The sequence below is a fragment of the Tetrao urogallus genome (assembly GCF_951394365.1).
Source record: "Tetrao urogallus genome assembly, chromosome: 3".
NCBI lineage: Eukaryota > Metazoa > Chordata > Aves > Galliformes > Phasianidae > Tetrao > Tetrao urogallus.
This window is the reverse complement of record NC_136815.1, coordinates 25,906,993-25,979,081: the sequence shown is the minus strand read 5'-3', so window position 1 is coordinate 25,979,081 and position 72,089 is coordinate 25,906,993. Positions and strand designations below refer to the sequence as shown.

The 72,089-nt window shown below is 38.9% G+C and overlaps 2 protein-coding genes across 2 annotated transcripts in view; both read left to right on the top strand.

Moving 5' to 3' along the window:
- Positions 1-33,359: 33,359 nt before the first annotated feature.
- LOC306944762 (carbonic anhydrase 3-like) lies at positions 33,360-44,587 on the top strand (the record flags this gene model as incomplete). The annotated part of the gene is made up of 7 exons (XM_079533358.1): positions 33,360-33,396; positions 33,568-33,765; positions 38,046-38,164; positions 39,973-40,065; positions 40,853-40,918; positions 43,240-43,395; positions 44,468-44,587. The coding sequence occupies 7 exons, from the start codon at positions 33,360-33,362 to the stop codon at positions 44,585-44,587; spliced, it is 789 nt and encodes a 262-aa protein (XP_079389484.1).
- Positions 44,588-63,617: 19,030 nt separating this feature from the next.
- LOC306944761 (carbonic anhydrase 3-like) overlaps positions 63,618-72,089 on the top strand; it is a gene marked incomplete at both ends in the record, with an annotated part of 14,757 nt that continues 6,285 nt past the window's right edge. The window contains 4 exons of the mRNA XM_079533357.1: positions 63,618-63,663; positions 64,116-64,313; positions 71,072-71,190; positions 72,022-72,089. The exon at positions 72,022-72,089 is cut by the window's right edge and continues 25 nt beyond it. Coding sequence (XP_079389483.1) covers positions 63,618-63,663; positions 64,116-64,313; positions 71,072-71,190; positions 72,022-72,089 — 431 coding nt within the window. The remainder of the gene's footprint in view (positions 63,664-64,115; positions 64,314-71,071; positions 71,191-72,021) is intronic.

Sequence of the window (72,089 nt, the reverse complement as noted above, 5' to 3'; positions counted from 1 at the left end):
ATGTCCCTGCCTATGGCAGGGGTTGGAACTAGGTGATCTTAAAGGTCCCTTCCAACCCAAACCATTCTATGATTCTATGACTCTGGTGTGTGCTAGGAATGCCCTGTGCAGCTGTACAACCTAAGACTTCAACAGAGCCTTTGCCCTTTCAGAGCCGTGATGGAACACCTGTGTGACATCTTGTCCCCACCCAGTCTGGACTCTTACATCTCCATCAGCTGACTGTGCATGGGCATCACTTCATATGGTATTCCTGCACACCAGCAGTATTTAGGTGTTTTGTAAATAAAGTAGGCATATGATTTTTTTGAGTTCTTATTGGATTTAGACACTGGCAGTCAGCCCGGGTTTCATTTTAGATGCCAAAATACATCTTCAGAACACAACTATAAGTCTTTCCCGTGCTTCTCCTTATCTGTGAAACAGAAATGCTAATGCTTGTTCTGCTCATAATTCTGTTGTCTTTTAGCAAAAAGTTAAGATTTTTGTGGCTTTCATGTCACAGAAGCCAGCATATGAGTGGAATGCTGATTTAACTACGGAAATAGACAGTTTTTCTAAGGTATATGGTCAGACAACTTCAGGAGCACATAGGTGAGATTAAGAATTAAGATTGGCCCCTCAATGCAAGAAAGATATTGAGGCCCTGGAACGTGTTCAAAGAAGGGCAACGAAGCTGGTGAGGGGTCTGGAACACAGGCCATATGAGGAGAGGCTGAAGGAGCTGGGAATGTTCAGCCTGGAGAAGAGGAGGCTCAGGGGAGACCTTATTGCTCTCTATAACTTCCTGAAGGGAGGTTGTAGTGAGCTGGGGGTCGGCCTCTTCTCTCGTGTCATTAGTGATAGGACCAGAGGGAATGGCTTCAAGCTACGGCAGGGGAAATTCAGGCTGGACATGAGGAAGTATTACTTTTCAGAAAGGGTGGTCAGGCACTGGAATGGACTGCCCAGGGAGGTGGTGGAATCACCGACCCTGGGGGTGTTCAAGGAAAGACTGGATGTTGCGTTGAGGGACATGGTTTAGTAGGAGCTATTGGGAATAGGTGAACGGTTGGACTGGGTGATCTTTTAGGTCTTTTCCAACCTTAGTGATTCTATGATTCTATGATTCTATGATTCTAAGAAGGAGCAACTGGAAATTGGGCACCCTCTTCTTTCTGAGGAAAGAGGTATTTTCTGGTTCACAGAAGGCCTGGGAAACTGGATTTGTAGGAGGAGGTGACTTCAGGCCAGGGGCACATCACATATCTGCCTCATGGAGAGTGGTGGAAAGTGTTTTTGGAAAGGTGCATTTTAAAGCCACGTCTGTCCTATGGCTGATCCACATCAGGCATAGAATCATAGAACCATAGAATCACAAGATTGGAAAGGACTTAGAAGATCATCTAGTCCAACTGTCCTCCCACTACCATTGCTACCACAAGCACTAAACCATATCTCACAGCTCCTCATCCAGCCACCTCTTGAACACTGCCAGGGATGACGACTCCACCACCTCCCTGGGCAGCCATTCCAGTGCCTGACCACTTTCTGAGAGAAAAAGTTTTCCTTATGTTTAATCTAAACCTCCTCTGGTACAGCTTGTGGCCATTTCCTCGGGTCCTGTTTGTTGCCTGAGAGAATAGGCCAAACCCCTCCTCATGCTTACTCATCAGGAATGGGAGCTCTGGGCGTAATCTCTGTTCCATTCCTAACTTCACACCGTTTTTCTTCGTGGCCTTGCACTAGTCACATCAAGTCAGTATTTTCAGACCGGTGCTTAACTCTTTGTTAAGCCACTGAAAAGAAGATCTTAATTTCCTTGAAATACTGACTACCTAAGAAATCCAGTTAATGACAGCTCCAGCCCCGTGGCAATCACTTCTTCTGGGATGCTTACAGATTTCAAAGCATAACCTTTGGGAACAAGGTTGCTTAATCTTATCACTAGTCTAACCATACTAATAGAATGATTAGATCCCTTTATGCTTGGAAATCTACAGATCATGAACATGAATACCATGTTTGCCACAGCTTTGAGAACAACTAAGCTATAATGTAATTATGCTCACTCGCAGTGCTGTTTTGTAGAATCATGTATTTGAATTCAGTCTTTTCGCAATTATTCCAACCTGGTGTAGTGTTACAGAAATGAGATTTCAGTCTGGCCTACAGCTTGTTCTTCTGTGTATTAATGACTGGTCCTGCAACTCCTTGAGCTAAACATCTGTTTTCCACCTCCCTCTCATCAATCAGATATGCTTGAATGGGTTAAAATGTCACTTGAAGAAATACACGTACAAAAAATACTTGGAAGAAAAACTAAGAGATCAGAGATAGGTCAGCAGTGCTCATAGCAGGGAAACCTAGAAGGCCAGAAGCAGGGTACAATGAGTGAAATAGGAAAAAATCCTGTAGTCCTTGGCTGAGCTTTCCTTTGCAATAACGATCTAAAGCTGTCTGGAGGCTTTTCCTGGAGCCCTTCTCTCCCTTGATGAAATTACAGAAGAATCCAAGTTACAAACCTTGCTGCAAGACATGTAATGGATGTGCAAAATGTAACACTTTATGCTGGCAGTCTTGTAAAGTCCTGTCTGATGTTAACCCTACAAGGCTCTTTTAAGGGCTGAAAACACTCTCAATTGTTGAAGAAAAGTGACAATTTTAGGCATTTCTCATTCATTTTTGTGTTTTCACACAACGACTCCTTTGCACCATACCTCAAAAGAATGCTGCCATGGAAGAAATGCCCAATATTGAGTGATGAAAACAATAAGAAGCAAGATTCTTTAAAATTCACACATCACAGCAGTGCAAATCCAGGGAAAACCACATTTTTTGGTGAGGAAAGTAAGAGAAGTTCGGGGTCTGGCCATCTCCAGAGAACTGGAAGGAAGCCTGATTCCTTGCACAGAAGCAGCTGTGGGTGTCTCTTCCTGGCCCTTCCTTACCTCTCTGTAAGACAATGGTGTTCCTATTGCATCAGTTACTCATTACTCTTGGTGCTACTGCTATCAATTCTGTCCTTACTCACCTTCCAAAGGTAAACCTAAATGTTTACACACAGCACATTGTTGGAGAGCCAAGGTATAAAAAATGTAAGAAGGCAGATCTTCATGCCACCAGAACTGCTGTGCAGAGCTGGTGGTTTTGTTACCAAAAAGTCAAAAATGCTCTTTAGAAAACTGCTGGCAACATCTACATTTGACTATGCGGGGGTTGGCCCAGCAGCCAGCAGCCTCAGCCTGGACTAAATTCAGTCCAGATGAGATGCCAGCCTGACCCTCAGTCCATGCTCAGTGGCCCCATTTTGCATGAACCTTGCTGCCCCTGCTGTATCCCATTACAGACGTGCCACTCCAGCAGTCATCACCCTGCTGGGAGATGCATCGAGAGCCGCCGGGCCTTGTGACACTCTCAGTTGCCTCTCTGCCATCCTCAGGTTTCTCCTGTTTGAGCAGCATTGGCCTCAGCTCACGGGTCTCCCAGAGAGGGGTAAACATTGTTTGGAGATTCCAGCCCTTCGATTTCCTGGATTTATCCAAATGCCAGCCGTGGTTCTCCACAGACAAAATAGGAAGTGAATGCAACAGGCATAAAGCGGGGATCAGGTGGAGATAGTTTCACAGTGAGGGAAGCACCTGTTTCAGGCTGCAGGCACTGAACGTGCTGTGGCTGTTGCTGGTCTTGCAGCAGCACAGGCGTCCCTGGGCCCCACAGGACGTGGGAGCCCCACAGCAGTACCATCACCCAGAATGCCTGCTGGGGACACCTTGGGAATGGAGGGCTCCCTTGGGACAGCAGGCACACCGCTGTTCTTTAGCAACCTCCCTGGGGAACCTCATGCCTGAGGTTGGCTTGGTGCTGTAACCAATAGTGCTTGCATTAGTCACAGTACGCTGTGCTGGCATGAACATCACCCAGTGGTGTATTTTTCCTGCGGTTACACTGTTCTAGTTGACTTAATTCTTGCTATGGTGTGGTGAGCTTTGTGGTCCGATGCAGTTTGTTGATTTTAAAGTGCTTATGGGGCTAATTTAAATGTTTATGGGACTAATTGGCTAAGGATTAAGCAGTCAAAAAAGTCTTATTTGATCACTATGCCAATGCAGAAAAACCTGAGAGAAGCATGCAGTGAAGCTACACTGCATTAGATTTCTGTAGATAGCAATATATCATCAATCTTGGTTGGATTTTTTCACCAAATCTTTTCTTTTATTTGGTAAATAATGCAATCAAAACAGTCAGAACAGCCAGTGAATACGCTGATTTTAACAAGTGGCTTGATCTGAAAGCTACTTTTAGAGCTTCAAGATGTAGTATTTTATCTGACTGTTTTCTAAATGATCTACTGTGAGTGACTTCAACTCTCAGGGTTCTATTTTACTGCCCAGCATTGCTGTTAGCTGCCTTCACACTCTGTTTCCTGTTCTGAACTGCCAGGTTTGGTCAACTCTGCATTCCCTGTATTGCTGTACTTGATACAAGGGTGATCAGAGCTATGAAGTAAGACAAGGTCTTCTCTTTTCCAAGGCAACTATAGAACACATGGTAAAATCCCTAATCTGTATCATCAACCACTGCCTATATTGCCTTGAGCTATCTCATCTACAACGTTTTTTTTCTGAGTGTTCTCAAAGCACACACATTGGTTGACATCTGTGTAGTTATAACAATACTGTTTTCCTCAACATGAATGAGAAGTTGAATTAGGAAGAAATGGATAAAGAAGAAATGAATGTAATCTATCTGGTTTTGTCCTGTAAGCACCACAAATGACTCTTTAATGTGCCTGACAATGCTGAAGATGGAAGGTGCTGCTGGAACCCGATGTGATGTCTGATTTGCTGATCAGATGCTATATGTTAAGGGGAACTACTCTTTGACAAATGTAGAGCTATGAGGGAACTATATTTCAGCACAGTTACTTTATTTTGTGACTCTTGACAGAATGAGAAATTTTGCAGTGGTTCTCCAGAATATCTTTCTAAGTGGTAGCATGCATTTGTCTACATTTGGAACTGTGAGTTATTTACTATGGGGTTTGGCTACTGATGCACAGCACACAGGTATCCATATTTTTATGTATGGATTGAACATCAAACACCAACTGAGAAAATGATTAACTTTAATGTAAAAGACAGAAAATTGTATTCTTAAAATAAGACTTAAAATACTTAGATTTTCTGTGTAATTTTCTCAAGTCTTTGCCACTCAATCATCCATTCAAACAACTGCACTAATTTTTTTCTCACTCTTTTTTATGTAGCCAGTAGATGTCAATATAGCGATAGTTTTATGTCTTAAAATAAAATGCAGTTTTCATTTTGCTCTTTTCTTTGTTATAAAAATACGCCACCTCTACATCACTGCTAGCCAAAGTTTAGAGATACTATGAAAGGAATTTGTCTTTCCTTGATCAAGTCAAGGACATTTCCTTTCCCTTACATCTTCCTAGACTATGAATTGCTTTTTCATTTTCTTAGTTGCCGTAAGTACATCCATTTGATTTTCAAAGCAATTGAAGTTCCCTGGAGGCATTCAAGGCCAGGCTGGATGTGGCTCTGGGCAGCCTGGTCTAGTGGTTGGCGACCCTGCACACAGCAGGAGGGTTGAAACTAGATAATCATTATGGTCCTTTTCAACACAGGCTATTCTATGATTCATTCTATGATTCTGATGCAATTGCTGTACTAAGGAAGAAACAAGCATTCTGGTTTCTTCACTGCTTATTAAGAAGGTATCAATTACCAGAGGGAATTATTGGCCTCTTTGTAATTCTTTTCATACAGCTGTGGACAGAAAGACATATTTCACTAGTTCTCTTGAATTGGTAATTGAATAGGTATCGCTGATCAGCAAGGCATGGTTATTCAGTTGAGAACTGATTTTTCTTTTTTTTAATTAGCACAGGAATGGAGACTGCCTATGAACCCTGAGCTCTTCATTCCCATATTTATGAATAAACTCCCATTTTATACCTGACTCAGCATTCAGAAAATAAGCTTTTCTGAGAAAAGGGAGATTCTGATTCTTAAAGCTGAAGGTCTTAAGACTGAGCTCAAAGATTACATTTTAACTGCTAAGTGTTTTCTGTTCTCTATGTTCACTTTTCTGCATTACAATTTAATAAGTCTTCATTTAGTTCAGAACTAGGAGAATAAGACTAAAGGACCTCTCCTTTTTTTTAGGTATAAATTGGCTAGTGTTATGTCAAAAGCTGTTTTGTAAGCAAAGTTAACCATAGCGGTGCTACCTGCTTAGGAACTGAATAAAGAAAGATCATGGTATATCTGTTTTTTTCACAAATGCATTGTATGGAATTAAATTTGAGTTCTGAATTCTGCCACTGTCCTTAGCAGGATAATTTGGCACAAGTCAGTGAAGATGTAGAAGCCAGGTCCAGAGCACACTGACTAGGGCAAGTGATTAGATAATGATTTCACTTGTTCTAGTGTGATAATTGCTGCAACTACACTAGGGTGACCAGTCACAGGCCAAGGCTTTGTTGCTTCAGTTGCTGGCTACACACGCTGGTTAGCTGGGAAGAGAAATGGACCAAGGAATAGGTCCAGCTGAACACAGCTGACTGCTTTAGAAGTCATAATTTGCATTTAAGCAATTCAGCTTTTGGATATGTTGGGAAAACAGATTTGAAAGTTTTCTGTGCTTAATGGAGGAAGTGTGAGGAACTGCAAATATTTACAGCACTGCTGTATATCCAAAGGCATACAAATGTCAAGACTATGTGTAGTAACGTGCTGCAATACCTCAACAGATAATAGTCAAATCACATAATGAAGGTACTCCATTGTTTCAGATAGGCAATGTTCAAATCACATAATGGAGTCACCTGGAAGCCTAATTTCTCTTCTAGTGATTTGTGCTGTATCTTGTGGAGTCTAACTTATCTTGTCTAGACCTTTGCCACTGCTGGCTATCAAATAATTCAGTTGTCAGTGCTGGAGCCATTTGTAAAGCTGAGCCTTGCTTTGCTCGAGAAACCAGACCTACATACTTTATTTTTGCATGGCCACATGTCAGTGCACATATTCTTCATTAGATGCTGCAGGTGAAATAAAACAGTAATTATAGCACAATTTCTCTGAAAACACTGTTACAATACTGTTTCATTTAAAGGTTCTTTCTTTATTAGTTTATTTTCAATTCAACATACATCAGGTGAACTGAGAAGTTCAGAAAAATAAACCATTTTTATTTGACAAAACAGTAGCCATCAGTAATTTCCAGTAACATAAGTAATTTAATTGCAAAAAGCAACAGACATCTCATCTAGATGCATACACTCTCCTTGAAAGAACCTATGTACCTATTAATTTCACTCACAATACAAGACAGTTTCATAAGAGTTTAGAACAGAGTGAGTACTTTTCTTGATAAGTAGTGAGAGATTGGATTTTTAGCCTGTCCTGCAGACAGTGTTATAAAATGGGAAGCAGCCAGTGCAGCTCCATATGATAGCACTTAATGGAGTAAGTAATGCACTGCGCCATTTTGCTGTTTTGGCATACCACAAAATCCCCTGTTCAGACACATTTGGGCTGACGTTTAATGAAAGTATGTATTTTTGGGGGGGAAGTCTCATACGAATGGAATGGGGAAGAACTGCTGTTCTGGGAAACACATCACTACAAGGAAATACACATATGCACAGAAGCAAACCATCTTTACCTGAGCAATGGAACTATCTCCAGAAATATGAAGTTATCTCAGCTCCCACAAGACTTTGCAAGATGTGAGTAGTCTTAACTAACCGGGCTGAGGCAGAATTGTAAATGTTTATCAAGAACAATAATGCTGTAAAAAGGCAATACTGATTTTATATTACAAGTGAGACAAACTGAACTAAAATGCAGCAATGCAATTCAACATGACAGTGTCCCAGAAGCTCTTGTTTTTTTGTAATACTGTATGTACTCTGAGCTGACAGAAAGAGGTTATTTGAAAATCTAGATAACACTCTTATGGAGGGGAGGATGAGTCAGGGAGCCATTGAAGATCCAAAGATGCAGTAGACTTGAAGGATCAAAATCAGAAAATGGAGCTTGTTTACCTTGAAGATGATATGTTGGCTTAATGAAACATGTGATTAAGATTTCATTTATTTAAAATTTCAGACTACAGTGTGATGTGTTCCTAAATCATATGAAGTTATTTCAAAACACTAATGTTTTCTCATAGCAGCAGAGGTGAATCACCCTGGTGACACAAACAGGCAACAACAATAATGAGCAATATTACTTTAAAATAAACAAACAAAAACAAATGAACAAAAAACCACTTTCCTCTACATCCCCAATCCTATTAGGTATCAAAGAGTTGGTTCAATCGTCACTGACCAAAGGGTTTATTTTTCAAGGTGCTGTGCTCCTGAGGAAGTGAAACACTTCAGTATACAGCTAATCTTCATCTGTGCATCGAGGTTAATGGAAGGTTTAATGTTTGCATGTTCAGAGGCAAAGTCTACAATCTTTTTTAAAATTGTATGGGAAAAGCTATACTGTGTTTTTAATGTGCCTCACTAAAATTCAGATATTCAGATCCCATCTCAGCCTATTTTGTACTGCTGCACAAGGTTTAGCAGAAGCTGCCCTGGATTTTCAAGACAGTTTAGGAAACACACAGTTCTGATGTTATTTCTTCTCCCTTTTCTCCTCTTCTCAACTTCAGTTCCAAGGCTGTGCTGGTGATGGGTACCAAAGGTAATTTTAAGTGGATGGACGTATAGAACTGAGGAATCAGGATCCCATAAACTCATGCTGAGGAATATACTTGCAGCCCCATCTCACAACAGCTCCTTCAGCTGAATTCTTGCCTTAATCTGAGGTCTTCAAAAAGGAAGAAGAGAAACAGCATGGATTTTAATTTAACTATTCAGTATATTATGATCAGGCTGTGATGATGTTTACTTCAGTCTTTTCTGAATCTAAGGCCTTCAAGACAACCTTCAGGTTTTCATTGCACAGATCAAGCTGTAAATAATAATTAAAAAAAAAATAGTTTTAAAAACCTGAATTCTTGACAGAAGGTTTATTCTAACACCACAGAGAATAAGCTTTTAAAATTTTGATATGATCAGCTTTGCAAACCCACTGATTCAGATAAATTTAGAACTTTTGTGAAAATAACAAGAAGTTTTGCTTCTGTTTTTTAGCATGATGCAAAGAGTAATACAAGTACTAATGTGTAATTCAGAAGTATACGATGGCTTTGTTTTACAAGAGTTGTGTTTATCCTTCAAATTCACTTTGGAAGCATTCAGAAAGGTGATTTTGCTGGTATTTTTCTACAGTGTGGACTATGAGTAATTATATTTCGGTGTATATAATAATATATTGTTTTATGATATTATTTTAACATAAGTAATTCCTTATTAGTGTGGATTATTTTATGCTGCCTCAGCAAAAAGGCCAAGTAGACTCTGTGCATGGCTTCAAGAGTTCTTGGCATGGTGCTTTAAAATTTTATTTTCTGATTGTAGTAGCACATGTGACTCAAACTGTCTTTCTGTGAAAGTTTACATCACTGTAAACAGAGTGGAAACACGAAAGGTTAGCACCACCTGTTACAAAGGTGGGTGAAATTCCACAAGCTCTCAAGCAAGCATGCCTGCAAAGCACAGCTCTTCTTGAAAGCTCTGTGTATGAAATGTGGATTTGGGCTAAACGTCTGTGTAGAGAGATGGGCAAAGTTGGCAATATTGTCTAAGCTGGGATAACAGACAGTCATCTCCACTGATCTAACACAAACGATATGCTGTTTCTAGTCCTCATCACTGAGTGCAGTTTTGATAAGGAAAGAGAAATGCACATGTTATTAGTATGTCATTAACTGACCTTCAGGAAAACAGTGAGAATTGCCAAGTCATCCGACTTATAGAAAGCCTTAGCTACATTTGAATACTTCTCTGCATTCCAGTTAATGAGATGAAGCTGAAAAGCAATTGAAAAGAATCATTTCTGCTGGTTCTATTATGAAGATATGCTGGAATTTGAGTACAACTGTTAGAAATGCCACTCTGCACTCTCAGGGTCTGATCATGAAACTGAGAACCTGCTTACAAATGCCGGCTTATTTATGGTGTTCTGATGAATTGTTCAGGCATTGTCAGTTCCCATACCCAACCAGTATCTTCAAATGGGCAGAACTACAAATATTCCCAAAAGCAATTTAGGGGTAAGTACAGAAAGAAGTGGAAAATCCCAGCTTAATAGGTATATATGCTTTTTTCTAACCCTACTGCTAACAGTCTTCAGTGCATGTCTTCTCTTCCATATGTTTAAAAATGTAATAGTTTAAACAGGGTTTTGAGGAGTGTATTCACTTTTTACACATGGTGCAATGTTTATACACATTAGTCTTACTGCAAAAGATTGATGTTCATAAGTATAATGGCATTGGATGGTTTGCATTCAACATGAATATTTCCACAACTTCTCAGTTTTGCTAGTACTTGCTTTAGTAGCATTTTAAGAAACTTTTATTAAGTGTAATACATTGCTTATTATCTCTTGTGCTATTTTTTTTAATGTGAAATATAAATTTCCAAAACTTAAAGAATGTGGAAATCATATTATCCTTCATTATCTACCTTCACACCCATTAATATGCTTCACAATTCTTTACCAATTATGTAACTCCAGTTTGTAGAACAGAACCATTTGTTTCGTGTTTCAGCAACATGGCCAGAAAAGTCCCTAAACTTCTTCTATTGCAAGAGGAAATTCTGCCATTTAGAGACACAACATGGAAGTTATCATATATTGCCTAGAATTTTAAAGTTCTGATTTAATAAGTACTTTGGTATATTTTAAAGTGGAACAAGTTTGTTCAACCTATTTTTACTGTTTAAAAATCATTTAAAGCATTGCCTCAAGGCAAACTAATAAACACTTAATAGTGCTGCTTCAACACTGCTTGAGTGCACTATCTATTTATGGCAGGAAGCAACTCCAGAGGGACACCCCTTTCTTATCTTGTCTGTATCAAATGAGATAGCTCTAGCACTCTCCAAAGCAGAAAATCTCCTGTCAGGAATGCACTTCTGGCTGCGTGTTCCACGTGCCTAAATTAAGAACAAATTATCTGTTTTTATTAGGTTGTCATGTCGTATGTAATACTCCCAAAATCTAAAACCTGCCAAAGGATAACGTTGCGTGGATTGAGCATGAATTGTTTGCTTGGAATGCTGATAACTGTTAGCAGGACAAAGATACTAGAAAACAAAAATTTGTTACTTCAGAGGTATTTTTTGTTATCTGTAAAACAGGTCTTCCTTCATTATCTGAAGACAGTAAATGTGCTTGACAGCTGCTGGGGTTCTTGTTGGATAACTTTTCCTACCTTTTCTCTTCATTAGTTTCTCCTGTGTTTCCATCTTATCAGCTGTTTTTGAAAAGCCAACAAAACCCACATTGCAATAATCAGGATGCTTTTGTCTGTGAGGAGCTCAAGCTACAGTTATAGCAGGGCACTGGGCGATCAGACTCTCTACAAAGCAGCTGATTTAGTAACAAGATGAATGTATTTGCATATTTGAAATTTTCAACCTTTAGCTGGTGTTACTTTTGTATCTGTAGCTTTCAGCCCTATTTCACTACTTAAATGCAGGTCAGATAAATTTAGCTTAATAAGTACTGACCATAAAACCCTAATTCTTTCTTGTGAAGTCAACTTTTTACATGCAAGTATACTATTGCTTTTGCAAAATAGAATTATCATCAATGCAATGCAATCTACCCATGCTTATTTCCCCCTCCCCTCCCCTTGGTACTGATGGATGTGTCTGGATTTTGAAAATGTGACTTTGGCTATTCTTTCATTGACTCCACCTCTGAGGCATATTTCTTTCCATCCCTTGTGTGCTCTGAGCCTTGCTTATCAGTTTGGCCCCAGCAGAAATGAAACTGCTACAGTCTAGGTTCCAGCAACATATCTACCAGTCAGCATTGCAAATGCATAGAATACAACAAAGGCATCAATCAGTAAAGACTTTGTGACATTCAAGTCATACGGTAAAGCATACAGAAAAGCGGTGGTTTGCCAGGAATACTGACTGTATATCAGTAATTGCAGAAGAAATAGTCCTATTTTGTGAAATTCACTTCCCATTAAAATCTTTATTATTTGTGAGAGTATTTTAAAGGCCTCTTTCTTTACAGAGTAACAATTATATCCATTTATATTTTATGAATTTAAAATATGACACAGGTATACTTGGATAGTGTTTATTAGTCGTTATCATAAAGTCTTTGCTTACATAGGCATTTGTGTATAGATTCCTAGGATAGTGACAAGCACCTGTATTTCATTGTGCACAATGTTATGTGCCTCATGTTCTTTAGGTGTCTGCAAAACACAAAGTAGCACAAAGGACTGTCCTCCCTTGCTGTGAAGGTAACAAGATCATCAGAGGAAAAATAATTTGGGCCCAAGTGATTTCATAGGAAGTATGTTGTGATTAACTTTTCTGTATGTATAAATCTCCTCCATCAAGATGCTTTAAAACCAAAAAGCAATTGAATGTTTATGTTTAGAAAGTTTTTTTCTACCTTCTATTCCCCAAAACAGTTATTATTCTGGATGTTTTCTACTGGGAAATCATCAGTCATTTTTTTTGCCAACAAGTCTTACTTTTATGGGACATAATTTGGATCTTCTGTGGCACTTACAGGTGTTGCCAACTGACAGAAATCATAAAATTAGAAAGCATGCCGTAAGCTTTATAAATACACCTAAAGGTCATCTAATCTTGTTTTCAACAAAAATTAGAAAAATAAGAGACTGGAAGGAAAATATCTCTGGTGCTTTTTTTCAGATCCCCCTTTTACTAACCCCATTAATAATTTTTCTCTTCAAAATTCACACGGAATGAGTGTCCAACATTGAAAATGTCTTTGCATGTGGAAAGTTTCCAGAACATTTTGAGAAGTCCCAGTGATGCATCTTTTTTTACTTCCTTGGTCTTAATATCAACAGGAGACTGATGGTCTCCATTGGCAATAAGTTATAACTTGTGCCACTGATCAGGTCCTCAGTAAAACAAATAAACAAATGAAGATTTCTACTCTAAGCTGTGTAAATTAATATCAACAATGCTATGACTAATAAAAAAGGTCATCCAAAGCCTATCAAGTCCTACAAGTCCTTCAGATATTTGGGGAATGGTCTCAAGCCAGTTTTGTACTGCTGGGAATCTTCAAGATAATCTTCTTGCAGATCAATACCTGACTAAGTGCATGAATGAAGCCCAGCTTCCAAAGTTTTCTCCTGAAGTAGGTCCTATTTTGCAGTTCAAGATCATTCACATACAGTCACATCTATCACCAGTAAGATATGACATTCTGACTCTGTTTTAAAGCTAAGTATGGGATTTTGTCTGGCTTAAACTCTCTATCATACACACTTGAAAGCGTGATTGTATTTTTAGGAGTGTATGCTTGATAAATACTGCAGCATAGTTAAATAGTTGTGTTATTATCTATATTTGTAAACATTTGAACTGAGCGTACGTAATCATCATTTCTCTATAAAACAAAGTTTATCACAGACTGTGTGAGCATTGCCTTGTCATCCTGAGTTGCAGGAATGGAGCCCAATGGTATTTTCCTGTTTTTCTTACAGACTATTCTCAGTAATAGAAAGCTACTGATATCTGCCTTTGCAGATGTCCATAGCTGACGTTGGGGTTTACAGATACTATTGTACAAGTAACGCTATATAACTTGTAGAACTCGTGGCACTGATGTCTAAAAATATAATAGCTTTTAGGTGAATCTCAGTCATAGCTGAGAACCGATTTTCTGGTAATTTTTTGCTGTTTGAAATTATGCCTTACAAGAATGGAAAATAACCACTTTAGACCTCTGCTGAAAGAGAAACAGCTTCACCTGCTTAGTTCCTATCCAGTTTCTTAGCCAGATTACTAAGATTCCCAGCCATATTTCAGTGTCTCACTTCATCACCACATTTCTGCTTGATGTGAAAAGCACACAACTTACAGTCCTTGGAAAACCTTGTTATGTAAACTATGTGAGAAACGAAAATAGCAAAACTGGCAGATCAATCTGAAGTATTAGGAAGCCTGGGCCTGGCCAGGCTTTGACTTGGAGAGATTTTGAAAAGCTCAGTAACAGGTCCTACCACAAGGCTTCAGCACCCCTGCAGGGTGTTGGGAAGCAGGAGGCCAGCCATAGCCTTGATTGCCACCTTCTAGAGTGTCTGTGCTAAATTAGTACCATGTTCAGTGTCAAAACAGACTCAGGTTGCTGTCAGAGACCAAGTTTTGAGGCTTTGGAAACTAAATGTGGCATCACACAGTAAAAAGATGCAGCCAATGTATCTGGAACTGTATGGCAGCCAAGCCAGGAGGCCCAAAATGGCCACTTTGTCCTGGGCACTTAGGACTAGCAGTCCCTCTCAGTGAGGAGAAAATCTGGGTTTTGAGCTGTGAGTTAAAGGTTATTAATGGCCCATAAGTGTCTCTCCCTATTCGACTTCTAGGACTGCTAGGGGTCCTGGAGGGACATCTAAGCCTGAGAATTTGGCCATAGCTGTTCAAGGCTCAAAACGTTTCTCATTTTGTGAATCAAAGCACATTTAAATGCTTTTCTTCGGAAAATCAGCATCCAAGAGTAAAATTCATAAAGTTTGCAGAACAGAAATACTGAATTTTAACCAGATCTAACGTCAGTTATCACTGTTTCTTTGAAATAATGCAGGACAAGCTCCTTCAGTCCTGTGAAAGCCAGAGCAGCAAATCAACTGCAGATAGTCACACTCATAGCAGAGTGGAAAAGCCAATTTCTTGTCTGCTATTGGTCACTTGTAGTAGTAGTCAAAGAGAGTTAGATATGAACAGTAGCAAAGATCTTCTTGTCAGTGGTCAAGAACTACCCTTGGAAACACAGAAAAAAGAAAGTGACCAAGTAGACAAGACTAAATCAGAGAGATCTGAAACTGCATAATGTGAGTGAAAGAGATGGTGCATTCTAGCATGATATGGGCACAATGTGATTAAAAAAGTCAGTAAAAAACAATGTAGCAAACTGGAGTGAGATTATTTTGTACTTACTAACAAAGAAAGAAGTGAAGTTTTAAGAATAATTGGAAAGGGAAATATAAATCTTGTCTTGTTGGATAGATGTAATGGGAATATACTGTGAAAAAACTGCCACAGTATCTTTTGCTTGATCAGATAATCAATGTCAATTTTCTGAGTATGAAAAATATTCTTTCTGTGCGAGGTGAGCATGGCAGAGATTCAGTAAAGTGATCTCTTGGAAGAGGAGCCAGATTTTAGAGTTATGACCTTTTTACTGTCTCATCAGCCCGGCTCTAAAGTAATTCTATATCTCTGATTTCAGTGCAGCACAGCATGGTTGACTGACAGGACAACTGGATTGCTTCTTGAAACCCAACACAACTGGCTTATGATTCCTTCCCTTACACCTTTTTATACTCCCTAAGTGCACCTCAGTTTTAACTATGACTCTATCGCTGCTGTTAAATTATTTAATTATTTGTATTCTTTAATTAAAGTGCTTTTGGTTCTTACAATTTTAACTTAAAAACTATTGAAAACAATATCACTTTTTTGCTGTATGAATATTGATAAAGCAGTACTTTTATGAAGGGGCTCTTTTTAAAAACTTACGAATCAGAATGCAAAGGAAAAGAAGCAAGTATCTTTTTGAATAAACCCTTACTGCTTGTTTTAATTTCTGACATTCCAATTTGGCTGTTCAACTAGCTTTTCTCCAAATAACTAAATCTCAGGAGGTAAAATGATGCAGCTTAGGAAGGATGAGTGATATCATGGCATTGCATGTTGCACAGCACTTTGCAGTCCCTTTTCCACCTAACAAAAAAATATTTCAAGGGTTTTCATAACATCATGATAGAAAGACTTCTGAACTCAAAGAGCACTAAACTTTTTTTCCAAAGTAAAAGGTTTTCACAAATTGCAATAGGGATTGAAGTATATCTATAAATGTAAACAAAATAATATGATTTAAAGCATCTTATCATTATTTTTGTGGCTTTTGTGCAATCCTCTGGATTACTTGTGGTCCAGGCACTATCAAATTAGACTAAAGCATTAGAACTCTGGGAATAAAATGCTGTAGCAGCAACCACAAGAAATGTCACAGAAGCACAGGATGTAAGAAGGCTGAGGTAACAAGCACGGACGGTATCAAGCTTTTTAAAACACAAGCCTGTATTCCATCAACCACTGATTATTGCCTCCACATTTTAGGCTATCTACACTCCACAGGGAAACTGTTAGCACCTTTCCAGGAAAGTGGGCTTAAAGAAATGTGATATCCTTGGCAAAACCTTTACAGTATAAATAGAAGTGAATCCCTGGCTTTCAAATCAATGTGGGCAAATTTTAATGTCTAAAGCTCTAAATCTGTGAACTACTATAGATGTGTTTAACTTACTCACAGCAAGATGCCTGTTGACCTTATTTATGAGTGTGAAAGTAAACACAAACATAATATAGGAATTAATTGAAAGTACTCTTATTTTAAGGTCATCAGCCAGAAAAAGTAGAAAATATTCTGAAAAATATTAAATCTAAGGAAAATGTAAAGTTTTCAGTTTTGAGGCATCAAACATTACAAATCTTGAGATTGCATTCATTTGTGAAAAGAAAAGCCCTGCAAAATAATGAAAGTTTCAAAAAGTTTTCCCTGGCTTTCACAGCACCACTTTTTAGTTATTGTATGCAGAAAATCACACAGAATCACAGAACTGTAGGGGTTGGAAAGGACCTCTGCAGATCATCAAGTCCAGCTAAGATACCATTGTTTTTGTAATGCTACGGTCATCCTAGATGATCCTGTCTTATCTGTATTGTAGACACTCTTGTGGTAGGATAGTTGGCAGGTTATAAAGGCTTTGGGGTTAACTATGTGGTCGCTTCCAAGCTATCACACATCACTTGATCTGAGGAAAAATTGTTGGGAGAAAAAAAATCAAAAAAACTAAGCTTCATAAAGTGGAGATATATTGGTAATAAATGTACACTTTTTATCATTTACAGGTCTACTGATGCACGAAGCAAGCTGCATTAGAAATGATGGAGTAATGGTATGGTTGGGTTTTTTTTTCCTTTTAACTTTGTTCATTAATGTGGAAAGAAAGCATATATATCTGCAACAGAATTAATCTGGCTTATAGATATAACACATAAAATGATATGTCATGATAGCGCATTTTAAATGCCCTACAGTAAATGTTTTCAAACTTTTGATTGTCCAATACTTAAATATTTACCAGAAAAAGGAAAATTCACACAGAATCAAAGCCTACTGCAATCAAGCTTACTCTTCTCCTTTGTCTTTCACCTTGAGAAGAATCCACAGACTTGAGGGCTCAGGTCCACAGGTTGAAATCAGATTACTCTGCTAGAAATATGCTGAAAATTGTTACCTGTATAATAAATGGTCTGGCTTCAGACCCTTCAGTAGGAGTTGCTGATTAGTTTAAACATAGCTTTGCCTAATGTTACTGCTATGGCTTGGGAATAAATTTGAGCTGCATGTGTGGAGCAGATATTTGTCCAAATAATTTTTTATGTTTCAAGTGTATTCAGTTTTTTGGTGTTCTGTACAATGTAGTATTTAAAAATAAATGCCCCACTCATCCTTGATATTTCCTGTGTTCTGGGAATTACATTAGGCACATTCAAGTCTGCGATTCTGTACGTAATTTATTGTTGGATAAATAATGCAATATAAACATCTTCTTTCAGAGATCTCCCTCACTGTGGAACCTGCAGTGTTTCAACAGTCAGAAGACGTTTGAACAGGAGGAGGTATGGTCACATATCTGCGCTGTGGGAGCTGTGCCCTCTGCTGCCTGCTTGGGCACAGTGAAGAGACAGCAGTCAGAAACGTGTGTACTGTATACCTTTGACCTGAAACATGGAGCAATTCATTGATATCTTTTAAAATAGTTGTTTTCAGAGGGTGAGGTTTTTGTCTGAAAACTTCTGACATGAGAACATTTGTAAAAGTGCTACCGAAAGTGTTCATTTCTGTTTTACTGCGAGCTGTGCTGGCAAATTGAGAATGTTCTTTTGTTTCTGGTCTCTAAAGAGACTAAGCTATATTCCATGCAATGAAAAATCAGAAAAATTGAGGAGTATTTTTTCTTCTGTCAGTGACAAAGCATACAATTCATGCTTTCTTCAGAAACAAGGGGTAGAAAAGAGCTAACCCTTCTACCAAAACAGCAGTGGGAAAACAAATACTTACTGAAAGCTGCTTCTTTTTATTATTATTGAACATTTTTCACTAAATACTGCTTAAAACTTCATTCAAGGTTGTATTTGGATGTATTTCTGGCTGCATATTCTGAGTTTGATTTAACATATCCTCTAATTTGCATTGGCATTGGCAATACTCATGAAAAACAATTTCTGTGAGCCTGCAAGGGATGCAGTTACTCTATTACAGTTTCTTGAATTTACATAAAGTGTTTTTTTAATAAAAAGTGAATAGGAGAAAAAAAAGTAATTTCAGTGGCAGCACTTCTGTGCATGTGTGCTACTGAAATACAGAAAATGCCTCTACAGTAACAAATGCAATCCTATTACAAATGTAATATGCAGATCTGTACCTATGTGTATTTTCATACTGTTGATGTAGTTTCACTGAATTGCATTCAAAAGATGCTATTTTGTTAGTGGCATTCTCCTTCTTTCTGCTCCTCATTAACTCCACAAACACAATGCAGTTTGTAGCTGTACCCAAACATCCCCAGATGTTTGATGACAGGTGGGCAACATGGCTGCTGCAAAATCTCCTTTTTCAGTATCTTTCCTTTACTGTCAGGGCATGTTCAAAACCTGCAGCAATGTAACTATTGTAATCTAAGAATCTCATTTGTTGAAAAACAGAAATATCTTCAGGAATGCCACTGTATTCTTGAGTACACCATAACCATTAGACCAACTCCACCACCTGCAGACATGCCATTTGTCCATCTGCACTTCAGAAAATTGCATGTTTGCATTTGCCTTAGGCCTGTGTAGAGTTCTTACTGAAGTGAAGCAAAGAGAATTCCAGTTGGGCCATGTCAGTATGTAAACTGGGAGTACAGGAATGTGATTAAATGATCAAGATTTAATCCACAGATTATACAGAAATTGAGCGAGATATCTGCAAGAAAATGCATATATTTAGTCCAGAACCACCTTCACTACTGGAAGTGCCACTGGGATGAAGATGAGTCCCCTGATACTGACTGGGGCTAAGAGGAAGTGGTTTTCTTTTAATGTTAAGTCATTGCATATTTTCTACTGGGAAATGAGGATCAGCTTTCTCAAATTTCTGATAAATGTCTGCTGTGCTTGAAAATATCATGCTTAGAGGTTGGAAGTAATGATCTTCAAGGTCCCTTCCAATACAAGGCATTCTCTGAAAATGTCAGGATGTGCTGGCCCTATCTCTACCAGACCTGTCTTCCATAACATTCCATACAACCTAGTTACTTCTCTCAAATAGCAAAAAAACCAAAACACATTAACTCCAGTGTTCTGGCAACAGATAAAGGAAAACCGTGAGTACCAGATCAACAGAACAAACTGTGGGTCACCTTGCAGTTTAGAAACAGAAAAGTGTTCCAGCCCTCTACTGGGCAGAAATGGCCTGAAAAACCTGAAACAAGGTAAAGAATGAGTTGGACGAAAGTTGCCAATGAGGTAATCTTGACAACAGACAGAAAGATGTTAGTGAAGGGAGAGGTGAACGTTAGTTCACTTGCACATTTACACTTACTTCCCTGGAGAAGTTAAAAAGAAATCCTGAAAAGATCTCCATGTCCCTTACCAGCTCCCTGGCCTTTCTCATCACTTCGCATGCTGACAGAACAGGGATGCAGGAAGCCCCAGAAGAGTCACTTTAGCTTAGAAAAACATCTTTACCTGGCACGATAATCTTACTTCTGGTAAGAATTCAAATTCCCTCTGTTTCTTTGCAGTTTTTTCCCAATTTCACTCTTCCCAGTAACAGTGTCTTAAAAAAATAGTTGCTTTTATTCATCATGACTATAGTCTCCTGTTTTTTCCAGTGACAGATAAAAACCCCTTACATGATTTTGATAAGCAGCATTCTCTGGCAACTTCTGAGGTGACAAGAAAACAGTTCTAATAAAGGTATTTTGGGTTCTGCATTCTAGAATCTGAACAAGAAATTGTGAAGAGCCTGGGAAGGAGGCTATAAGATGCCAGCAGGAAAAGGAGGACATGAAGAATCACAAAACCACAGAATGGTTTGCATTGGAAGGGATGCAGAAAAGGACTGTGAGATGTGCATACTGGAAAATGGAGGCAGACCGAAAATGGAAAATGGATAGGAAATAGGTGTAGGAAACATAGATTGCCCTGTCTGGGCAGGTGTTGTGGCCTGTGTCTCCCTCACTCCTCTACTATCCTGCACTCCTCTACTCCTCCACTCCTCTACTATCTCTAATGCAGATACATAGAACAACATTATCTTAGTACTGCTTAATATTAGCAATGAAATAATTCTGTCCTTCCTAATTCCCATTTTGTACATCAATGGAGATACTCATGTCAGCTGAAGACAGGTCTTTCTTTTTCTGATCTTTCTGTCTCTGTCACAGCATCCACAGAGTCTATTCACTATTTTTATTACATAGATAGTCTTCTGGATGCTTCCTTAATTGTTCATGTAACACTGTGGTTGCCTTGCACTAAAATCAGCTGTTCTTGTAGAAATGTTAATCTCATCTGGTGTAAAGCTTGGGACTTCAAAAGTCTTATTCTCCCTTATTGTTTCAGTATTATCCTCCATCAGCATATGATACACCTGGATGTAGAATATCCATGACCAACCAACCATGTGGGAAGTATTTTCATTCCATCCAGAAACTAGTGAGACCACTGGTTATATTTCTTTCCAAAATTTATATCAGTAAGTGAAATGAAATGAGGCATCTTAAAGAATAAACTTTCCAGGCAGATCATAAACTAGGTGAAACTATATATGTCATTCTAAGACATGATCTGAAGCATATATGAGATATTTTGGGATTGCTATTTGTTATGGAGGTTGGACTAGATGACTCTGAGTTTCCTCCCAAACCAACTGTTTTTATGGTTCTCTGATTCAAATATTATCTGAAAAGTTACAAAACATTTCTTGTCATTATGAAAAATATTTGAACACTAGATAAGAACTATATTGAGTTTTAGCAAAAGTTGATTATTCTCTTTATTTTTCATGATCAGATACAGAAAGTTGTTGTGTGGAGAATACATCCAGAGCTAAAGATAAGAAGAATGAGACATGTGGGCATCACTTAGGGAATTTTGGAAATTGTTGTGCAATGATTTTTAGAACTCATAACATTTGAATTGAGATGCACACAGAAAAGCTGTGAGGAAAAATGGTTGATTTTTTTTTTCTCTGAATTTTTAAGCTGTACTGAAATCAATCATGGAAAAAATAAAACAGCAAATAGTTCAGAATCTACTACTTCACTTAAGATAAACTAAAAGAATTAAGAGATCAGAGACACATATTTGTGGGAAAAACAGTATCCAGCAAGCGAACGTGTGGGATGCTTCAAGAGGAGGGATAATCTCAGCTATTACAAGTAGGAGAATAGTTCCAAATGAAGGAGATTATGAAAACTATAATTAGCTAATGCTTTCTAAAAGCCTAACTAAACTGTTGGGTTTTTTCCATTCCGAAGTGCAATACCACAGTGGGATCAAGTGTCACATAGCAAGTGCAGACAAACAGATCTTATGAACATAAGATCTGGCATTATTTCAGGACAGACTTGTAAGCTCTGTGAACCAGATACTTTTCTGTTAACCATGCTGTGATTTCTGAAGAACTGTTTACTTACTATATTGGAATATAATAAGAACATCACCATTAATTGTCACCAATTTGCACTGATTTTATTTACGTCTACAGAAAACTCTTCTTTAATCTCTAATCTGTGTTGTAAATTATTAAGAAAGCGATAGATTGCTGGAGTGAAAAGAATCCCTAGTCTCATAAAAGCAAATTTACTCTTCTCAGAAATGGTCTCATTACTTTTTTATTTAATATGCATGGTATTAAACATAATAACCTCATGAAGGATGACCGCGTCTGCTCTGCATGGATCACATTCTGTCCCCAGGGAGTTTTCAAAGTACAGAAAGATGCAACTCTTCATATCCTGAGATAGAATAAACCAAGATTCCTGCTCTTATAAGGTACCAGCAAATGCTGCTTGACTTTTGGCGTAAACCTGTAGGTAACAGAGGGAAGCATCACAGAAGAAGCAGGACGACCAGCAATGTGAAGGTGTTTCAAAAGTGTGTGGCAAATGCTGTCTTACAGAAGACAGGCAGTTTGTCCACTGGAATGACAGAAGAAAAATAAAGTGGTTTGCTGAAGCTTTTATTAAATATGGAAGCACAGGCTTCATTCTTCCAACTGCAACCCATTGCACCTGCCCAAACTGGTAAGATATGTCTGTAACAAATTCAACCTACATTAATAAAAAAAAAAAAAAAATTGATAGCTCCTTCCAAACTACAATTTTATGTGGCAAAAGTGCTGTTAATTAAAACAAAACTCCAATATCTGTGATAAAAAAAAATGTTACTCACCTGAACTATATCTATCTGTATAAACATCTTTAAAGTGGGAGCATCAAAAGAACAGGTCATAAATTTCAAGTGTTGCATGTACTTAAACTCTCTGCTAGGCTATGTCTGAGTGCTAGGTGGCTTATGTGCACAGCAGCAGTCCTTTGGGGGCAGTGAAATAGCTGAAAATATCTTGCAAGCATCTTGTCCTCCTTAGCCCAAACCTATTTTTAAGACAGCATTTCAGTGGTTCATGTAACTCTTGCTCTCTTTCTCATCTATTAAAGATTTTGTTATTAGACAACAGAAAGAAATGACTCAATGAAGACCTTAACCATGTCCTGTAACAGCAAATCTTAGTCTTCTTGACTCAGTTCTTTGTACAACATGTATAGAAAAAACCTCGGTGTTAAAACAGTAGTTGCCAAAGGAGAGAAGTCAGTTTGTGCTCAATGCAGTGTTCAAGGTGCTTCTGTCTGAGAAGCTGCAAAATAGCTGCAAAGCCAAATGACTCACTTTTTGCAGCTCTCCTGCCATTGGGCATTGCACATAGGCATGACTATTAAATATAAATTTTTTAGAAGCACTTCTTTATGTGACCATGGGCTTCATGAGCCACAGCCTGAGGAATGTATGTTCATAGGAGTGTATTCCATCTGAACACGAGAATAAGCTTCTTTACTGTAAGGGTTACAGAGCACTGGAACAAGCTGCTGGGAGAGGATGTGGAACCTTTTTCTCTAGAAATGGTCAAAATCCATCTAGATGCTTTCCTGTGCAACATGCTGTAGGGAACCTATATTAGCTGGACTAGATGATCTCCCAAGGTTCATTCCAACCCCTTCAATGCTGTGATTCTGCAGTAGTGATATTTTAAATAAAGATTTAAAGTGTGTATTTTTTTCTGAAATGCTTGGGTAAGAGCCGTGCTAGTCCATATTAGATGGCTTAAACCCTCAGTTTCAGAAACTGTGTTGGATAAGGGTCACTCTAATTCACAGGTTACGCATTCCATTATTTACATGGATTTGTTTATATCTTCTTGTATGATTTGGATAGACTGTTATTTTTCTACATTAAATACAGTTTCTTCTGATAACAATTTCTTAATTCTTAATTTCTTAAACATAGACTTTTTTTATTAGAGAAAAGAAATAAAAACTCAGATGATAGCATTATCTTAAACTTTTTCTCCATTGATCACAGAGTAATAAAACAGAAAAAAACAGAACTGTGAAGCTGAAAAACATGGTGTTTCCCACTGCTCCCAACAGCAGGCAGTCTTTTTTGTTTGTAGTCCCTCGTTACTGGTCATCAACACAAAGTCCAGGGCTGTTGAAGAAAAGGTGCAAGACAAGTTGAATCATATCACTTCTTTGTGACAACATAACTTTTATCACGTTTGGTGTATTATCTTTTCATACAACTGGCTATTGTTTTGAAAAACTGTATTTAATAGTCTGCGGTTTTATCTGGGCATCAAATTTTCTATTGACAGCATAAAACCATTTGCTGTCACTCTTCTCTACCTTGGGCTCTCTCACTATGCAAACTGAGAAACTGGTTCAGATCATTAACTTTTGGAAAAGAAGAGCAGTGCTACAGGCTGTGGATTTTCTTCAGCCTCTCTAAGACATGCTTTTAAGAAACTGTCAGCAACACTCCATGAAAGCATGTGCAGGGATTGTTTACAGTTATACCAGATTCAAGTTGTGCTAACTGTACTGTTTCATTTCAGCTGATTGAAAGAGATGATCAAATTTTCTTCTTTTTGACCCATTTTTAAACATGACATCCTAGAAAGGAAAAGAAAAATCCTTAGAAGCAGTAAAAAATTGCAGAAGTAATTAATGTTTGGTGTCATGGTTCTAGTAGAGGAAAAATCTTACTTGCCTGTCCCTTCCAGAACACCATAGATGAACGCAAATGAAAACAAGACACTGGACTTTACAGTTGACAAAGGATTATTTATCTGTCTCTGCAGAAATGCTAACCATGCATTTCTGGACCACTGGTAACCAAAGAATCTACCTCAAGTAGCTGTCTACCTCAAGTGAGGTTTCTCTGGAAAGAAGCGTGCAAAAACCAGATTACTGGATTTTTGGCAAGTGCCTGAGAGACTTTTATCCAGCCATGAAGAAGCACAGTTCCCAAGACAGCCTGCTTTTTAATTATTTTGATAGTATACAGTTTTAAAACTATAACTTAAATTTACTTTCACATATGATGACAAGCCATCAAATGAAAAGAGCCTAAAGAGAAAATGACAGTAAAATTGCATGCAGAATTAATAAAGGAACATTATGAAATGTTATTTTTACTATCTTACTTTTTTTTTTTCCCCATGCTTGGTGACCATATTAGAACAGAAAAGAGAGAACAACCCATTAAGCATTCCAGGTAAGAGGAAAAAGACAGATGTTGCATGACTGTAATGCTCCCCTCACATAATCTGTACCTTTTATTTTGCATAGAGGTAAAATGTGTGACATTGCTGCTGAAATGGAAGAAAAACAATGAGTAGAGCAGCTTCTCCCATGAGAAATGCCCAATTTTACTACTTTTCATCAGTTTTTTGTCTCTGGAGATTAACTGGGAAGTGATAAATTGAATTAAACTAATATGAGAAAGAGTTTAAACATGGCAGTTATTTTCCTAGTCACAACAGAACATCATAACATACATCACCTTTGAATTTATAGCTAAACAAATGCTGCTGGTCCTGGAATATAGAGATGAAAATTGTTGGCTTGTTGCCCAATTGTTTGTGTAAGACCTATAATTGAAACACTGGGTTCATTGCCTTTGTTAAGAAAGGTATAGTGATGCAAGGTTAGAAAAATATTTTCCATGCCTAATGCCTTAAAATACTTTGCTATAATTTCTGTAGAGAACCTTTGGGAAGACACCCAGCAAGAGGCACACAGAAGAAGCAAATGAATAGTGAAAACAGCTACAAACACTAATATTTAGGGAGGCAAACTGGGACAAACTAACACAAATTGCAACACAGATCCTCATAGGACATCAGTGTTAGAGATTGGGCCAGATTTAATGGATTCTTATTTTTTGTCCTATGTCTTCCACTACAGTAGTGCTGCAGTGGAGGAATTTCCTATCTGAATAGCTAGAAAATCTTTTTTTTATCTACATGGGCTATTAGAGAAATCCACATATATTGCCTGGTTATTTCTGATAGGTATCCTGATCTGCATTTTCATACATTTAATCTTCATCCCTATATTCGTCCACCGTATATTTCTTCAAAGCATCAAATAAGATCTCCTACAGAATTACATAGGTTACATTTTGCAGACAGCAGTGGACCTATGCACTATTCATATCTTCAGAGAATGCACCTCAACATGAATTCTGAATATAGAAGCTTCATTGATCTCAGCCAAGCAAACCAAAAGCATTCCTTAAGCCTACAGTGTTTGGCTCTGTGGAACTGAGAGCTTGAAATCCCTGATACTGGGGGAATGCACCAAGGTCTTTGGCAAACATGAAGAGTCAAAGACAGTTGTTTTCTGTTCTCATCTGCCTTTTACAGTCAAAAACGTTCTCTTCCCTTGATGATAGTGATTAGGATCTGCACATGTGACAGTTTGAGGAGGATACACAAACACTGCTGTTGAGTGGGCCAAACTTTCTAGGTCTGAATGGCTCATGGAACTCCTACAGGACAACTTCAGCCTGCTCCAAGCAATCCTCCCAAGCTGGAGAGCAGTGAGGGTTTCAGTACTCACTACTACTGAGCTGTTTATGCATTGATAATATGCCATAACCATCACTGTAGTGGCAGAGGCAACAAATACCAGGTGGGCATCTCTCAGTGTTTCTTTTTGGTATAATGTTATTGCCTCCAAGAAGCATGAAGAGCAGCTCAAAATTACAGGAAGCACTGTCTTCATTGAAGCATGAAGCATTATTTCCCTATTTGTATCTATCTAGTTTAACACACCAAGGCCCTTGATAGTCTTATTTGCAGAATATCTAGGAAGATATGGGGTGTTTGTGCCATAAAATATTCTGTCTTTCTCCAAAAATTAATTCCACAATGACATAAAGTATTTACCAAAAAACACAAAAACCTCCACTAAAATTTGCAAGAGGTATGATATTGATAATTTTAATGTTTTTAAAGGTAGCACTGAAGCATCTTTGAGGTCAAGAGTTAAGTCCTATTCTGAAAGGTTCTGAGTACTTTAGCTCTGTATCTCAAACATATTTCTGTACCACACACTACTGCAGGTATGTGAGTAGTGTCATCAAAATGACTACATGAGATCTTCATGACAGAGGTTGATTGGATAAAAAAAATGTGCCTAGCATCAATCAGCAAAACAAAGAATGAAGTCTTGACATTGATTCAGGAGATAAATAATTGATTTTTTTTTCCAAAAACAAATAATGTACAGATGCTGACATTCACATACTTGACAAGTAAGAGGTTCCTTAAATTGACTTTTCCATAATTATCTGCTCATTACATTTGCAGTATACATATTGATGTTTATATACTTCCATACTTCGAGCCATCTATTTTAGACCTACTAATACAGCTTTCAAAGGTTCAAAGTTGTTTTCTGGTCTCAAAGTGAAATCTTGACTCCACTGAAGTGAAGCACAGTGTTAATGGAAATGGGATGCTATGCTCTGACCTTCAAAAGTGCATAAATGATATGGTTTCATAAGGAGTAACCTTCTTAGGGCTTCAGGAGACGTGGATCTATCAAAGGATTTTTGGAAGATGATTAAGAGTTGAAATCTCTGCTGTCTGCGGATGGCATATTTCAAAGGTTGAAAACATATCCAAAGATTTCATTATAAAATTCTCTTTTAGGAAGATGTGTCTCACTGGAAAACATGTCTGAAGTATTTCTGTTTTGCTGCATCATTAACTATGTGACATATATCATCGAGATGTCCTTTGTAAAGCTTTTAGGAACTCCTCCATCCTCCTTTTAGCATTTCTGTGGTCTGGTTCAGACTATTCTCAGGTAGATGTTATTGCCAGAGTATCATGCAAGATGAAGGTCATGCATAAAACTCTACCTTGATATAGAAGAGTTGCCAATCTGATGGAATTTCTGAACAGACACGTCCACAGTTTATAAAGGCAAACAGTATAGGTCAGATTCTCATACTTGGATTATTTCAAGTCAGACTGTGCCAATAGGTATAAAAGTAGACAGCCCAGCTCAGATTTGGATTTCAGTGTGAATACCATACAAGTAAATTCCTATGAGAAAAAAAAATACAACAACACGGAAGAGTCATCTCCCTGCAGAGTTTAATTTTTCAAACCTGAAAGACATCTTTAAAAGGCAGTATATTTTTCTTGTATCAGATCAGTATGCATTATTTAATAAATTCACTAATTTATTAATTTATTTGCTTGCTATAGACTTTAAGTTGGTATTCATCTCAATTGATTGCCACAAGGAAAATTTGTTCAAGTTCTTTTTGCCAAATCTGAATTCTGTTCTGCTGCTTTCACATTTGTTGCCTCATATGGTCTAAACACTATGTTCTGCAAATGGTAATATAGGTTCTGAACCATAGAGGGAGAATGATGGGATTTTGCAAGCAAGCTCAAAGGAGTCTGAACAGAAGACTGCAGAATTACATGTCTCCTGAAATGGAAATATGCATAAAAAGCCTATTGTTTGCCTGGATGTGCTGGATTCTGCTTTTCATCAAATAATCTAAATGTAGATAAATAATTCACTGTGTAAAAAAAAGCCAACAAAATTGACCCAATATCCTTCTCTTCTTCCTTTGGCAGATTTTCCTACATAGGTCTGGCTGTTAATAGGGGTTTCCATTCATGCTCACAATGTTTTCCATAGCATGGCATCTCAGTAAAGTGGAAGGCATATGACAATTTGGCTTTCTGGCTATGGCATGCCAGCATGGCATCCCTCAATCAAAAGCATTGAGTGACATGCCTTTCTTGCACTGCTGGGCATGCAATGTGCCACATGTCAAAAAATATTGCTGCCCCTTCCCTATTTTGTATTATCAGATTCCTTTATGTTGTCTTGTTTTCTTCCACAAGCTATTAAATCTAATGGAAGATATTTTATTTTTAGACTGGCCACAAGGACTGCGTAAATGCTTTTGCTTATTTAACAATGTGCTCATCACAGGCACGCTCTGTGCTCCGTCTGGTAAAGTCCTTTGCATGAAATCACCCACGGGAAATAGCCCTAAGCACAGTGGAACCTGGAAAGCTTATCTTCGAGCAGGGGAACTCTTGAATTACATCCTGCTGGCATATTTACTTGCGTGAGTCCCCTTACAGTCAGCCAGTTCTAGCTGTCACTCTGGCCTCTGGATACTGCTGGAAAGTGGTATTCTGAGGTGGAACAGAACTTTGATTGTTCTAGTTATGTATTAGCCAATCCAAACAGCTGGTGAGGTCCAGAGCTGGAGAGTAACTCACATTTCTCCTATGTATGCATCCTGTGCCCTGAGTAAAGCCACTTTCCAGACTCAGAGCCATTTTCCGGACTGCTTATTCTTCCCTTCCTAACCCAAACAAAATGCCTTTGACTTCAGGCAAGGTATTTCCATATGTGAAATGAACTCAATTATGTCTTTGTTTGCTGGGCAGAAGCAAACACTACATCTGAATTGCAAACCCCTCAGAAAGTGCCCTATTGCTAAATCATGTTAATTAGCACTGGTCCTCTATTTCCATATTTCATTTAGGAGACAAAAGAGGACAAAAGTCCTCTTTTGTATGAACATTGCCTGCTTTCTCAGGTATTAAACAGGACTACTATGTTTTATTTATTCGGACACACGTTTCGAAGTAGACTGTGGTCTTATGATTGGGTATCAGCTTCACACAAGGGTATGTCTACAGCTACTGATTGAAGCAAATAGTTTTACTTCTGGTCACCTCATCCCACTGTATTTTTCTTATGTTATAGGAAGATTTGCTGCAGGTACTTGTCTACTTTGACTGTGCAATTTTATTATTGCAACAGAGAAGTTTGACACAAAGACTGCCACTGGAATTGGATTTTAGTACTTTTTGATATTACGTATTTACAGATAATGTGGTGATAAGAAGCTGTCTGGCAACTATCTGTCAAAGCTAAAATATAATCAGCATTCTTTAATCACTTTCCATTCTATGTCACTTTATACTTGACAACATCCTCACATTATCCTGCTGTATTCCAGGATGATTCTATATGGACAGTTTAGGAGAAGCCAGGTTTTGAGGTTTAGTTAAATACTAAAGCCTGTACTTGTGCTTCATCGTGCAGTCTCCAGTTAATGCTGAAATCACTTCTACCTCAAAGAACAAAATCAGAACACTTAGAACAAATGTACAGCTTTGCTTCTGCAAGTAAAATCACAAATAATCACAAATGTTTTTATTAGTACTATTTAGATGGAACCACTAATGCTGCTGATGAAATCTGCCATTTGCTTTGGTCACATTGATTCAGTTCCCTGATCTTCTTACTTTCCCTTCCCTGGTTTCTCAAATCTTTATGCTTTTGATAAAAGAAATATCAAGTTGCTATGTCTTATATTGTTGCCACTGGGTACTAATGCACAGGGTTGTTCTTGACCAAGTGCAACCTCCTTATTAAAGCTCAAAACAAGGGAACTGCACTGGATTTCCTGCTATTTTGCAGTTTCCTTTGTCTTCACATGTAAGAGGCTTCAGCTGAGATTCTTACGAGTGCCTAAGAGTTGCAGGAATACTTTTATGGCCGAAATCCTTTTTTACCCCAAATCTCCACCCAAAGAATGGATATAGCGTATTTTCTTTTCAGAACATGCTGTGAAGATACTTCCATTTCTGTCATACTGAAGATGAGGCACTGCAGTCAAGTTTGCAGAAATCCTGATGTTTTTCAACAGTGATACAGGTTGATCTAAGTTTTGCTATTTCAGAGGCTTGTTGGCTCTCTAACTATATCAAAGGTTTAGAAAAAAGAAACAAATTACTGCAATGCAGGTTTGAATGCACTAGGAACTACTGCTCTTCTTGCATGTATAGAGTTGTGGGCTTTTCTTAATTATAGGGGCCTTATGTGACAGAAGCATTTACTTCCTAGAGAAAATGATGTTATGCCAACTAGATGATAATGCATTTCTGTGCCAATATTGGATAAATACAGAAGTAGGTCCTAAGGGATGCAAAAAGCATTTTATTGTGATTACCTTTTAATACAGATAAAACTCCTACATATTCTTTTTGTTCTGCCTTTGATGATGAAAGCAAAAGGAAAAGAGTAACAACACAAAGTCAGTGAAACACTGTGATATGACTCAGTGTCTGGGGTTGACTCCAAGAACCCACACTACTGATCCTACTATTTGTCACTTACATGTGTAAGTCAGCACCTTACGTGTGCTGAAGCTGACAGAAGAGCTGCTCTTGTGGGTACAACAGGACTAGCTCACTGGAAAATTTAAATGTGAAGACTTTTGCTGTTGTCATAGGTTTCTTTAACAGCAGATTTTGTAAAATCTCATGTAGGACAATGAAATGAAACGCTGGGGAAGCACTGACATGCCCCTTTTCCTGCGTCATACAAATCATGTTGCTTAGCTCTATGGATGGGCCTAATAAGCACTCCTTGTGTGTGCATGAAGTTGACTAAAATTCTCTCTGAGCCTATAATAATCAAGCCTACTGAAACTGTCTCTTTATACAGAAAGAAAATAAGCTGCTCCAATTAGAATTTCATGAGCTCACAAATGTTTCTCTCTACCAAGATAAAGTAGAAACCATTTGAAAAGGATTAAAGTCTAAGCTTTCTGTATTAAAATTGCAACAGGTGTCAACTTTACATGCCTGTCCTTGCAAACAAATGTGACATTACATTGATGACAGAGTAAAAGATTATATTTTCTTTTGCTTCAGAGTTCTTTTTTTTCTTCTGAAGTGAAAAGATGATATGATTTTCCACACCACTGTTTATAATTAACTTTCTATCATTTCCTTTTTTTTTGTTTGGTTTTTTTGTGTTTTTTTTTTTTTTTTTGCTTTGTTTTGTTTTGTTTTTGTCTAAGGAAGATAGGAGGAACTACATTTTTTAAAAGTCACATCAATAACGAGCACGTCTTTTATCTTTAAAGGTGCTGGCAGGCATAATTCTTACAATACTGTGTAAGTATCTAAGATTTCATGAGTTTCAGCCTATATTCTCTATATAAAGATGTATAGAGACTATATTAAAAAACTATTAATATAGAGCCCTATATAAATCAGAAGCAGATTCCTAAGTGAGAGATCTTTTCCTAGCTTTCTGTCAAAAAGTGGGTATCTACTTACGAGTAATCTCAGAGTAAGAAGAGTTTACTGATCAAGTTTGAAAAATCATTGTAGTGTAATTGAACAAAGTCCAAATTCAGTTATTTATTAGCCTAGCAATGTAAGTAAACCATATGTGGAACATTTATCCTCTAGACGTTTGTGGGATGCAAAATATGATCAAATTAACCTTATCCTCTGTAAATTGGACCTTCTCAAGCTTTTCCCTGTACCCCGTCAGTTCAAGCAGTTTTCAACTTGTGCGGTCTCTAAGGCACAGTTTTAAGTTCAATCTACTTTCCAGTACTGATGGGCACATGATCAACCTCACTGCAATTATTGCTAGGAATCTCTATGGTTTGCAAGACCTCTTGGCAGACTCTCAAACTTTTAACTTGAGGGATGCAGTTTGAGGTAGCATTTAGCTTGAGATAGATAGTGATTGCAGTAGTGATAACATGGACTGCCAAAGTCATGGGAGATTGTAGCGAAGGTGGCATTTGAAAGAAAAGCTTTGACATTCAACAGAAATGCAGGAAGAAAGCCAACTATCACCACTGTGATCATTAACTCTCCATCATTTGGAAAACAGCTGTTTTCCTAACCAAAACACCAATTGCTAAGTTGCTTGACGTGACAAATGCTTTCTGTAGAGGCTGAAATATCTGGCTGTGGCTGTTTCCTCCAACACCTGGCCATGTTCTACAATAGATTCAGACTGAATTTCAGCAGCCCAGCCTCAAACGCACTCCTTATTGCTAGATGTTAGCAGATGACACAGTTGCAGGGATTGGAGGATCCATGTTCTGGGCTTTGGCAGAATGCAGGATGAATGGTCAGCAAGTGTGTGTGGTTTTGTACTCATCCAGTGCAAAGCTCCTTCCATACGTGAGAAGCAAGTGGAAAAAAGCAAATGGGATTTGACCAAACAGGAAGGAATGGACTTATTTTGTAAGCAACAGAGGCTGACTTTGCATAGCAACATGATTTTGCATTCCAAGACATTTCTAAGACAGCTACAACGTCTTTTGTAGCCGTTGACAGAGGAGTATTTGCAATAACCACTTGAGACAGAACTCTGAAGCCTGCCCAGCCTCATCCACGTGCATTTCCAACCAGTGGCGCTGCCCTGAAACAGGGGAAAATATTCCGCGGGGCAGGGCGCGCTGTGAGGGAGATGACAAAAGGCCGCGTTCCACATCCATCCCTCTGTCTGCAGCTGCGAGAGGAAGGGAACGACCCCGGGAAAGCCGAGTCGCCCCTGCCCGCCCCCAGCCCTGCCCTCCTCGCAGCCTCCTACCGCCCCCAGCCCACTCCAGCCCACCTCTCAGGGCGGGACGTGGGGCGGCGGCGGGCTATAAAAAGCTTCTGGGGAGAAAGAGACGGGAGCGCCGTGTCGCTGGAGCCGCGGGGGTGAGGGGCGGGACGGGCAGCGGCAGCATGGCTCAGTCCGTGTGGGGCTACGACAGCGAGAACGGTGAGAGGGAGCGCGGGGCAGCGCGGCCCGGGCTGGCTTTGCGGTGGGCAGGGCTCGGGGTCGGCTGTCCTCGTTCAGAATGAAATGTCCGGGTGAAATGGGGAGCCCCTGGGGGCTGCGGGTCGCAGCCCGGCCGGAGGCGTTGGTGAACATCCCTTGCGTTTCCACCAGGACCTGAGCACTGGCATGAGAACTACCCCATGGCCAAAGGACAGAAGCAGTCGCCCATCGAGATCAACAGCAAAGATGTGCGGCACGACTCTTCTCTTGCTTCTTGGTATGCCAGTTACGATCCCGGGGCGGCTAAAACCATCCTGAACAACGGGCGGACCTGCAGGGTTGTCTTTGATGACAGTTTTGATAGATCAGGTCAGCTTCTGTTTTGCCTTTGGGGGGTGATTAGGAATGAAGGCTCACAAAGCGCTTGGAATCAAAGCATCCCACAACAGCTAGCCCACACAAATGAAGACTTTTGTGTAGGCAAGGGAGGTGGTCCCAGCGCTTATTTTGGTGTGTCCTGCCATTCTTATGTTGTGCAAACAGGTTGGGCAAGGGGCTGTAGCTGCACAGATGGCTCTTAGCAGATCTAGTGGGGTAGGCTCTTAGCAGCGGCCAGCATTACTGCTAACTCTTCCCTATGTAACATTCAGCATGGACAGTCATCAGATGTTGCGTAAGGTGAGAGAATTTCATCCAGAAGTATTTCATGCACTGGCTTAGACACTTTGTAAACAAAAAGCTCATACGTTGCCATCGACTTTGACCTTGATTTCTTCTGTTTGGTTCCAACCCTCACAGTCAGGTTGATGATTGCTCTGTTCAGCCATTTCAGATTCTGAGATTTTCAGTGTCCCAGTGTATTTGAGCACTTGGACACTGCGTTTATTTTTCAGAAAGACATCCCATCTATATTCATGTTCTTCTACATGCTTGACATCATCTTCAGTTTCCTCTGGCTATTTTTTCTACTTCTGACAGTATCTTTACTGTTTTACCACTAAATCACAAAAATCAGCCTTTTAATCTGGATCTTCTCTTGGCAAAAGTCACCTATAACATTTTGGTCTGACCAGCTGTCCAAAACTGTGGTTTTACTGACTGTTCCAGATAGGAGAAATGGATGTGGTTAAATCACAAATGCAGTTACCATTACCTATAAGAATCTGCAGAGAGGTATTTGCTTGAATGCAAAAGGAAGCAACAACTTCTTATAGTATCTCTTGCTGTTTATGGCCTTTTCTTGTTGCTCTACTCTTTCTGTCACTAATCGTCATTGCACAATGTGTGCAAACACTTCTGTTCCATCTCATGCATACATCCAGTCTGGATGTGGCTCTGGGCAGCCTGGTCTAGTGGTTGGTTGATCATGGCTATGGCAAGGAGTTGAAACTAAATGACCTTTCTGGCCCTTTCCAACCCATTCTATGGCCATTCAGGCCATTCTATGATTCTGTGCTGCCTTTTCCTGCATCAAAAGTCCTGAACCCAGAGTTTAGACTTCTCAAGATAGGAAGTTCTTTTAAACCCTTCTCTTCAAATTCAGCCTTTTCAGTCTGTAAAAACTCAGTGCAAATGTTGATTCTAATGCAGTAACAGCTTAACATCAGGGGAGGCTTAATATTGCATATTTTTATATAATATATAGAATGGTGTTTTTGTAATATATGTAAACATGAATGAGAAGAATATAATCTGAAATCAGGTATAACAGTGTTATTTTTCATAAAATAAAGCAGATGAACAGAGCTCAAAGCCTGCAGTGCCTGTTTAAGCAAAATGCCATAGGCGTTTGCAGAATTTTTAACAGTGTGAAATGCAGGGCTACATCTGTGTGTTCAAAAGGAAGCAACTGAATGCAGTTAAATGAAATTAGAGTTGTCATCAGACTTCAGTCACCAACAGAGTGCTATGAAAGCATTACTCCTTCTTCAAGTTTGCTGCATGCAAACAATATACCTTTATAAGCACAATCATCTACTTTGAGCAGCAGCTCCAAAACTATTCAACAAGTTCTGGAAGTGTTCAGATTCTTTTAACTCAGACTTTGACATTTGATTTGATTCTTTTCCCTGTACTTTGCAGAAGTCTGAAAAGCTATGAAGTGGCATTGTTATTTGAGAGATCAGCCTTGCATCTCTGAAGTTAGACTGTTCAAAGCTAGATTCCAGAGCTGTATCAGTACATAATTCTGAATACAAAACAGACAGCAACAGTCAAAGTGAAATATGAATTCACAGTGCCATATAATTTGAAGACATCTCAAGAGAATGCAGTATTGATCAGGCAAGAAGAAAAACAGCCACACTTACGGAAAACAGTTACTTTCTGTTGTATTTTTTCTGTGTCAGCTTTGATGGCATTTGTATTGGAAACCTGTTGTTAGTAAGCTATATAATTGTTGAAATACATCTGCGGTATTTTGAAAGGTTACAATCACTTGTTGTTTATTCTGATGAGCTCATTGTTTCCTGGACTGTTTCCTCTATTTACCATTACAGCTATCTGCTATTGTTCCACATTTCATGGATAGTATCCAAAATATTTAGGACACTAAACCATCTCTTGGTCATGTATTTTTGCAGTGCTGTAATATTCACTACTGATGTTTCTATACAGATGCTTCAGGTAAATAATAGATTACGCTTTTTCATAAAGTTTGTATAAAATCAACACCGCGGCACAAAGCCTGTGACAAAGTAAACTGATTATGAAGCTATTCAGATGATTCTGCTGTGTCTTTGCAGATTCCTAAAAGCGGAAATATTTAGGAGGCTGTTCAAGGAAGTGTTGCCCAGGGAACTGTTTTGGAGAAAGTCCCTGATTTGGTCAAGAAGGGCGCAGCCCTTGGTGTAGTCCTTCCTGCCCATCCTGTAAATCGTCTTCCCTCCATTCCCTTCCTTCCCCATTATCTCTGTTCTTTTGGACGCCCAGTTCACACATTCGTTACCTGCTACTGTTACTAACTTTCTGTAGGCTGCTGCAGAAAGTCCTTTCCTGGAGGTTTATCTGCTTGGAATCAAATACAGTGTTTGACAGCTCTAAAGAACCACAGGAAAAGTGATTTCGAAAACACATATTACCTTCTTCTGTTGACTTCCATGATGGCAACAGCTGAGCTCAGCAGGCACAAGTCTATTTTTGTCTTATCTAATGGGAAAATCTTGCATGTTGAAAAGATTTATGTCAGAGATCTGCAGACCATTGTGAAGTGCCGCTTCCATGTGCTGCACAGTATCTGAGCTCTGGAATGGGCCATTTGTAAGAAGCCACTGCTAAATAAGTTTCTAACTCTGGTATTGATTTAGCTTGTAAATGTAGGTTGAGCACCCGAATTCAGCTCCTGAAGGAAAATTCCTGCCTTGCATTGATTCCAGTGTATGGCAAGCAAGTACTTTTAAGAATCTGAGCCATGGAATTTAAGCCCTGTTTTTCCTGTGTTCAAAGACGAAGCAAGAAGAATATCTTGTGATATATTACATCTTTCACTGAAGGTTCTCTACAATAATTAGTAAGTTACGAGAATTTATGTATTAACAAACTCAAAATTTAAGAGGAGTATGTGCCTGAAACTCTAAGCAGTGCTTTGTTTCTGCCCTCCATACTCTGTCATTGGCTGGGACACATGCCAACTGAAAAGAGAAACTGCAAAGTCAAAGCTTTTGGTCCGTGCTTAGCACATCTGTATGTATTCCAACACATATGATATAAAAAATAAATTTGACACCATTGGATGCAGGAGATTTTAAATATGTTAACTTTGAACTTCAAATCTATTGTTAGAAGTTCAAACTTGAATGCAATTTAAGCAAGGTCTTCTGGCACTGCTGGTGTGAGCAGCATTATCAGCTTTCTGTGTAAGGAACCACGTTAAATTCCTGTCTTGAAGGAAGGAAAAATACATTTGAGAGCTTATCCTATAAGCAGTCCCTACTCAAAGAAATCCCCAAGCTGAAAGAGCAGATGTGTTTTGAAAGTCAGAGTTTATGTCAATTGCTGATATGTGGCAAGCATTATTTGCCTAAGAACATCAGAAAAGGTAGTTTCTTAATTTATTTCTTTGGTGTTTATGTCAATTGCAGACTAAAGGTATTGTTTGCTCAAGAATACTTTTCTAATTCATGTAAGCTCAACTTTCTTCTAATCCCTCACTGAAAAAAAAAAAAGGATTATTTTCCTGGAAGCATCCAAATACGCTGTTAACATAGTTTGGAATAACTGAACTTTAACAAGTATGAGGGTCTTACACTGTAGGTGTGTTTCACAGCACTTTTGGATTCGATTCAAAGTTCTATCTGAACCATTTTACTACAGGCCATTTTCTTGAAAAGAAACAGCTGTGAGTAGCATCTTTCTCCCTCTACATCGGGAACTGTAAGATACTTGCCAGAGGAAAGGGGGTTGTTGGGCAGCTAAGTTTTGATTCTGTGCTTGTTGAATAGCAGCATGTACAGTTCTCAATTCAAATAGCACTCATTCTGAGTTACACAGAACTCAGCTCGCTCTTACACAGTGGTGAGTATTGTGGCTTCTGCTGCGACCAGCTGGATTTACAGGAGGTGCTGCAAACCTGTAAGGTACAGGGTCCCCATTTGGTAAATGTGTGTGTGCTCGTATTGAAGGCTAGCTCTGATGCAGGTTATCACTTGCAGTGCTGAGAGGTGGGCCACTCACAGGAGCCTACAGGCTGCGACAGCTGCACTTGCACTGGGGTTCTGCTGATGACCACGGCTCTGAGCATGTTATAGATGGAGTGAAATATGCAGCAGAGGTAGGAGTTACTTTTAATAGTAGTGTTCAGCACTAACTGGAATTTGATCGTGCATCTGAGTGGATTAACAGATTAACCATTCTCCCTTACACAACTATCCTTTTTTTTTTTCTCTAAAATCTGCTTTATTTATAATTTGACCATGAAACTTATGAATATTTATCGTTGTGCAGTGGTATATGTTGTATCTGACAACAAACCATATCTTTGCACATATGCAAAGATATATGCACATATATACATGACCATTTGATTCACTGAGAAAGAGGTTTTTTTTTTTTTATTATTTCTGTAGAATGTTTTAAAAATATTTGAGACAAAGTGATACATTATTTCCAAATAAAAAGCTCTGTTTTCTGCTGATTTTTTTTTTTTTTTTGCTGTTAGTAATTTCTGCTACAATTCAAACTACTAAGTTAGTTTCAGGAGGCATTACTAATGACCAGAAAAACTGGCTAAAAGTACATTTTGATAAGCTGATGTTTAAAATTAGATCTACTTTAAAACTGATCTGGACTGGTAGAGTACCTTCTATTTCCTGAAAACTCTTTAAAAACTCTGTGTCCATTTTCAAGAAATGAAGAGAAAAGATACTTGGGTTGTTTCCAAAGTTGCTAAAATTAATGATTGTTTTAGATCCTGAAGACTTCTTCAGTTAATAAATATGAATGAATTCGCTAGTGGTGCTAGTGAATTACAAGCAAGTATTACCTTCTTTGTCCATCTCATCAGAGAATAGGCTAACAATATGTTCACAAAAAAAGACCGCAGTAATGATTCCTACCATAAATAACTCATCCTTTAGATGCAGAGCTTTCAGGGGCTCTGCGCACCAGTTATAAGAGAAGGTTCTGGCAGATATTTTACAGTATCAGTGTGCATAGACATTGCTGAGATGACTGTCAGTGATGTTTCTTGGTGTTTTCTCTTGTCCTCCATTCCTCAGCCACAGTCAAACTGCATTACTATTCAACTTTCTGTGGCTGACTAAACAAGTTCTACTTCCTCGAATTGAGACAAGAGAAGGATGCCTGGGAAGTATAGAAATATGGCCAGAATGTGGCCAAAGATGTATGGCTACTCTACCTTTATCCTTAGCAATTATATCTTTGTTCTCAAGGGAAAAGAAACAGCATCACATACTCTTTATTTTGTTGCTATTAGAGAAATAAAATACTTAAAGAAAACTGCTAAAGATTTGCGTTCAGGATATGCACCAAAATCTGACTGGTTAGTATGGTATTAAGTTCCAGACATTACTTATTTTGTGATTCCTGGGGCACCAGAGATTTTTCTGGAAGGAGATAACAGAACTTGACATGTATGATGAAAGTAGAAATGAGAAAGAAATGCCAAGTTAGAATCTCGATTGCTCTCCATTATGGTGTGCAGAGAGTAGTAAGAAATGCAAAGCAATATCAAATGTACTGGATAGAACCCAGTGCAAATCCTTGAGGTGATGTCTGCATAACCTGAAGGTCTAAAAATCTGCCTGTGTGAAGTGCATGTCAGTTGGTGTTTGGCACACTGCATGTGTGCATGTCACATGCTTGGGTTGAACTGTTTGTAGTTGGATTGAACGATGAATTTTTAAAAGGTATTTCCTTTTCTTTATGCTTCAGTTAAATGCAAAATGAGGTTTATAGAAAGTGTGAGCACATGGACACATAGGGAGATACATTTTCATGTCCCTTCCTTTACTTTCTGTGTACTGGAAACTTTTCTTAATATAATGTAAGGCTAATTAATGCAAGACTGCTCTGTTGGCAATTTTTTGCATTTACAACTGAAGTGTTATTGATTTTTAGTTACATCTGGTACACTGGAATCCAAAACACGGTAATTTTGCTGGAGCTTTGAAACAACCTGATGGTGTGGCTGTTGTGGGTGTTTTTCTAAAAGTAAGTGACAAATATTCAGTTTTTGTATATTTTCTGTATTTTCCATCTTTTACTATTATTTTTCCCTGAACTGCATTATTTTACAGGAAAACATTGTAAGTGATACACAGGCTGGTCATGTATGTCCTTGGGCCCCAGATTCCATGCCCTCTTACATTCAGAGCAAACTTCAGATGTCATTCATGACACTAGTGGCACAGTACTGAGTGAGGTAGACACAACTTCTTAGGGCACTTGCTGAGTGTCCTTGATTGCTGCTCAGCTCTGTGCTTTGATTTGTACTGAGTGAGGAGCACCTGTCAGCAAGATTATGTTGATCGATTCACTTCCTTGGTCTCCTGCTGGTCCTTACATGAGTTGGGAGCGCTCCAAAAGACTTGGTAATTGAAAGAATTGATGGTAAAAGGAGTTCATTGAATATTTTAACCTTGACATACAGCAGGTTAATAAGAATAATACAATACAGATGTTTTAAAATTGATTTTGTTTATAAACTTGGAAGGAAGAAGAAGGAAGGAATAGGAAGGAAGGAATTATCTCCTGAATAACCAAATTTTATCTGTTTTTGGAAAAAGACATGGCAATAAACTCATGTCTTTTGCATACTGTCTTCATTCTTCTCAGATGCAGAGCTACATCAATGCTTTTGGAGGTGTGTAATGTCATGAACATAGCAATAGAGTGACCCCAGAATAGGTCTTACATCAAATCTGATGTGACTGCAGATGTGCTGTGGAATATTCTGTGTCAGCAGAAAAAAATGCAGTACTTCTGCTTTGCATTACAGGTTGGAAAAACTCCTAAACCAGAAATGAAGAGAATTCTTGAAGAAATTGACAAGATAAAGACCAAGGTATCAAAACAATCTGTTGTATTATAAAGTGGTTGGAAAGCAACAGAAGCAGAAATTAGAAATTGAGATCCACTCTTTTTTGCGTTCTAGTACCTGACATTAGCGCTAGAGGTGATAGATTGGACTTTGAAGTAGGACACTCTATTTTACTTCAGTAATCATGTAACTCTTCACTTCTGTTATTATTCCTGTTGTTGTAGAGGATGTTTTTCAATCCTTGCAGGTGCTGTTGGTCTAGAATAAATAGATGCATACCTAAGGACAGAAGTATTTAAGTATGTAAAACTACAGAAGAGAGTTCTTTACAGAGAAAAATCATCACCAATTCTGTTGTTACTTGACATGATTATATGCTATAAACCTAACTCCTAGGTACACAGTGGCATTGTCCTTCATGATAAGCATCATTATTCCAATGATGCTAAAAAAGAAACTCTTATTTTATCTGATTTTGACTACAACACCAGATCACTAGGACTCAGTTTTACAACGTTTATGCACATTTTCTTCCAAATTTAGAAGAATTTTTTGCCTTTACTTTAAGCATATACATAGTGCCACTGACATGAGGATCCAAGTCCGAAATCTGTTATCTACAAACTCAGTCTTATTAGTTTTAATTTTTCAGTCTTTTCTTAGTCTTCATATAAAATTCATTTCTTTTTCCTGGAGAATAGAAGGTCATTTTTTTTTTTTTTGCCCTACCCTTTGCTCCTACTTTGTCTTCAAGATCTGTCTTAATATAGTTTCAGCATCCTCATACAATCCCTATGTCATTTTTTGGCCATTTACATGCAGAAGATTTACATGCCACAGGCGATAAGAAGCACTGTAGCACATAGTGATAATCAGGTGGTAGTGATAAATACTCCCTTACCTTCTGTCCAAGACTGCCTGTCTGGCAGAATTTGTGACTTCTAACAGAAAAACAGATACCCTACAGACATTGTATGTTTTACTTCTGGAAAAAGCAACATTCCAAGAAAAGCAGAGAAAGATGGGTACATCTACAATCATCCGCATCTTGCATTTTATTTCTTAAGGTTTTTTTTCCTTCTTATAACATATATTTTACCAAAACTATTGTCAGGACAAGTTAGTAGATGGTATCATCAGTGTACTTATCTTGCAGTGTACTTATCAATTGCTACAATACATTACAAGCAGAGGAGTTTCTTGGACACTGTGCTATATTTACTGAAAAGCACAATTTTTGGGGGGTGAAGTTATTTGCAAACTCATATTGAATTTGTCAGGAAGACATGTTCAGAGTCTTGATGTTATTCCTACTGCCAGTATTTTGTGCAATGATGTGTGGAAAAGATTTCAGCTCCTCTGACTATTTTGTATAATTCTTCATGTCTATCTACAGAAGATTGTCATCATAGAAACAGAAATTAGGAAGAATTGGTTTTGCTTTCCTAAATATCAGCAGAAAACAAAATTTTCTTACTTAGTTCTTGTTCCCATGCAGGGGAGACAAGAAAATCTGATTATACTGCTGTGGAGATATTCTCCTGAGTATCTGCTTTGGTAGGAAAGAAAAACTTTTTTGAGAAATGTTGTCTGGAATCGTTCTGGTGATATTGATCTGTAGTGGTAAGGAATTCAGGGCCCTGTACCCCTCCAGGGAATATTTCAGTTTTTTACTTTAAGTGTAACAGTGCCGACAAAAAGATTGAGAGTGTTGCCACAACAGTGTAAGTAGAGCATAATTTGGAAAGGAGTAAGATGCAGATTTGAATTCGTAGAAGTGAGGAAGAATGAATGTTGGGTAAATGCTCAGCCACTGTTCTTTTGGATAAAAATGCTATTACTGGCAGTGCCCCAGTGCTAAAATTTTATAATGTTTATAGAATCATAGAATTGCTCAGGTTTGAAAAGACCTTAAAGATCATCAAGTCCAACCACAACCTAACCATACTACCCTAACGACCCTCCACAAAATCATGTCCCTGAACACCACATCTAAATGGTTTTTAAACACATTCAGGGATGGTGACTCAACCACCTCCCTGGGGAGCCAATTCCAGTACTTTATAACCCCAAATGAATTTTTTGAGGGTGTAGGTAATAGGAAAATACAATAATTGGATATGTTTTGGTCCTGCACAATTCAGATTGTAATTTCTCTTAATTTATTTATGAAGTTAAACAGTTGTTACTAATTTCAGGACTGATACTTGACAAGAAGAAAAGGAGGTTGGTCTCTGTCATTTATCTTTACATTTAATTACTTCCTGTATAACATCATTGCTGGTGTTCTTTTAATATGTATACCCCCAGAGTTACTGCAGAGATTTGTTTTTCCTTTCTGTAAGGGGAAAGAGGCTCCTTTTCAGCACTTTGATCCATCAATTCTTTTCCCTAAATCTCGGGATTACTGGACCTACCATGGCTCATTTACGACACCCCCCTGTGAAGAGTGCATCACCTGGATTCTCTTGAGGGAGCCCATTGAAGTCAGCCCAGACCAGGTAAATTCCAACTAGTTCTGCTAATCCATTTACCAGTTCTCAATAGTCTCAAACCATGTCAGTGCGATGGTTTGCCAGCCATATTACCTTGCGTTTTTTGACAAGGAAAAGCTGAAGACTGTGAGAAATTGCCTGCTAAAAGAATTGAGCTGAATCAAACTGTGAAACTGACCTTGAGAATCAGAAGACAGAGAATGCTAAAGAAAAAAAAAAAAGTAAACACTTAGAATGAGATTACTCTTTTGCAAGGATGTTGTCCTTTAATTTGAGGCTATTCAGATTTACAGTCTAGATTATTTGTTTGTATTCTGTAAAGGTGGAATAATGAAAAGGTAGCTCTTGTGCTGATCTGACAGATGTATTCAGTCTAGCTAATTTTTTTATTCAACAGATGTGCGAAATGATGTTTGTAAGATGATTTGTAATTCAGGAATCCTGCTATCAGGATTCTAGATTGACCTCAGGAGTTGGCGTGACTATTATGGAAGTAAGACTCAAGTTCCATAGATGCTATTGTGAGAGAGTTTGTGTGCTGAAAATACAAATAACAAAATATTTAAAGCATTCTTGTTTTCTCACATGGATGCAACATGTTTTACACTCTCGTACTTTGTGAATAAAATATGTAGTAAACCTGAAATTTCAGATTAATAATCCATTTGGCATACATTTCTCTGCCCTTCCCCCCAAAAAACAACTTTTGCAGACCGGCTATTGCATCCTCCTTCATCCTGTGCACCCTCCACAAGTGATCTGACTGAAGTTCAATTCCAGTAGGGCCACAAGAAGCCCCTACTCTTGTTTCACATCGTGTGTGTGGCTCAGGACAAAATCCAAAGAATCCCAGGCAAGGATCAAATGATCTGTTGTTCTTCAGGTGTGTGGATGAAGACTGTAAAAATTCACAGAAACCGTGGTAGCTGGTGGGCTGCAGAGATCTCTACCAGTGGTCTTTACCAGAAATTTTAGTGACCATATAAAAAAATTCCTCTTCTCCTACAGTTTGTTCTAGGCATCAAGGTGCAGTTTCCAGATGAATTCACATGGATGCTTTACCTTTTCTTCCTTGCAGATGGCGAGGCTCCGTAGCCTTTCCAAGAATGGTGAGAACGAGCCCATGTGTCCACTGGTTGATAACTGCCGCCCACTTCAGCCTGTGAATGGCAGGATTGTGAGAGCCTCGTTCAAGTAAAGCCCTGTGGAACCCGAGTGAGAAAATCCCTGCATCTTAAAGCATAGTTAGTTTTTGTCCTCTACTGGATAAAGATCTGTGTTTCTCAGCTTAAAATTCTGAGTAGTAAAACTGAATCTGTCTCTTAAATCAGAAAAAATACTCAATGCAAATGCAATTACTAACCTTGAGGAGGAAATGTGAGATACATGTGTTCCTTGACCACAAGTGATTTAGCATTTGTGATAGTGTCACTTCTCTGCCATGTGGTCTTGGAAAAAATGGGCTCAGTATCAATATTTCAAACGGATTTCAAAGGAAATGTCACGGAGGCAAAAAAGTGAACCAGCACTTCAGGAAAGCAGAAGTAGCGGCTGGATCAAACAGTACATGAACAGGTTTTAAAGTGCCCGCTCCCTACAACATCCATTGTAGAGATCTTCCTCAGATATCCCATCTCCAGTGTGAACATCCAAAGAATAAATTCCTGTTTAACATACCACCTTTTTATCTTCCCTCTCTTGTTCACTGTTTGTTACCCAGGAATAGTATTCTCGGAATGCAAGTAGGCATATTCAGCTTTTGCAAGAAGAAAAAAGATATCTTGCTGTTATTACAGCATTTGCTGTCTTTGCCATGTTCTGCTGCTGCCTATTGATCTTTCCTTGTTTCACTGCTACTGTTAATTCACCCATCCAGCCACAGCACTGCTGTTGTCGTGCTGCTAGGATAGCAATTTTAGGTTTGCTAAGAGGGAAGAGCCTTACTGCTGCTGCTCTGCTAGTATGTGTCCAGACGATGCATTTTTGCCTTTGATGCTCTGCTTTTTGGGTTTTTTTTTGGCATCTTAGTTTACATATTAATGACTTCACCCTTTAGGGTCTTTATTGCATATGGAGAGAGTCTTTGCTGATGACTCGTGTCATTTGTCTTCCCTACAACTGAAAAATCACTTAAGTGTTTGTTTACTGTACCTTTGCATGGTTGGAGACGATGTGGAATTTGTTTAGATTGCTCACTTTCTAGGGAGACAGTTCAGATGGCACGTATGAAGCTCCTGGATTCTCTGTCTTCCTCCAACTCATCAATAGGCAGCAGAGAGAGTTTTTCTGGAGATATTGCAACAAACATGTTCACAGCAATTTACATAAGTAGTATGTCTATGTTTGAAATAAAGCAGGGACACAAGTGCTAAAATGAGAATTTCCCAGTTATCCTTCACGACTTCACTTTTCTCCTTTGCTAGAAAAAAAGGTTCTCCAACAGCAAAGCAACAAGTAGGCAACATTGGCCAAATTCAGTTATTACCAGCACAATTCAATGAGAATTCAGGAATAAAACTGAACGTGGAGTTTGATCCTTCGTATTTAGAAATTTTGAATTGCTGAATTCCCATTGAGAATTAATATTTCAGTTTATTAGAAGACTATTAGAAGATAAATAAGATTTATTAGAATCTTATTTGCTTAGTATAAAGCAATTTTATTTTAAAAACCAAGCAAGCAGAACTAACATATTGATTGAATCCTGTTTACAAATGTTCTGGCATTTGTCAGGTCAGTTTTTGATTTTAGATGTGCAACACGTGGAACAGCATTAATTCTAAGAAACTCTTAGGTCTTTGAACTGTACATCTCAACACAAAAATGTTCCTACAGAAAGCTCATAAGCAGCTTTCTGTTTTCTACTGCACTGTCTTACATGTAATTTTTTTTTTCACATATCCATATGCAGTTGATCTTAGTGTTCAGAAAATTTCTACACAAATAACTGAGACAAGAATTTGAGCCTTTCTACCTTAAAACCTGTTGACTGTGATGTTCTGATTTCTTGTTATTGGAGCAGTAAAACAGGATTAGTTGTCTGCACTCCAAATAACAGCTTTTGTGTCTTCAGAGAACCAATAAATTGACTTACATAAGAAACTGATTTTTTTTTGTTTTATTTCTAATAGTGAATGATGATAGAAAGTAACAAGAACTTACTAGAAAGCCTTGCTACTGTTCTCTTTGATACATATGCTCATATTATAAGGATGGACAGACATTCTAGCAACTACCTTTTCATCTGTTACAACTAGTTTTAATTTCTCAACGTGATTTCTGTAGAACCTATCAATCAGATTCTCAAAAACAGGAGACATGAAGTAGAATGCATTTTAGCTCAGAACAAAATCACTTGTTCTATGTTTGCAGGTACAAAAAAGTGTTAGTTGGTTTTTTTTTTCTTGCCTGTACACAAATATTACACAAATATAAGATCACAGATTCATGTATGAATATCAATAACTTGAACTTTAATTGTGCATTCTTGCAAGTATGTTGATCACCAAGCTGAATATTTGTATCATTTTGAAAGTTCCTGATTCATTCGTACTTTCTTAAGTACACGAAGTAAAACTTCTAAAGTGAAATGATGTCTTAATTGCCCTGGCGCTGTGCAGTTGCTACCCACACACTAGATGACCTTTATTTTCATGTTTCCTCTGCTGCTTTTTGACTGGCAGAATAGATAGAGATGTATCAACTATTGCAAAGCAACTGTGGTTCAAACAGCAAACATGTTTTTATGTACAGGCACAGAGGAAAACCCGTCTGAAATTTATACTATTCCTCCTTGCTCTTATTCCATTCTTGAATTTATTGCTACTGAAGATTGTCAACATCACTGCAAATGTGCTTTAGACTTGTCATGTAAAACATACATAGTTTCGTTCCATTACATTTCTTGCATTCATGAACAGTATTGGTACTGATAGCATCAATAACAAAATAGTAATGTTTTGCTACCTTATCTATTTTAAACAGAGGAAAAAAGCCTCTGGGCACCGATGAGATAAATAAATTGTAAAAATTCTCCTAATCAGTGTGGTGCACTAAATCCTTCATTACTTTTAAGCATACAATGCATATATTAGTTTCAGCAGGGCAGGCAAATGATTTAAATAAATTACCATCTCAGGTTTTGACAGACGAAACTCTCACACATCACATAAGCAAATACTAGAGAATTAGAAGCTTACTCCTACCATTTCAAAGCTTTTTCTTATTGACTGAAGTAATTTCCCACTAGCTGTGATCATTTTTTAGTCAGTTGTTCATAAATGAGCTGTAAATTCCTGCTGTGACCCTAAGTATACAAGCAGTTATGGTTATGTGTTTCTACTGCAAAATGAAAAGAATATAGATTATTTTTACTGAATCTCAAGGAGAGATTCCCACATGTGCTTGCTGCTGTTTATCATCTGAATAATTAGAGTCTAAAAAAGTTAATTTTGTCAGTGAGCCTAGCAAAATAAAATAATCTGTTTCTCCCAAAGTCTTTTGTCCACAGCAAGCGAAGCTACACAGTGTGTGTTCCACCTCATCTATCTGCCTTTCTTCTGCATTTATTCAGATCCCTGTAGTGCACATGAAAGCAGATAAACTACCTTCCATGAGGTGAGAGGTTGCACACAGGTTTGGGTAACAGTCTATTTAGTATGAGCTGCACTGCAGTGAGTACTTATATATAGGCTTATTCCTTAGCACAGTAATTTGCATGCTTACATTTCCTGTGAAAAAGAAGTAAGTTATATAATCATTGCAGAACAGGAAAGCCTGTCTACTGTAACTGGTTTGTAGGAATGTTCTTGTGAAGCATCCAGCAATTGCCTCTTATATTGATTCACTGTGTGCTCAAGACTGCAGGACCTACCTCAGAAGTGAGCAACCAAGATGCAGGTGTTGGGAACTGGAAAAAGTAAGGTCTCCTACCTCTCTTTTCCTTAAAAAGCACCACTAAAAAACTCTGAACCCCTGAAGTGAGGCTTATAAGGTAGAAAAACTAATTTTCTTAAAATAAACAAAATGATACCGCAAGTATCTCAAATCAGAACAGTGTCCCTCTTAGGAAGGTATTTTCCCTCATGTTTGCCCTCTGTCCAGGAATGTCTATCTGATACAGTAAGTTGCCATAAATGCCAATCAGCCCCATGTTTCTCCTTTGGAAGCCTCATCCCTTTGTCATATCTGATGCCTTCTGCAGAGCAGGCCACCTGGATGCAGAAGGTCCTTTGGGAGGCTGCCAGCTGCCCTCCACAGATGCTTCCCGTGTCAGGACTCACCGTAAAGCAGTATTATCTCTTCCGCCCACAGACAGCATGGATCAGCTGGACCAAGTAAAATACAGTCTTTCTGCCTGCAGACAACCCACCAGAAAAGATGCAGGCATTATGTGAAAACAGTCATTACAGCAGTGCTGAAAAACTCAGAAATGAATGCCAATGCTATCAATACAGAAGCAGTTCTGCCTGTGTTACTACCTAGGTCACTGGGAGGACTCTGGGGACCTTGGCACTATTGTACAAAAAAGAAATAACACTTTATATACATCTCACTTCACAGTTGTGTAAGAGAATGGGGTTTTAGCATTAATGCAGTATCAAATTTATACTCTATTTTTTATCTATATCTCCTATCTATCATCCTATAGCCTGTTTTTCTGAGTATATCTCTCCCTGTAGAACTTAATGCTAACAGATAACCTAGAGGAAGACCAAAATATTGCTGTGTTTTCTTACAATACAATGTATTTCCTTATTGTCATTATTCAGAAGTCCTTTCAAGTTTTTTTTTTTTTTTTTGTCTAGACTTTCTAATATTTATTTTCCATAGTCCACATGGTGGAGCTAGTTCCTCAACATTCACAATTTCTGATACCACTTGCTAATAACAAGCAACCTGAGTTACAGCACAGTCTAGGCTTCCTCTGCTTCCATAGGAGTAATTAAACAAGCATTGAAGCAAAGGTATTGAACAACAGAGGTGTGGCTTATTCCATGCTAGTCCTATAGAAATTGCTGATCATCTGAGCATAGATACCAGACACCCATGGTATCAGATATTTTGAACTTTATTTCCTGCGTAAGTCAGTCTTCATTTCCATCACTCCTGCCTTAGCGCTTTCTCAGTGCAGTATCCAAGTGGCTTGGATACAGAGGTCTTGGTCAAAGCCCTCTGTATGACACTGGAGATCTCCAAAGCCAACACAGAAATAATAGACTGTCTTCTCATCTAACCTCCTACTGAGCACACGCAGCACACAGACCTGCCCACCCAGGCACACAAGTGCATGTGTGTTCACATCAGAATAAGGAGATGACATCTTGGGCTATATGCTGCTTTTAGTTCACTCTGTGATTTGATTGATTTGAATGCAAAACACCAAAGACTGAAAAACGGCAAAAAGACCCTTTACTGAAAAATGATTGTGGCTGAGTTTCCTTTACACCCATTGATTTCAAATACTTTAAGAGTACTAACAACTATAATGAATTCTCTCATCTAAATTCACTGTATATCAAAGGGAAGCCAACTACACCAGCAAGTTTGTTTCAGCCTGGTTGTTGGCTGGGCTAGGCAAAGTATCACCAATAGAGCAGAAGAGAGCGATCCTTCCATTCTGATCAGCTTTGAGGAGGCTGTACCTGGAGAGCTGTGTTCAGGCCTGGCTACTGCAGTACAAGAGAGACCTGGATATTCCTAGAAGGAGTCCTGCAGAGGGCTTCCAAGATGACGAAGAGCTTGGTGTACCTCTTCTGTGAGGAAAGCTGAGAGAGCTGGGGCATTCGGCCTGGAGAAGAGGAGGGTCAGGGGGATCTCATCAATGTCCACAAATATCTGAAGGGAGAATTCAAAGAGGACAGAGCTAGGCTTTGTCCAGTGGTGCCCACAGCCAGGACAAACTGGAGCACAGAGGCTCCCTCTGAACACCAGTCAGCACTGCTGTGTTGTGCGGTGCTGGAGCACTGGCACAGGCTATCCAGAGGCCGAGAGGCCTCCTCTTTTGAAGATGATGTCCCTGCTGAGCAGGGATTGGGCCAAATGGCCCAGAGGTCTGTCAACCTCAGCCATTTTATGAGTCTTTGTGATTCTGATGGTAGAGTTAAGAGAACAAAAAAGCAATTTCATCACAGTCCCATGTTGCTTCTGTGCCCTATTGGTGATGGTAATATTGGCTGCCTTTAACCATGGTGTTCATTTAGGGACTTTATTTCAGGATTTCAATCTTTTGGTGTAATGGCACATAATAGGGACTAGCACTGCATGAATGGAACAGGAAGTTTTCACGCTAAATACTTACTGGTATTCCTTGAACTGTTTCAAGAAGAAAATATATTGCTTGAGTCTAAAAGAAATCTGATCAATATCAGATAAATCCGAATCTCTACTCTCCTATAGTTTAAAACCATTTTTCCTTGTCCTATCTCTGTCTACCTGGGAGAAAAGTTGAGTTCCTTCCTGAATGTTGTTCAGATGACAAACAAAAGATATTTGGTGAAGGTGGTGAACCTCTGCCATGCTAGCCAACGTTGTACACAAGTACAAGTGTTGCACACAAGTACCTGACAGCCTTGTCATGACAGCCCACAGCTGAGCCACAGTGCTCTTTGCTCAGCAGAGGTGCAGGCAGGGCTTTATACCAGTTTCTCTTTTCCTGCAGCAGCAAGGTGGCCTCATACACACCTCTGTTCCCTGGCTGTGGAAGAGGTGACAGAAGGAACAGAATTCAGGCAATTAAAAGTCTGCCAATGGAAGTGAAAAGGTTTTTGTGAGGAGAGGGAATGGAGATACAGGTAATAGAGTAACGTGGAGAAATTTGGAAAGGCTAAAGAGAAACAACGGTGCATGAGAGAGGCTGTCCCAGCCTCACTTTACTCCCCTCACACACATCACACATCGCCTGTACTTTGCCTTCAACACTGCTTGTAGTGTTTTGAATATCACTGGCTACAGATATCTCTGTCAAATCATCCTCCTACCTCTTTGAGTCATCCTGAGACAAGATGCTGGTTCTCATCCACAGCTCCTTTTGTGGACCTTCACACAATAGGAAATGTGTAACACTACTTGAAGGATTCTCTAGCCAGAGTTTTGCAAAGTATAGCAGCTATTTACCTACATGACAGAGAGGACAGCTGGATGAAAGTCTGAAAAGAAGTAGCTGGGAGCAATACCACAGAATCACAAAATCATAGAATATCCTGAGTTGGAAGAGACCCGCAAGGTCCAGCTCTGGGCTCTGCACAGCAGTGCCTGAAATTCAAACTCCGTCTGAGAGCATTGTCCAAACGCTCCTTGAACTCTAGCAGTTGGGAGCTGTGACCTGGAGAGCCTAGCCAGGGAGATCCAGGGCCTGACTGCCCTCTCAGTGAAGAGCCTCCAACTGATATGCACCACATCAGTTGCTGACCTGAGACACAAACAAGACACATTGCCCTGTATATTACTGAGAGGCTGTTTGACTGTCACTTTCAACCTACATATCCTTTTCTCTCTGCACTTGATGTCTCAATCACCTTTCACAGTTATGATAATTTCTCTACTGAATTTAAAACAAAGACGTTTCCATTAAAATTGACATATTTCAGAAATCAGTGATGATTTTTCATTAACACTGCAGATTTCCAACCATTGAGCTCTAATTTAATGGTTCCACAGTGCTGTGCATTGCCTGTATAATAAATATTCTTTTTGGAGTAAGAGTGTAAACAAGGAATAATTTTTATTGTCAGACATCATAGAGCAGTGGATGGTATCAATGTCTGCAACATACCTTAATTTATAGCTAAACAAATGCTATTGCCCCATGAATAAACAGATGAAACTTGATTTGTTGCCCAACAGTGTGTAAGACCTATAATTGAAACAGTGATTTCATTGTCTCTGTCAGGGAAGGTAGAGGTGCCAGTTAGAAGCAATTCTTTCCACGTCAAATGCCTTACAGCACTTTGCTAGAATTACCACTGAAAAAATCTGAAAAAGGCATGGAATGAGTGAAATCCAGATAAAGCTGAATATGTCTTCTACCTTTGAGGTAGCAATCAAGTTAGGATTTACATTAAAGAGGAAATGTACAATATTAATTAAAAGTTAAAATAAGTGTTTCTTACATGGTGTCCATCATCAGACCATTTCAATGCCATTGTAAGAAGCCTTGTAAAATATTTTGAACATTGCAAACCAGAGTTCCTCTATCTGCTTCGTGTGGCCTTAATAAGCCGAAATCATATTTGCTACGGATGCAGATATTATCCTCCTCATCTTGGAGTTGATGGGGAGTGAAGGAATAAGCAAAGAATCTTCCCTACCAGTTTTTTATAAAAGGAACTTCTTGCTGACTCCCCAGTTATGACTTTTTACTCAAGGATATGATCTGAGTTGTACTGAATTTTGCTTTCTGCTGTTTTGTATTTCAATCAATTTGAACTTTCAGTGGTTAATATTGAATAGAAACTGTTTTCTTTTTATTAATTAAAGCAAGCATTACTAGTCATTTTCAGAAATCTGGCAAAATCTGCTGCTTGTGCTAATTTGCCGAGACCCCTGCTGCCCATGTGGAAGCATGGTGTTCACTGGTCCCAGATGCTGATTGAAGGGCTAGTCATTTTTCAGTATTTCTGCTATTCTCTTGCTCTGCAATTGTCTAAATGCAGAAAAAAGCAGTACTACAATCAGGTTCTTTACTGTTTTGTTTTTTTTTCCTGTTGTATTGAAACATTATTAGGCAGGCACTGATATCCCATCATTCAGAAAAGATTTGTGTGGAACAGTCTTAAAGGCTGTTGTAGGCCATCTAGATCATTCTACTTGCAGAGCACGAACCTGCCAGTTTAACAGTGGATTCATTTGTTAAAATAAATCTTCACATTATAGGACTGTAAAGTCTAATCCGCAATGTATTTTTTCATATGAGTAACCTCTTCACTTGGCAAGATTTTCTTGAATAAAGAAAAACTTGTTGAAACTTGTTGCATAGATACACATGAATGAACATACACATATTTTCATGCCAGCAAGGGAACAGAATACTCTGTGTGGCAGAAGAGGGGTAGATTAATTCAGTCGATGAGTCCACAGAGAGAAAAATCACAACTGGTGAATAAGCATTGTAGCAAAGGATGGTTATAATCAGCTAGGAGAAGAGAAGCTGTGGAACATCTCCTTGCCTCAGCTTCTGACTCACCATCCGGTCTGACTGCTGCATATAAAATCTCACACGTCAGTGGTTGGAACTGGTGGCAGAAATCAATGAGAACATCCATATCATCTTAAATTAGTACGTGGAGTTTTGCCAGCAGCTCAGATAGATGGGGCACCAAGGTAATACTACCTGCAAAAAGATTTCCTATCTGCTGCTTGTCACTTGGAATCACTATACAATCCGTCTGTTCTGAACATTAAATCTGTTTGCTCAGATTTATTTTTTGATTCTACGTTTTTTCTCATCAGTATATGGACATTTGGATAATACATAAAAATAACTTTGTTATGTATGGTTACTGCATTTGGAACATGCCCTTGATGGTACCTGACGAAGGATATTTGTATGGCTTTTGCCATAACAGAAGCTAAATCCAGTTCAATAAACATAATTAAACTGGTCACAGCCCAAAAATCTTTCTCATTTGTTTTCCAAAATAATCTATGGTTCTGTGTTATGTATCCAGCTCCAGGTCTTGCTGAGGACATGGTTCCTTCTTCTGCTCTGTGCAAATGTACCAATGAGACCAATGTTTTGCCTTGTTGGCCATCTCTGCTCAGCTTGTCCCCATGTTTTCTCTAACAGCAGGCTCTGTTCTAGACTTCGGTCTCATTATCTTTTTAAATTTTGGAGGGCTTTTGGAGGTCCTTTTCACCAGTCTTTTTCATGATGATATTTTCTTGCTTTTCTATGTCTGATCTAAAAAAATCACGCTTCCCTTTGCTTAGAAGATGGTTAGTGTGGGTTGCAAACTGCAAATGGAGAAAAAAAAAATGCACTTGTTGGGTTTTGTGTAGAAACAGGCTGACTAGATCTGCCAGATTTGCTGGAGTCCTTCTGGGCAGCCGTCTGACTGACCCATCCTTGAATGCCAGGTATAGTTTTGCAAGAGATTTCTGCAGAAATACCTGTTTCTTGTTTATCTTGACTTAGCGTCTCCTCTACTCTCTTAATACCAGCTACTATGCAGAGGTTCACATGGTTCTCTGCCCACACATTAATACACTTCTTGGGCATGCTTTTGTTGTTCAGCTCACCCCCTGTATATTAAACGAAGCATACTTGTTGGCTCTGACAATTACATGGACACTGGTTGTGTGTGCGCACGCGTACAAAAGCAAATATTTTCCAGGGCTTTGAAAGGAGTTGAAAGGTAGTAGACAAAACAATGCAGTCGACAGAAATGGCTGGGTGGCATTCAGAAAGTATCCAAGTGAGCTCACAATTATGTGTTGTAGATGCACTGCATTGCAAAGTGAGTAGATGGGAACATATGCTGAAATATAGCAAGTGCTTTATCCAGCGTTCCAGCCAAGAGTGCCAACACATTTTGAACATTAACTTAGATGTGTTTACTTGGTGGGTTTTTTTTTTTTTTTTTTATCTCATCCATATTTAAAAACCTTTACCTGAAATGGTAACAAAGTTACTGATACTAGCAAACTTTGCATTTTTTTTTTTTTCTGTTCTTGTACAGATTTTGAGATGTGTGGACAAAAATAATGTAAGTGGTAGAATGGAGAAAGCCATAACAGTTACGTGATGCTGCCAATCAACAGCAATAAAAATAGAATAAATCCTGGCAGAAATATATTCTATAGAGCTATCTACTCATAGTCTGCCAGTATCAGATTCTGCTCTTTGACAAAGGAAACTGGAGAAAAACAGGGAGGCTGTGACATATTAGCAACCTTATTTCACTCAGTATGCTGTTCTTTTTGTTTTGGCAGACAAAGATTTGGCTGTTGACAGGTTTCCATTCATGCCTGCCATGTTTTCCATAGCCTGGCATGAATTTCAGTGAAGTAAAAGACATATGACAAACTGGCTTCTTGGCTGTGACATGGCACACCAACTATGGTATGCTCAATGAAAAGCACAATGGGAATGTCTCTCACACACTGCCAGGCATAGAATGGGGAACTGCTGCAAAACATAATGTGCTTTTTGCTGCTTCACTTTTGTTGCATTACTTTCCACAAATTCCTAATTAAAATGAAAAGTATGCTACAATAATATTTGTAGTAGACAGAGAATAATCATTCTGGAACTCTTCTGTAATATGGTGCAATCTTTCTGCATCAAGGCACTGATGTGAAGCAAGGAGAGCAATTCTATCTTAGTCTGCTCTTTGGCTGAACAAACTCAGCTTCTCTTTGCAGGCCATGTGCTCTAGCCACTAACCATATTAATGGCGCTCCACTGAACTCAAGACACTTTGCCAACATCCTTCTTCCTTACTTCTTCCTTTCGGAGGAAGTTTTATACACAGAGGGTGGTGACGCACTGGAACAGGTTGCCCAAGGAGGTTGTGGATGCCCCATCCCTGAATGCATTTGAAGCCAGGCTGGATGTGGCTCTGGGCAGCCTGGTCTGGTGGCTGGCGACCCTGCACATAGCAGAGGAGTTGAAACTAGATGATCATTGTGGTCCTTTTCAACCCAGGCAATTCTATGACTCCATGATTCTATGATTCTTGTGCTTGTGGGCTGAAAACTGGACTCCAGACAGAGTTGCATAGGTTTTGAGGAGAGGAAAATTATTCTTCCTCTTCCTGATGGTACACTTTTCTAACACAGCTCAGTGTGCACCATGTCCAGGGTACACCACAGTCTCATGGATTCTTTGCTGACCAGCAGGTTCTCCACGTCCTTTTGTGCACAACTCTCTTCTGGCCAGCATATCCTGGTCTTGGGGCTGTTCCTGCCGAGGGGCAGGACCTTGCTCTGCCTTTGTCAGACCAATTCCCCAGCCTATCTCAGTGTCCCTGGAGAGCAGCCCTGGATTTCATCCACGGATATGCTGAAGGTGTATTCTGTGCCACTGTATAGATCATTATAGTTTTGCCATTAAATAAAACAGAAGAAATTTCATTCAAAGACACTACTGGGCACTCTACTGTAACAACCTTTGCTCACTGTACTTGAATAAATAGCAATCTTAATTTCACTTAAATTATCACGATCTCTATCATTATACAAAATTTTAAGGATGGAGAGACTGCATTCTAGAGCATTGTCCCAGTGCATTATTGCTTTTACTGGACATATTTATTGACCTTGCCACTGGCTCTTCTCACTTTTCCACTCACACACTGTGTACAATCTTTTTTTCTTTCCTCTCCATATTATGGACTCCTGGCAACCAGGCTATCTTCTGTCATATAAATAATTCTTGTGCCACAAATCATCTTCCATATCTTTCTTCACTGATGCCCTTCCTATTCAGTCTCCTTTCTGCTTTCCTTAGAAATTCTTATTGATCTCTATTATCCATTTCCGATACTCAGCTCCCATTTTCCTTCCTTCCCAGGCTGTTCTTTCAGCCACACATTAAATGCTTCATATCTCCTTTTTATTTCTCCTGATTTTTCCTGCTCAGCCAATAAATCACCAAGTGATTTACCTGTAAATATGCCTAACTGGGAAGATGAATAAGGAAAGCATTCAGTTTATAGCTGGGCAGCATTAGCTGATGTGACAAGCTGGCTGTTTATTTGATCTGCAGAAAACTGCAGAGGTATTTTATGCTACAGAGCTGCCCATTCTTTAGTTATCACATTACTTCCAAGCAGACAGAGAGATAAATGTTATGAAGATGATGTCAGAATGCTTAGCCAATTCAGTTACATGGTGCTTATCTCAAAACAGTTCTCAGGTTGTCTCTGTAGACTAGTTTGTATACACAAAAATGTTTGTACTAAAATGTCACCCTAGTTGGGAGTAAGTTTGTTTCCCTCATATTTTTACTCTGCTATATGTGCACTTTTCAGGCTTACTGAACAATATACCTACTGCAAAATACCTGTAGCACTGTAGCCTAACAGCAGTTGAGCAAAAGGGCTTTCATCACCTTCAAATGCTTTTCATGTATGAATATGAGACAAAGATGAGATTTTCTGACTATATCCTTTTAAAAAGCCTCATTTACTCTCTTAAAAGATAGCACCATTGGCATCAACAGCATTTTCAATTGTTTTTGAAGATAAAATACTCTATATACATTTTGCCTTTAACACACAACTATGCTGAGCCATAATCATGACATGACAGATAGGAAAATATTTCCCACTTAATATTTCTTAACACCAGTTTTCTGGTGTGATCACTTGATTTTCAAGTTTTCTGGGCAGGCTACATTCAGTAAAGGTAGAGGAAATATAGTATTTGTGTGCCCTTCTTTCTTCTGGTTCTGTTTTGCCAGTATTCTTGAGAAACAGCTGGTACCAGTTCTTATGAAGTATGAATTATTTGCTCTCATTTGGTGATCCCCAAACTATACAAAGTACTTTCAGTGCAAACACTGTCTTTGCTTAAGCCTGGTATGCATACTTACCACCAAATTTCACTTGTAAAGGCTCTGGATGCAATCTGTGAAACTGCTATTAAGGATGTGCTGTTCTCTCAAAGCTTATACTCTGAGCACAGATAATCTGGATAACTTTTCCACAGATCTCTTATCTATGCCTTCTGCTCTATTCCATTTTGTAAATATTATACTAAAAGTCTATTTGGGAGGTAAAGCAGATCTGAATGGGTGATTTACCATGCTCAGTCTCCTGCAGAAGCACTATTCAGTATTACAAATGTGAATATCATAGAATCATGGAATCATTTGAGTTGGAAGGGACGTTTAAAGGTTATCCAGTCCAACTCCTCTGCAGTGAACACAGACATACACAGATAGATAAGGTTTCTCAGAGCCTGGTTCAATCTGACCTTGAATGTCTCCAGGGACGGGATATCCATCACCTCTTTGGGCAAATTATTCCACTGCTTCACTGCCCCAACATAAAAAACCTCTCTTCTTATATCCAATCTAAATCTCTCCTCTTTTATTTTGAAACCATTTCTCCTTGTCTTGTCACAACAGACACTACTAAAGAGTCTGTCCCCTTCTTTCTTATAACTCCCATTTATACATGAAAAGGCTGCTACCAGGTCTCCCCAAAGCCTTCTCTTCACCAGGCTTATCAGCACCAGTTCTCTCAGCCTGTTCTTATAGGAGAGGTGTTCCATCCCTTGGATCATCTTTGTGGCCTTCGTCGGGATGCGTTCCAACAGGTCCATGTCTCTACAGTACTGAGGACTCCACATCTGGGTGCAGTACTCCAGATCAGGCCTCACCAGAGCAGAGTAGAGGGGCAGGATCACCTCCCTCACCCTGCTGGCCATGATTCTTAGTACATATTAATATTTGGGATTTTTTTTTTTGGGGGGGGGGGGAAATACTTGTATTGAAAATGCAGTACAAATCAGTGTTTATATGAATCAGCCAAATCCTGTGTTGGGTTATAAGTAGAAACACGTAATGAAAGAGGTCTTAGCAAATTGCAGCTGATCTGCCTCATAATGGAAGACTGAATTTCTCTAGTGCAACAGTAGACCTTCTTAATCAATCTTTCTATTTCTTTCCTCACTTAGTTCTGAAAACAAGGCATGCAATTCATAAAATTCTTTGGATGAGAGTTGTTTAATAAGCTAACACAGCAGGGCCTGGTTCTTCCTAGGCTTCATAACAGGAACTACAAAAATACCAGACATATCCCACTCTTCACTTTTTTTAATATGAAAGAAAGAGACTGGCAATGCTACACATTTTCCCTGACTATATAATTTGACCCCCTGATGTGTCTAGATAATGTCATAGCTTCTTGGCTTCTTCCTCATGTCTTCAGTAAAATGTCGGTATGGACAAATTTATGCTACTGAGAAATATAGCAATTCTTAGACTGATACTATGAATGTAGTTATCCTATTATTAAAGCAGTTTTGTGCATGCCCTGGATACAAATTCAGAATAAGCTTCTAATCATTTCTTCACCTCCCGTAACAAAGCCCCGGTTTTAACCATGATTAGCATTATGTGGAAACACATAATACTAAGAAACTAATACAGTCCAAACAACAAATGTATGACAAGCAAATATAACTGCACAACGTAAATCTCTTGGCCAGCTATGTGCTTCTGCCTCTTTGAACTGGAATTACTTTTGTACTTAGTCAAAATGAGAGACCACACATTCTAATTATTTTCTATCTTACAGAAAGCAAAGCAAAGCAAAGCAGAAATGAATAATCAAGAGAGATGGAAACAATATACAGAGGTGATAGTCCGCTAATCAGTCAAGGACCTTGCACTAATTCCTGGTCCCTTTAGAAAGTTTAAACAAAGTAATTTGGGAGGAATCTCTATGTCAGGATTGCTAGAAATAGCAACCTCCTCCACTCTATCAAAGTGCGTTATGAAACATGAGCAAAGACAACCTATTATCTATTCCTGGAAGTAGTTTTTGTATCTCTGTCCCTATCACCACCAGTAGCATCAAGGATTTGGTTGATGGATCCTCACAATTGCAGATCTGCTCTCCCAACGTTTTTAGTATACTGACACAGAAGATACTGTTGTTGAGCACTTCTTCATGACATGTAAGCAATGTGGATTCATGCTGTGCTTTCTGTCGAAGGACTTTATCCTCTAACTAGCAATACTGCAAAACTGTTTCAGTTCTGATATATTTTAATCCTTCAAAAATGTAGGTTGGGGGCAAGATTTCTACTATAATTTTTAAATATTTTTTTTAATAATTTTTTAAATGGCTCAATGCTAGAGCAGACATGAGCAGATAGCACAACTCAATTTTCATTCTTGAATGGAGACTTTGATTCAGTTTGCATGCCATGTGAGTGATCTTACAGTAACACCACAATAGATGTTCTCCTAGAAAGCTTACAGGATTCTGTCTACTGAATGTGCCTGTTTACTTTTTTAAAGGATTGATGTTGTTCGGTGACTTCTTAACCTCACGTCTGCTTTTTATCTTTGAACTCAGTACTATTTAAATGGATTTTAAATCAGAAATCAAATCTGTTTGTTTGTTTTATCTCGTGTTGCCATTGTCTAAAGCAGCAGATTCATTAGTTCCAGCACAAGGACAGGATCCACCAAATTGTGACTTGCATTCCACCTTGAAATAAATTTCTGTGCCTCAGCAAGAAATTTGAGTGTTTTGTTTTTAACTCAAATTTCTAGTGATCTGTGCCTTGGATAAATCATCAAGAATCTTGGAATCCTGTATCATACTGTGTCATTAAATTGCTTTGTAATTATGAGCTACTCTTAGTACTCCCGACTGCCCGCCTTTTTCCCACCTGTTTTTGGGCCTTTAAAGAGGGCCTTATTATGTATTTGTGGGGTATATAGCATGATATGTCCTCTGACTGTTACTGCTAAACATAAAGAGTAAATAGCAACAATAATAATCCTAGGATGTAATAGAGTCTATAAATATGCACGTGAATGGAGCATATTTGGGGGGGAAAACATTTTTTTTTTCCCATAGAGTATCATGCAGATCACATAGAGAATATGTTCATATATTTGCTTTCTTTTTTTCTACTGTAACTCCTACCACTTTAAAAGCAGTTATTGCCATGATGCCTGAAAAAGTATTTCACTGAATCTAGTATCTCTGCACTGGAGACTTCAATGGGCATAACGTAATCTGATTTGTAGCAGGCTGAGATATGTAATTGTCCAGTACTGAATGTCCTTTTGCTCTGTGAAAAATCTATTAGTTTCAGCCTCCATTTTAGACTACATTTAATTGTCACTTTTGTTTTCAATGCCATCTGTACATTGACTAATAACACTTCTCTTGTCTGTAGCGTGCAGAGAACTTAGGCCATGTCCAGCAACGAGAAAGCCCAGCAAAGATTTTTAATAGCTTTCTTTCAGCAGAAAAAGAGATTTTCTGCTACTAAGGTCAACATACTTAAGTTATTCTACTTCGGGACTTTCTGAAGAGTAAAGGAGTGAATATTCAACCTGGAGAGAGCTGCTGGGGCACAGTGTGCACCCTTGTAATCTACAAATTATTCTGTGAGTGCACAAATTCACAGATTGATACCTAAGAGTCCCGAAGTTTAATTCTGCCCTAACAATATGTTATGAGAAAGCAGTGACCTAGGAGAGATTCCTGAAAGGGTGTAGGGCACATATTTGTAAAATAAAAATAAAAAAAAAATAAAAAAAAAAAAGAAGGTTAGGGAAATATTTATATGGGGCACATGAAACTCACTGATTAACTTCAATGTGAGTCTGTACACACACAACAGAACTGCATTTCTTTTCTTTTTCTTCTTCCCAAACATCTTCTCACTGTGGTTTCCCTGACTTACTTCTAATTTGGCTTTAAGAAGAAACATAAAGCTGTTTTAACAAAAATACACTGAAAAACTGGAAAATGTGAAGAGAGTAGGTGATTGAGTGCTAAACTGGAAATAGAGTTCTTATAACTATTTCAGGGTTCTCTTCATAGCCCTCGGCTACTTCATATGGACTGTGGTTACATTTGCAATGTATCTCCATCTAGAAGACAGGCAAGTACATTCTGAGTCACGAGAAGATGCACTGGACCTGGAGATTTCTCTGTGGGCTGAGGTAGTGAGAAGATGGTGAAACAGGAGTAACAAAAGGAGGAAGTGGGAAATAATACGTGTGCTCTATAGGGCATAAATACATAGCTCCTGTGTACAGTGTTCATGTCCCCACCTTCCTATTAAAAAGCTAATGGACCACTTTGGGTGCCTCCAAACATTCAGCAGTCATCTTGGCTCTGTTTCTTGGTGACATGTGTCTGTATCTGTTCATCGGCTGACTTGGTTCTTCAGCTTCAGTCACTCTTTTCATTTATTGATGTATACCTGTCTGAGGTATAAGTATAGAAAGATGTCATTTTCCCTTCATTACTATTAACAAGTTTTTATTCAGAATGTCTACTAAAGCTTATACCACAGTAGCTCCCCTTTCAGTGCAATGTTTTCTCTGCTGCCTCATTAGTCCCTTGGTTCACTTTACAGCACTGGTGCTCATGTCTGTCTTATCTAACTCTCTTAATAATTCCTGCTGTGCCAGAACAACAAATATTTCTTAGAAGCCATTTGAGTTCTGCGTGTCACACACAAGTCACCTAAGGAGCGTACGCATGCTAAGTATGCTCACAATTTTAAGTGCAATTTGATGCATTAACACCCTGCTAAATGAAAAGACAATTAGAGCTAAAGCAAAACAAACAGATCCTGTGCTTAATTTGACAATTAAGGTTTTGTTTGGAGCAGGCAGGATTTCCACTAAGAACCCTTGCAGTAAGACCCAATCCGTTTATAAAGGCCAGGGACAACTAACTCCACTGAGACGCAGTGGGGAAGCTGTTTATGTTAACGTTGGCAGGCAGTGTGCTGGGGAGCCATGCTGGATTCCAGCTGTATATGTGGAAATTTTATGGGGATGGGTGTGAATCTGTGAGAGCTGCTTGTGCATAGAAGCTGTTGGACGTGGTGTCTCATCCTCAGCTGACCTCTGAATCTGTGCTTTAATACACACAGGTGGGGAACACACAGCTAACCCGGGGGACACCCGGTCTGACTGATCCAGATGCAGTCTTACAGACAACAGGCTTTCCAGAAACAGCCCTAAAGAGCCCAGCAACCTTGGAGAAACGTGGGGGCAGAGCAGCAGGGCAGGCCTGTACTGCTGCACACAGGTGAAGCACAGCACCTGCTCAAGAGGGAGAACCGAGCTGATGGAGCCCACAGCTCCAGACCTGTACTGGCCTGAAGCTGTCCAAATCTGGGAAGGATTTGGACTGCTCTCTGACAGTTTGGAGCTGCTTCACACACTTTTATACCCTCCTCTCTCTGGGGCAGGCAGCAGCACACCTGGGTGGCATTCCCAGCACAGGGCAGCGATTCCATCCCCGTGCGTCTGAGGACGGCTGAGGAGCGACACCGCCCTTCCCACGCGTCGCCGCGCTGCTCCACGCCGCCATCCCACGCGCCGCACCCAGCGGGGCCAGGGCGGGCGGGGCGAGGGAACGCGGCTCTCCCCGCCCCCGGCGCTCGGGGTCGCGTTGCTCCTCTCTGCGGGGAAGGGCATGAAGTTGGCGGGAGCGTATAAAAAGCCGCCGTGATGCGAAGCCGCCGTCCCTCCGGAGCTGCCGAGGGGCGCCGAGGGGCAGCGCGGCGCCATGATCAACCCCAACTATTACCCGTGGGGCTACGACGGCGACAACGGTGAGAGGGCGCGGGGCCAGGCAGCGTGCAGGGCCGGCACTGACAGCTGACTGCCGCTGGCTTTGTCTCCGGTTGAGTTCGTGTTGTCATGGCGGGGTCAATGGGTGTATCGTATCATGTTTCTGGGCGCTGCTGGACTTTGGTCCATATCCACCTCTGGTTTCCTCTTGAAGTGTTGTCTGGCTCCTAATAAGAAAAAAAGTGCAGTTTGTGATGCAAGTTTGGTTCAGATGAAAATGTACAGTCATAGTCCAGCTACAGTGATCTAAACGCTTGTAACACAGTGCTGCTCTTGTCAGCTCATGACTAACAGCCTGCTGTTAGCAATCCACTTATTAATACTTTTACTGCCATAGCTCAGCAGTGCCAACCTTCCATTCATTGTGAAACAATGTAATTCGTACCGAGCTAGAAGAGGTTTTCATGATGTTTCTCTGATTTTTTTTTTCTAGGACCAGATCAATGGCACAAAAATTACCCTACTGCCAAAGGACGCCATCAGTCCCCCATTGAGATCAATAACAAAGAAGTGCACTATGACCGCTCCTTGCTGCCCTGGTTTGCTAGTTACGATCCTGGTGCAGCGAAGACCATCCTCAATAATGGGAAAACCTGCAGAGTTGTGTTTGATGATTCTTTTGATAGATCAGGTTAGTTTTGTTTTCAGCTTGAGCTGTTGTTGTACATCAGCATATATTTCTCAAATTGGGTGAAAGAGTACTCTGAGTGCTCATGGCTGTCAGAAGGTCCTTGTGTAGAGCCTGCATGTGGCATGCTGAATTCTGTGCCTACAGCGTCCCGCACATCTGACAGGAAAGGTGTGAGACTACTTTTGAAGCCTGTAGGTAAAATCCTACGGAATGAAGAGAGCTGCAGAAAAGCTTGATGCAGGATAAATTAAGGTGAAGCATAAATTTTTGCAATTGCAAAGGCTGGTGCTGGTGTGTTGCTTCCTAGGGGTACAGAGTCCAGGCTTTGCCTGTAGGGACTGAATTCCATACAAGGCTATCTGAGATGCACAGAAGAATATCTGTAATTGTGTATGTGGCTGAAGTCACAATATTTGAAAACTGTAATTGAGTGATTTCTAATAAAGGAAGTAACAGATCAGATGTTGCCACCTAATCACTTTATTTAATCAGTTAAAATGCCCCTTAGCATTTGTGAGATTTTGTCTTAATTAGAAGGCTGAGGAATTCCAGTGCTTCATCTTCAATGTCCAGAATGTTCTGGTGTCCAAAATCCTTAATCTTATTACTCACAGTTACTACAAGATGAAGTGTATGCTGCATATATAATGCATACCTTTTAAGAGTTAGTGGGGCCATGTATTTAGAAGAGTTATATCTGTTCTCTTCAACAGGTGCTAAAAGTATTAGGCTTGTTGGCATAACCACTGAAGTTTCATGTTGATACTGTTGGCTATATTTCAAAGGAAAAAACCTTACATTAAAGAAGTATGGAATTGCTTTAGTACTGAGATAAAAGGAAAAAATCAAATGCATACCTCTGTCTTTATTCTTTTATTGAGGTCAACAGAATTGTGTTATTTATAGCACGAGTTGGTAAGAAAAAAATGTCCATTTTGGTAAAATATTAAAAGTCTGTCTTCTGCAGTGCACAGACTTAAATTTAATTATATTATAAGCTTCATTTACCACTACAGTATAATTAAGATTGACTGCAATAACTAGTAGGAGAAATTTTGCTAATAAGTTTGTTGGTCTTAAATATCTACATGCATTAATTTAAGTTGGTTTTTTAATGACTTGGGTTTCATGAAAACTGAGTATAAAAATGTGTTATGTAAGATGAACTTGTCAATACACTCATAACTCAGGAGTATGAAGTCTTTGATTAACTTTGTAGCAAAATGGGAATATTTACTGTTATTTGTATAAAATATTATTCCTAATGTCAGATAGCAGTACACATCAGTAACGACATGTTGCTGTGGCATATGTGAAGATCTGTGACCATTGCTTACCTTTTCTTTTTTTTTTACTATCTCCATTACGTGCTGGAACAGCATCAGATATATCAGTCATTGCATCTCTTGCATTAACATCAGTTACTTTTACAATTACTCAAGTTGTGCATGGTGGGGAGTGTATAGGTAGAGCAATACATACACTTTGGCTAGAAAGAGCAGAAAGGTTTGGAATGTGCTGATTTTTTTTTTCCAGAAAACTACTCAGTAACTGCTGTGCTCTGATCTCAGAAATAGTGACTCATTGGAAGAAAAGTAGGTGTATTTTTGATGTCTTTGAAGGCAAGAAACATTCAGTGTTTACTGTTACGGCCTTTTTGTTACACCATTATCTGCAGTCTGTAGGTGGTGTTCCTTTTCTAATATAGTGTTAATTGCAGGACGAATTCCACTCTGCATGCTTCTACTGACTTGAACAAGTTTTAAGTTTCTTTTGATATGTATAGTAACCTATTTTCCCAGTGAAATTACCACCTGCTGCATACTATAAGACTATATAATAACAATCATAATGAATGTTTCAATCCCTTGGAACAAAACCATTCTCTATCTACCTATCCATTCATGTATTATTCTATCTATCTAAATTATTTCTGAGTTAGCCAGAAAACAAGGGCTTCTTTTATTTCTGTAACTTTTTTGGTTAGAGCATATTTGTGTCTGTACTTAATCTAGATTTTCATAAGTGGTGGATGAAATAGGTCTATACCCTTTCTTATTGCTAAGTAAATTGCAAATGATCTTTCAGAGTTTTACTTTCATTGTATTTCCTCTGCTAGGAGAAGTTTAAATATGCACCATTTGGACAGTTTTTTAAACTCAAATTATTGGAAAGAATGTTCTGGACCAATGTGTGGTCCAATGTAATTAACATTTTATGTTGCAGAGGCCTTATCACTTTATCTTCGGACCTACTCCTGCAGCTTATGAATATTGGCTTACTTCAGGAATCTGCTTTATAACTGAAGACATTTCATAGAATGGCCTGGGTTGAAAAAGACTGTAATGATCATGTAGTTTCAGCCCCCTTGCTATGTGCAGGGTCACCAACCACCAGACCAGGCTGCCCAGAACCACATCCAGCTTGGCCTTGAATGCCTCCAGGCATTTCTGACAGATACTTGCTTTTGGAGCTGTGTTGTGTCTCTGCTACTTGTCTGTGAAAGTTAATTCACATTATGGACTCAGTTGTCTCTCTTACCATACCTGTGTTGAAGAAGGTCATTGTGCCACCTTTTGGCGGCTGCAAGAAAACCCTGCACCAAAACTCGAGTACTTCGGCAGCCTACCTGTTTAGCAGGTACACACCACTGCCACATTTATTGGCTGGAATGGCAAGTCAGATATTCCTTTAGATCCAACAGTAACTGTTTTGTTTTGAAACAGGACTGTAGTATTATTTCTACTAGCAGAGTCTCTTTGCTTTTAGAATTCCTAAAAATATTAGCACCAGAGGAGCATCCTGAAACCATCTAACTGGAAGGACCATTATCATGATGTTGCATGAGTTCTGCAGCTTCTAACTTTCTTAGCACTAATGACTGCAGCTTTATTTGTCATTTCTATGGACAATGGGTTAGGTCAAATGTTCAATCATTAAATAAACAGTAAAGATGTGTAAGTCTTTTTCTGGAACACAGACCCTGCAGCTGGAGAAAGATAGGTTAAGGCTATGTCAAATGGTGCTTTTGTTATCTCTTTAATGTACTTCATGGAAGTTCACTGGCCAAAGAGGATTCCTGCTTATCCTTTTAATGAGTTTCGGATGGTTGGCATTTAAGGGCTTGGTGTACCACTGTGCAGGCACACTTTTTATAAGGCTGCCTGGATGCTTTTTGCAGAATCTCTTGCTTTCTTATCAAAGGCAGACTGTTACTGTAAGTAGAGCTTGTTGCTTATCTTTCTTTAGCATGACTAGCTCTTGTGGACACCATTTCTAAGAGTACCACCTTGTAGGAAATCTCATTTATCTCTGTTAAAATAATATTTTGTTATCAACTTCTGATGGATAAACATATTTGTTGACTTTTTCTACAAAAAGGACAAAAGCCAGTAACTTTAACTGGCAAGCGTTTCCATGCATGCTGTAGATTTGGTTAAATCCTGGGTGCTGAAGTGATACTAGAACAAGTCAGTAGATGTTACAGAAATAGCACGGCTTAATTCCAATGCTTGTGTGCCCCAGTAGCTATGCTGCATACCACTGGATGGTATACTGCATACCGCTAAAGGCTGCAAAGATAAATTCTTCCTTTGGTGCTTAGCACTTTTATCATTTGTAGTGTTTTCATGAAGTTATTGAGTGTTAATGAGCAGTGCAGAGCTTGGGTTCAGGGGATTTAGTAATCGAGTTTCTGTTGGCTTTGGACTTCTACATTACTGTTGAAGCTATAAATGCTTGAACTGCTAAGGGCCTTCTGAGGCTACGGCCTTCAATTGTCTTGCAGTAATGCCTTACTAATTTCATTTCGCTGTGGAATCCACTTTATGGATTTGGCAGCATGTGAGAATGGTGAACCTTGTAAGAGCAGTTAGTTCTTGCCCTGTTTATAAACACAACTGGCTTCATGAGTCTGTTCAAGGAAGATTTGGATTTTGTGTTGAGGGACACGGTTTAGTGAGTACTATTGGTGATAGGTGGATGGTTAGACTGGGTGATCTTGAAGGTCTTTTCCAACCTTGATGATTCTGTGATTCTGTGATTCCGTTTGGTGCAGAATCAAATGTTTTTCCACTTCCATAGGGTGTCTTCACCTCCACCAAGAAAGGTGTTTGTGTAGGCATAATTTGGTCTAGGCTGCATCCTCCTGTGCTTTCTCTGGGGCAAGTACCTGCACAGCTGACCACACTAGGAATGAGAAGAGATGTTTAGCCCATTGTCTTATGCTGCTCATGAGGAACAGAGTAGAAAGCAAGATTTTTTTTTTTTTTTCTGGATCTGATCTCATACTCTTTTCCAAACTGGTATATTGTATGAGTTTATTAGCATTTTCCAAAAATAAAATCCCAGGAGAATGGAGATACCTTTAGAATTTATGTTCCAAGCCGTGTTTTAACCAAAATGAAGATTCCTTTCATTAACTTGGAGCTGTACAGACATTGCTTTGGACTGTTTTGTTCCAGATATTAGAAAACTTAGTTCTTGCAACTATTATATTTTACACTTCTTAAAGCATAGAAGACTCATTTACTGTGGTAATTTCTATTTAAATTATCATTCCATATATTTCCTTTTTATATACTGCGCACTTGTAGAATCATTAAGGTTGAAAAAGATCTACAAGATCATCTGGTTAACTGTCAATGCACTCCCACCATGACCACTAATCATGTCTCTCTGTGTCACATCCACATGTATCTTGAGCACCTCCAGGGATGGTGACTCCACCACCTCCCTGGGCATCCTGTTCCAGTGCATTACCACTCTTTCTGAGAATAAATTTTCCCTAGTATCCAACCTGAATCTCCCTTGGCACAAGCACAACTAGAAGCCACTACCTCTTGTTCTATTGCTGTTATTGCTGGGAGAAGAGTTCGACCCCCATCTCCCCACAACCTCCTTTCATATCATTGTAGAGAGCAATAAGGTTTCCCCTGAGCTTTCTCTTCTCCACACTAAGCAACAGCTGTTCCCTCACCCATTCCCCTGTAAGACTTGTGCTCCAGACCCTTCATATCTTTATTGCTCTTCTCTAGACATGCTCCAGGGCCTCAATGTCATTCTTGTAGTGATCAAAACTGAACACAGTACTCAAGGTGTGGCCTCACTAGTGCTGAGTACAGAGGGAGAATCACTTTCCTGCTCCTGCTGTCTACACTATTTCTGATACAAACCAGAATGCCACTGGCCTTCTTGGCCAATTCACTTGCAATGAAACAGAAAAAAAAACAAAACACCTTTTTGTTTGTGGAGAAATGTTGATTTATAGCTATCACCACCTTTGCATCATTCTGTCTGCTCAAAATGTCCTAAGTAAAAATCAGTCTATTTATAGAGGAGTGAAGCAGCAGTGTGTTGACATGAGGTAACAGAGCTTCACACAACACCCGATCAAAAATGTCTGCTGATGGCCCATCTGCATGAATAATGGCACATTTTGGTCTTAAACTGGATTATTTGGTCTTACAGATCTATTTTAATGGAGGATTGATGGCCTTATTAGCTACTACTGTTACTGTATCTGTATCAGCATTAGTCATGGGACTGCATGTCTGTGGAACAAGTAAAAGGCATTTGTGGAGAGTATCAGCGTGCTCTTAATACTCAGTAAAAAGCATTCTTTATGTTCTTAGTCCTTTATTTCTTGTGGTGACCATCGATTTTATTCCTTATCTTTCCAGACTTAAGGATATTTTTCGTTAACCTATAAAAGCCACTTCCTGAGAACTGCTGAATGGAATGCTTATTAATTTCTCTCCAAATAATACAAATGAGAATTGAATATTAATTAATATTTGATGAATGTTGAGAAGTTCTTCCCTATTTAGTGTGAGTTATTTTCAAACCGTCTGCTTCCATTGCTGTGTAAATGTTGAGATTATTTGGAATGACTGTTGCTTGTCACAGGCTGAATTTTTTTTTTTAGGACAATAGCTTGCATTCTCAGTGACTGCTTTTCTGGCTCGTTTGCTGCTACCATAGCCAGGAGAAGTGGCCATTATAGCAGAAGCTGCATCAATGTTTTCTTAGCTTTTTAAACAAATTAGTCATTGTCTGCAGTATCAGGCGCAGTCTGTAGAGTTTCTGGATATTTCTGTGTGCTTTGACATAGGTAAATATTAGACGGAATTTAGAAGGAAATTAAGACACCTAAACTTAGGTGTCCTGTGTGGGCTTTTAAATGTAGGTGAGCTACATATCTAAAATCACTCTTTTTCACTGGAGGTGGAGTCACTCTGAATCAATAGAGTCTAGAGAGCAATTCAGGTCACCATCTGCTGAGTGTCCGATTAAAGCAAGCAGAATTACTTTAGCAGCTCAATTATTCTGAGTAGGAGCTTAATTCAGTTACCTAAACAATAGGTATCTTGTGCTGTTTTTGATGACATAATGTGTATCACTTTGCTCCAGGTGCTGCTCTAGAAGTGTACATTTCTCCTACAGATCTTGTATCATATCTGCCAGCCCTGTGCAGACACCTTCAGCATATCCCAGCTGCTCATGTTTATGCAGCAGAATTAAAAAAGTAATCTCAATTGACTATAATGAAAGCCTAGACACTTGCTGACTGCAAGTGCTTGTGGCTGAAAATGTTTGCCTGAAGTGCTCTTGCAAATTTCCGAAATGTAGATGGTACTCTGGGAATGCAGGACTTCTGTACAGTAATTGTATGTAAATATTTTTAAAAAGCTATATATTTCTTGAAAGTAAGCTGAAATATATCTGAATCTAATGCTGATGCAGATTGTCAATTGCAGTGTTGAGAGGTGGGCCACTTCAGGGGGTCTACCGGCTGCGTCAGCTTCACTTTCATTGGGGTTCATCTGATGACCATGGCTCTGAGCATGTTGTGAATGGAGTGAGATATGCAGGAGAGGTAAGTGTCACCACTTCTTACTTTAAAATAAGGTATAAAGTAATATTTGTCATTATCTTGGGGGAGAGTGAGGAGGGAGGCAAGAATTAAGATTTGTCTGCTTTTTGAGCAGGTCTAACTTTATTTATCTGTGACATTTTCTTCATCCATGGATTTTTATAATTGTGAGTTAAGCTAAAGTAATTCCTTCATTCACAACGCAAGAAAAGAAAAATATTGTGTCAAACAAAAGTTCCCATGTTTTCAAGCCATTGTGGCTTGAAACATAGGACATTAAGATTGAATTACTGAGAAGCAATGCAAACTTAGTAAAACACCATTCTGAAAGAGTAGTGTCTTCATGAAAGCAAAGAATTGTGGCCACAGAAATAAGAATATATGCTACTTTGATTTTCTGCCTTGAGGATGGTAAGAGAAGATAAGAACTGTAGATCAATCATATACATAGCATATATTCTTATGAATTCTTTGCTAAAATTGCTGTAATTTGTAAAAAATTGTGATGAATCACATAGGTAGATCATTTCTGATATACATGTGTAATCTGCCTGCCTACTCAAATGTGTTTCTCTTCTTTAGCTTCAAGATGAGACTTCTGTTCTTCTTTGCTGTTTATATACTGAGGTGTTTGTAGATTATTTTTAATAAAAATAATATTCTGAATGATAATGTGATTGGTATAATTCATGTTTCAATTGTCTGATTTTTTGGAGGCCTACTCCTCATTCTTTGTGGCCCCAAAATTTCTCACATACATGAAGAACTCTAAATGTAACCTCTGGTGGCTTACAACTCACTAATGGATCTGTTTTTATATCTCTTTGTTTCCAGCTACACTTATTACACTGGAATCCAAAATACAGTAATTACCTTGATGCTGTGAGAAGAACAGATGGTAT